Below are 72089 nucleotides of genomic sequence, written 5' to 3' on the forward strand. Positions count from 1 at the left end.
TATTGAGGGAGTGCAGCGTAGGTTTACAAGGTTAATTCCCGGGATGGCGGGACTGTCATATGCTGAGAGAATGGAGCAGCTGGGCTTGTACACTCTGGAGTTTAGAAGGATGAGAGGGGATCTCATGGAAACATATAAGATTGTTAACGCTGGGTTTGGACACGCTAGAGGCAGGAAACATGTTTCCGATGTTGGGGGAGTCCAGAACCAGGAGCCACAGTTTAAGAATAAGGGGTAAGCCCTTTAGAACGGAGACGAGGAAACACTTTTTCTCACAGAGAGTGGTGAGTGTGTGGAATTCTCTGCCTCAGATGGCGGTGGAGGCGGGTTCTCTGGATGCTTTCAAGAGAGAGCTAGATAGGGTTCTTAAAGATAGCAGAGTCAGGGGATATGGGGAGAAGGCAGGAACGGGGTACTGATTGGGGATGATCAGCCATGATCACATTGAATGGTGGTGCTGGCTCAAAAGGGCCGAATGGCCTACTCCTGCACCTATTGTCTATTGTATATTAGTGCTGGAATGTACAATTAGAAAAGATTGGGAGTGTTGTGGTGAGGTACAGTAAACTCTCCTGCAGAATGTGCCCAAGACTGGGGCAGAACATACAGCAAAACGGGTGACAGGCAGCCACAACTAAAGACCCTGTCCTCATCCACACATCGTCCCTGCCGTACGTCCCCTAGCATACAATACCCACACTCTGTAATGACAGAAGACATCATGAGCTTGAAAGGCAACGATTAACATCAGGGGATGATTGGCCATTTAAGCAGCATCAGGCTCCCAGTGCTGCAATTTAGTGCCAGTTTTCCAGGATGGTTTGCTGGCTCAGCGCTTGCCATTGCAGTCCTCAGACTGATTTTGATCGGACTTTGCAGCCTTTATCCTGCACTAAACGTTATTCACGCTATTCCCTTTGTCATGTGTGTGTACACTGTGAGTGGCTCGATTGTAATCATGTATTGTCTTTCCGCTGACTGGTTAGCATGCAACAAAGCCTTTCGCTGTACCTTGGTATACGTGACAATAAACTAAACTGAAAGGTTGGTGGGAGGCTGTTCCCTTGTAGTGACTCTGTGTGTGTGTGCACATGTGTATGTGTGAGTGTGTATGCATGTACTTGCATGTGTGTGTGCATGCATGTGAGCGAGCATGCGCATGTGTGTGTGCGTGTGCATGTGTTTGTGTGCGTGCCTGTTGGTGTGTGCATGCACATGCATATTTGTGTGCGCGCATGTGTGTGTGCATATCGTGTGTGTGCATGTACACGTGTGTGTGTATGTGCATGCAGGTTTGTGTGTGTGTTTCTCTTCATATGAATGTGTCCTTTATGACAGTCAATGACACTCTATGATTCTGTATTTTTCTCTCTCTCTCTCTCTCTGTATGTATGTGTGCTTGTGCCCCAACTATGTATGGAGCCCTGCCTGTCTCTCTCCGCCTCTCTCCTGTACACTGCCCTGTCCCTCCTCTTCTTGGTCTGTGGATATATAACCCTGGCTAATTGTGCGTGTGTGTGTGAGTGTGTGTGTGTGTGTGTGTGTGTGTGTGTGTGTGTGTGTGTGTGTGTGTGTGTGTGTGTGTGTGTGTGTGTGTGTGTGTGTGTGTGTGTGTGTGTGTGTGTGTGTGTGTGTGTGTGTGTGTGCGTGTGTGTGTCTGCGCAAGGTATTTCATGTTACGTTCACTGTCCTGTCACTGAAGGCTGCTGGGACCAGCTGCCGGGGGGGCGGTGCGGGCGGATTGAGGGCCAGTGCCAGGGGACCACTCTACCCATCGCCACGTGTGGGCCTCTGGCAACACCTGTACCTGCTGGCTGATGCGGTGATGATTGACGGCTACAACACACCAAGTCCAGCGAGGTACAATGAGCTGCAGTCCCACGTACACACACCAGCAGCTCCACAACATGGCTGGTGCTGGTGCTGTACTCCCCCCCTTCCGTCACCCCCCCCCCTCCGTCACACCCGTCACCCCATGCTATACCACACCCACCACCCAATGCCCACCCAGCCCAGCTGCCCCAACCAATTGGCCATCCCCCCCCACCACCCACCCCTCATTCCATCCCCCCCCCCCCCCCTTGCTCATGCCGACCCCCATCTCCCATCAACCTTCTCTGCAGAATAACCCGCATACTGATTTCCAGCAAACGTTTGCTCCTTCACGACTCACTGCCTGACCTCCCATCCACCCGTCTCGAGTGGATCGCCCCAGAACCGCCAGTGCACAGTGGGGCAAGAATCCAGTCCATGCAACCTGTGCCAACCCTTCCAGCTGCTGCATCCTTGTGGTCAACCCCTTGCCCATCAATGCCAGTCTCCCTGCCCTGTTTCAAATGCCCAGAGGTCCGGCTAGGATCAATCAGAGCTCCCCACCTCCAGTTTAAATTCCATTTGGAATATTTTGGAGGACCAAGAACCAAGAACCAAGAACCATGGCCACACCACGGCCTTTGACCCATCCCTGCCATGATAAATTAATCACATAGTAGCAGAATTAGGCCATTCGGCCCCTTTAAAGTCTACTCCGCCATTCAATCACGGCTGATCTATCTTTCCCTCAGCCTCATTCTCCTCCCTTCTCCCCATAACCCCTGATACCCCTAGAACCTATCGATCTCCGCCTTAAAAATATCCATTGACTTGGCCTCCACAGCCGCATGTGGCCAAGAATTCCATAGATTCACCACCCTCTGGCTAAAGAAATTCTTCCTCATCTCCTTCCCAAAGGAGCGTCCTTTTATTCTGAGGCTGTGGCCTCTGGTCCTAGACTCTACCACTAGTGGAAACATCTTCTCCACTAGTGAAAACATCAGTCCACCTTGAGATCAATGCCACTGTTACATCCGTTACCCTGTTTGTAATCACTTATCACTGACTGGATAACACGGGAAGAAAAAGCTTTTCACCGTACCTCGGCAAACGCGACAATGATAAGAAACCAAACTAAACTGTGTGGAGTTTGCACGGTCTTCCTGTGACTGCTTGGGTTTCCTCTGATTGCTCCGGTTTCATAGAGTCGTGGAGTCAAACAGGCCCTTCAGCTCAACTTGCCCACGCCGACCAACATGCCCCCCATCTAAACTAGTCCCACCTGCCTGCTTTTGGCCCATATCCCTCTAAACCTGCCCTTCCTTCCATCAGTTCTTCTTTGGTGTGGCGTGCACAGCCTAAAGTTGCTGGACAACTTGTCCTATTTGATCTTAAGGGGTTGGACAGGCTAGATGCAGGAAGATTGCTCCCGATGTTGGGGAAGTCCAGGACAAGGGGTCACAGCTTAAGGATAAGGGGGAAATCCTTTAAAACCGAGATGAGAAGAACTTTTTTCACACAGAGAGTGGTGGATCTCTGGAACTCTCTGCCACAGAGGGTAGTCGAGGCCAGTTCATTGGCTATAGTTAAGAGGGAGTTAGATGTGGCCCTTGTGGCCAAGGGGATCAGGGGGTATGGAGAGAAGGCAGGTACGGGATACTGAGTTGGATGATCAGTCATGATCATATTGAATGGCGGTGCAGGCTCGAAGGGCCGAACGGGACGAAACGTTGCCTATTTCCTTCGCTCCATAGATGCTGCCGCTCCCGCTGAGTTTCTCCAGCACTTTTGTCTACCTTCCTTCCATGAGACCAATTTTCTATCCATTCAGCTATCTCTCCTTGGATTCCTCCCCCAACTCCAAAGACGTGTGGGTTTGTGTAGGCGAATCGAACTCTGCTAAATGTTCCCAGTGTGTAGGAGGTCGATGAGAAAGTGGGATATAAAAGGTAGAACTAGTGTGTGAATGGGTGATCGATGGTCGGCATGGACTCTGTGGGCCGAAGGGCCTGTTTCCATGCTACCGTTTCCCTGAATCAATCAAACACTTGGACACGTGTAGGAAGGAACTGCTTACACCGAAGACCTACATAGAAACATAGAAATTAGGTACAGGAGTAGGCCATTCGGCCCTTCGAGCCTGCACCGCCATTCAATATGATCATGGCTGATCATCCAACTCAGTATCCCGTACCTGCCCTCTCCATACCCTCTGATCCCCTTAGCCACAAGGGCCACATCTAACTCCCTCTTAAATATAGCCAATGAACTGGCCTCAACTACCCTCTGTGGCAGAGAGTTCCAGAGATTCACCACTCTCTGTGTGAAAAAAGTTCTTCTCATCTCGGTTTTAAAGGATTTCCCCCTTATCCTTAAGCTGTGACCCCTTGTCCTGGACTTCCTTAACATCAGGAACAATCTTACTGCATCTAGCCTGTCCAACCCCTTAAGAATTTTGTAAGTTTCTATAAGATCCCCTCTCAATCTCCTAAATTCTAGAGAGTATAAACCAAGTCTATCCAGTCTTTCTTCATAAGACAGTCCTGACATCCCAGGAATCAGTCTGGTGAACCTTCTCTGCACTCCCTCTATGGCAATAATGTCCTTCCTCAGATTTTGAGACCAAAACTGTACGCAATACTCCAGGTGTGGTCTCACCAAGACCCTGTGCAACTGCAAAAGACGGGCGCAAAAAGCTGGAGTCACTCAGCGGGACAGGCAGCATCTGTGGGGAGAGAAGGAACGGGTGACCTTTCGGGTCGAGACCCTTCTTCAGACACTTGGACATTTTTGGAGGAAGTTCTTTTGAGGTGGGGGGTGGTGGGGGTGGAAAGGTCGATGGTGGAGGGGGGAAAGTGCGCTGAAACCAGCAGACGCCTCGCTCCGAGTGGAGAAGGAGCAGGGAGGAGACAGTTAATGGTGTTACTGGAAGAGCTTTCACTGACAGGTAGTTAATGGATCTGAAGTGAATTGCAATGAGCTGGATTGCAAAGTAACAAAGGATCTGATGGAAAAAACGTCCGGGCGAGGAGGCGGAGAGGGAGTGAGGCTGATTGTAATGAGAAGGCGTAAATAACCTGAATGAATGTGTCGGAGTGAACTGCTCGTCACCTTGCATAATGGAAAAACAAGAGATAATGACAGAGACGAGAGAAGGGTGACAGAGAAGGAGAGGCGCTCAAAAACAGTCTGGGAAATAGAGAGAGACACACGCACAGGCAGAGAGAGAGAGAGGGAGGGAGAGAGGGAGGGAGAGGGAGAGAGAGAGTGAGTGTGTAAATAGAAATCAGTGGAAACAAAGTGGACACAAAATGCTGGAGTATCTCAGCAGGTCAGGCAGCATCTCTGGAGAAAAGGTGACATTTCAGGTCGAGACCTTTCTTTAGACCAGGGGGAGGGAAACTAGATCTATCAATAAGTATCAATCAGCTCCTCTATAACCTTTGGTATCAATAACAAATTCTCCAGGGGGGCGCTGCCTGACCTGCTGAGTTCCTCCAGCATGTTGTGCCTATCTTTGGTGTAAACCAGCATCTGCAGTTCCTTCCGACACGGAGAACTGCAGATGCCGGTTTACATCAAAGAAACACGAAGAAAGTGCTGGAGTAACTCAGCGGGTCAGGCAGCATCTCTGGAGGGAAAGGATAGGTGATGTTTCAGGGTGGAACCCTATCCAGGGAGCTCCGCTCCCCACCGTGGATGCCCTCCACTGCACACGGTGTCTGAGACGGGCCGGGACAATCATTAAGGACCCCTCACACCCTAACCATGGACTATTTGCCCTCCTCCCATAAAGGGAGGTGGTACAGGAGCCTTAGGTCTCACACAAGCAGGCTGAGGAACAGCTTCTTCCAAAATACCATTACCCTGCTGAACTCACAGGCCCGACGCTAGCTATCTTTTATACCCTTTTATCTGTATATATTTATTTGCCTATGTACTATTTCAATTCATCCACATTGTACATATTGTTCTAACCAGTATTTTGACTACTTTGCACTCTGATTAGATACTAAACAGGTTTGTTGTACCAGTATTTAAGAAGGAACTGCAGATGCTGGAGAATCGAAGGTTACACAAAAAAGCTGGAGAAAATCAGCGGGTGCAGCAGCATCTATAGAGCGAAGGAAATAGGCAACGTTTCGGCCCGAAACGTCGCCTATTTCCTTCGCTCTATAGATGCTGCTGCACCCGCTGAGTTTCTCCAGCTTTTTTGTGTAACCTTCGTTGTACCAGTACTCGTATTTGTGCAATGATAATAAAGTTGAATCTAACAGGGCTGCCAACTCTCACGCTTTGAGCGTGAGAATCACGCCCTCAAGCAAACTCTCACGCTGATCACAAATTTCTCACGCTCTGTGGTGAGAAATTCTGTGATCAACGAAAATGTCAAACCTCGGATAAACTGCAATGGTCCGCGGGTGTTGAAGAGCCGGGGGCTGAGGGAGGGATGGGGGCAGAACCAGCGGCGGGGACAGATGCGGGGAGCCGGGGCTGCCGAGTCTCTCCTGCTGCAGTTCCGTCCATCGAACAGCTCCAGTGCGAGAGTCCCGGGCCGCGGAGCCGTCGGAGGCGTACCGCCGTTGCCGCGATAGTCTCTGTGCCGAAGGGACAGGCTCTCAAAGGGAGGTGGAGAGAGAGAGAGAGGGGAAGGAGACAGGGAGACAGTGGGGAGGGGGGGGGGGGGGGGGGGAGAGGAGACAGGGGGGCTGTTTTCCATGCTAAACCGTTTGAATGGAGGGGAGAGAAATAAGAGGGAGGGGGGGGGAGGAGAGAGGGGACTGAGAGGTAGGGGAGAGAGAGGGGAGGGAGAGAGAAGAGAGGGAGAGAAGTTAGGGGAAAGAGCGGAGAGGGAGGGGGTGAGAGGAGAGAGGGAGACAGAGGGGAGAGAGGGGACAAGTGAGAGTGAGGAGAGAGAGGGGAGAGGGAGGGAGAGAGAGAGGGGGGAAGAGAGGAGAGAGAGAGGGGGGGAGAGAAGAAAGGGGAGAGAGTGGGGGAGAGAGAGGGGGAGAGAGAAGAAAGGGGAGAGAGTGGGGGAGACGGGAGAGAGAGGGGGGTGAGAGGAGAGGGAGAGAGGAGAGAGAGAGAGAGAGAGAGAGAGAGGGAGAGGGAGAGGGAGAGAGAGAGAGAGAGAGAGAGAAAGAGAGGGGGGAGAGGGGGAGAGAGAGGGACAGAGAGAGAAGGAGAGAGAGAGTGAGAGGGGAGAGAGAGAGAGAGAGGATGAGAGTGAGGGTGGGAGGGAGAGAAAGAGGGGAGAGAAAGAAAGGTGGAGAGAGAGGGAGAGAGAGGAAAGAGAGAGGGGAAGAGAGAGAAGAGAGGGGGAGAGAGAGGGGAGAGAGAGAGGGGTAGAGGGGGATAGAGAGGCAGGGCTGCCAACTCCCATGCATTGAGCGTGAGAATCACGCATTTCACCAAATTCTCACGCTGATCACAAATTTCTCTCGCTCTTTTGTGAAAAATTCTGTGATCAACGGAAATTTCGAAACTCATATCAACTGCATGGGCCGCGGGTGTTGGAAGCAGAAGCAGCGGCGGGGACAGATGCGGACGGGGAGCCGGGCTAGCGAGTGTTTTCCGGGCTGGCGAGTCGCTCACTGCTGCTCCGGCCATGGAGCAGCCTCAGTGCAAGAGTCCCGGGCCGTCGGAGGCGTCGAAGCTTTGCGCCGCTGCCGTGAGAGTCTCTGTGCCGAATTCGCCCAGGTGACCGGCATGGATCAGGCTGTGGCTCGGTGCATTCTGGAGGACAACCAGTGGCTGCTGGAAGTAACTACCAAGCACTGGGTTGAAACGGTGGAAGATAGTGGAGTGGCCTTCAAATGGGGGTGGTTGGAGAAAGCATCCTGCTTGCCTGCTAGATTTTCACTTACTGTAACTGCAGGAAAAATGTTCCCGATGTTGGGGGCGTTCAGAACCATGGGTCACAGTTTAAGAATAAAGGGGGGGGGGCAGTTAGGACTGAGATGAGAACAAACTTTCTTCACGCAGAGAGTTTTGAATCTGTGGAATTCTCTGCCACAGAAGGCAGTGCAGGCCCATTCACTGGATGTTTTCAAGAGAGAGTTACATTTAGTTCTTGGGGCTAACGACATCAAGGGATATGGGAAAAAAACAGGAAAGAGGTACTGATTTTAGATGGTACACAAAAATGCTGGAGAAACTCAGCGGGTGCAGCAGCATCTATGGAGCGAAGGAAATAGGTAACGTTTCGAGCCAAAACCCTTCTTCAGACTGCAGTCTGAAGAAGGGTTTCGGCCCGAAACGTTACCTATTTCCTTTGCTCCATAGATGCTGCTGCACCCGCTGAGTTTCTCCAGCATTTTTGTGTACCTTCAATTTTCCAGCATCTGCAGTTCCTTCTTGAACACTGATTTTAGATGAATAGCCATGATCACATTGAATGGCAGTGCTGGCTCGAAGGGCCGAATGGCCTATTCCTGCACCTATTTTCTATGTTTCTATGCTTGAGTATATGGCAATAAAACTCGCTCACTTGATTTTGAAGCATTCATGCATGGTGGAGGCATAATGCAGTCATGGAGTGATACAGTGTGAAAACAGGCCCTTCGGCCCAACTTGCCCACACCCGCCAACATGTCCCAGCTGCTTTTGGTCCATACCTCCAAACCTGTCCTATCCATGTATCAATCTAAATTTTTCTAAAAATGTTGGGATGGTCCCTGCCTCAACTACCTCCTCTGGCAGCTTGTTCCAGCCACCCATCACCCTTTGTGTGGATAAAGTTACCTCTTAAAAATACTTCATACAAAAAATATTGAAATCATACTTCTACAGTGCACTAAAACATGATTTTAACACATCAAATTTCAAAATGTTCCTACCCTTGGAGGGGGGACCCCCTTCTTCCACACCCTCTCCCCACTCGGTTGCTCCACTCCCTCACCGGGTACCCCCAAGGCCAGTGATCAGTGATCGCACAGCCTCCCTCCTTTCAAAAACGCTCCAATCCAATTTAAAGCATATATATTGCATTCAAGTGTAAGTTAAAAGACTCGCTGCAGTATGCACCGTATTGCACAATTCCAATGGGAGGGGGACACCCTCCTCCCACCACAGCGAACCCGGGACTCTGGCGCTGTGAGGCAGCAACTCTACCGCTGCGCCACAGATTCTGCAGAGATGCTGCCTGACTCGCTGAGTTACTCCAGCACGTTGTGTCTATAACTGGAGATTAGTGCTGTGTGCTGAACATCGAACGTCAGAGTGAGGGAGAGGAATACGACAGATGGTAACTGACAGGGGGAGTGAAACTGGGAAGATTTATTTTAGTTTAGTTTAGAGATACAGTGCGGAAAAATGCTCTTCGGCTCTCCGAGTCCGCGCCGACCAGCGATTCCCGCACATTAAAGGGCCTGTCCCACTTGCGCATCATAATAATAATAATAATAATAATTTTATTTATAGAGCACTTTAAAAACAAACATAGTTGCAACAAAGTGCTGTACATCACTAATCATTGACAAAAAAGTTAATACACACCAAAAATAACAATCAAAAGAAATAGTAGGAAAAGACAAGTTAAATAAAGAAACATCAAAAACACCACAAACAGAAGCAAAGCCTCAGGCATGGTCAAAAGCCAGGGAGTACAAATGTGTTTTAACACTGGATTTGAAGATGGACAGTGAGGGGGCCTGTCTGATGCGCAACGGCAGGGTGTTCCAGAGTGCCGGAGCAGCAACAGAGAAGGCTCTATCCCCTCTGAGCCTCCGACTAGACCTCGGTACCTCCAGGAGCAGCTGACCAGCTGACCTGAGGGACCGGGCAGGAGCGTATGGGTGGAGCAGCTCAGAGAGGTAAGGCGGGGCGAGCCCATTCAGGTGGTGCACAAAGATTTTGTACATCCCAAAATCCTAGGGTGTGGTGAGAAATGAAGCAGGTATATCAACACTTTTTGTTTTGTTTGTTCGTCTTTTTATTTATTTTTAAATTTTGACTTACTCCAGTCTTGGGACTACACTCATTTGGTAGATTAGGGGTTCTATTCTTATATATTCACTCTCTCTTTCACTTTCTTTCTTTCTTGCTCTTTCTCTCTTTTTCTATTCGATCTTTGTTAAAATTAAAATGGAAGCTGTACAATAAATGTATTATGTCATATGCCGCCGTTTATACTTTTGTACACGGCTTCTAATAAAAATATGAATTAAAAAATAAATAAGTAATAAAAAATCCTGGGGCGGCCGAGCATCGCTGCGTACGTCACCACGTACCATGCGCACATGATACGCACCATGCGCGCATCACATGCGCGGTGTACGACGTGCGCGTCGTGACACGTAAATGATGTCACGTAAATCACGCCCAAATGACGCCCAACTGCGACAGGCCCTTAACACCAAAGATCCTAGAGGAGCAAGATAGACCACTCCTCCGAAATCCAATGGACTGACGTGTAGTACGTAACGGAGCATGACGGCCGCCATTTGTTGATGCCAAACGCGACATCTTTGGTGGCGGGGATGGACTCCACAGTTATACAATCTGCTCTTACATCAGCAAAGATACTCGAGGCTCCTCTAGTATCTTTGGGGGAGGAGGACGTTTCCTCCATTCCTGGTTGATCCAGGACTGATTAGAAACATAGAAACATAGAAATTAGGTGCAGGAGTAGGCCATTCGGCCCTTCGAGCCTGCACCGCTATTCAATATGATCATGGCTGATCATCCAACTCAGTATCCCGTACCTGCCTTCTCTCCATACCCTCTGATCCCCTTAGCCGCAAGGGCCACATCTAACTCCCTCTTAAATATAGCCAATGAACTGGCCTCGACTACCCTCTGTGGCAGAGAGTTCCAGAGATTCACCACTCTCTGTGTGAAAAATGATTTGTTTGAAAAATGATTTGTGTGAAAAATGTATCGGTCCCCCCGATACCAGATGAAGGCGGCCGGCGGGAGAGCAAGCGGATGCCCGCGGAGCCTTGGCAAACAAGCAAGGAGTTTTTTTGTCGTTTGTGAATCCGTTTCCAAAGATCGATCCCCCCGCGGGCATGAAGGCGGCCGGAGAGCTCAAGTAGGGGCCCTCGGTCAGCGCTCCCGGGGGAGGCAGCGGGCAATGCTCCTTTGGTCTAATCCGTTCCAAAGATCGATCCACTCTATCATCTTTGGTGTAATCAGTGTTGTAGGGAACAGTGTTTTATACAGCATCCATCACTTCACATATTTAGTTCATGTTATTGTAAATTGCAGCTCAATAAAATGGCGTCAACAATCACCCATGTCATACTACGCTTTTTTCGCAGAGTGGCGCATCTTGCTCTGCTCTATGATCTTTGCTTATCACTACCCTACACACATTAGGGACAATTTACACATACACCAAGCCAATTAACACACACACCTGCACGTCGCGGGAGTGCGGGAGGAAATCGTAATCTGACGCTTGATCTAAAGACGTTGCATTGACCACGTACTACTGATCCACGACCCGCCATCATTCACCAGACACAAAAACCATGGAATGAAATTGATTTCTGGATCAATACACTCAGGCGCTAGTGGACCATTGCAGACTTCACCTTGTGCGACGAGGAAGGGTTTAATTGATAACCTGTTCAAAAGGAGCCGTTAGTTATTTGTACTGGTATTGATTCCTTGTTGCCACTTGTACCGAGATACAGTGAAAGGATTTTGTTTACATCCTACTGAATTGAATTAAATTAGATAATAGTGTAGCCATGCAGAATAATTAAGCCATGCAGAAATACATAGGGGAATCGAGAACTAGAGAACACAGGTACCTTCGATCTTCCAGCGTACCTTCGATCAGAGTACCTTCGATCTTCCAGCATCTGCAGTTCCTTCTTGAGCACTATATACCTCAATGGGTCAATTGTCAATAGACACAAGAAGCTGGAGTAACTCAGCGGGTCAGGCAGCGTCTCTGGAGAAAAGAAATGGGTGACGTTTCGGGTCGAGACCCTTCTTCGGGCTGAGTCAGGGGAGAGGGAGACCAGAGATATAGTCGGTGATATAGAGAGATGTAGAACAAATGAATGAAAGATATGCAAAAAAGTTACAATTATAAACATTTTTCGTCACATGTACTGAGGTACAGTGAATTTGTTTTGCATTCTGTTCAGTAAAAGTCTTACTCTTCATAAACACAATCTTAGATGAAGTACCAGTGTACAGCAATAGTACACTGAGAGAGTAAACAAGAGCCGTCAGATTTTGCTGCTATAGGGTGATTTCACCAAATGTCAAATGAGCGTAGATCCCCCCTCACGTGACCGAAAAATTTAACTGGAGGACATATGTCACTTCGGTACATGTTAGTGAATGGGGAAACACGCACTTTCACACCCGTTAAAAACATGGAAAACGGCCGATTTTTGAGCTGAAATTTTCTGTGCTAGTCGGGGTGACCGTGAAGCACAGCGACCTAAATTTTCAGGCAAAAAAAAAAGATAGAAAGTAAGGTAATTACAAGAGGGAACTGAAGGTGGAAAAACAGCGGAAGTGAACAGCAGACATTTGCCGTGGAGATTTAAAGATCCAAAATATCGGGAATTATCGCGTTTGCTCGCTGCATTTCATCAAAAGTAAGTCATTAAAAAATTTAGGTCGCTGTGCTTCATGGTCACCCAGACTAGCACAGAAAATTTCAGCTCAAATATCGGCCGTTTTCCATGTTTTTAACGGGTGTGAGAGTGCGTGTTTCCCCATTCACTAACATGTACCGAAGTGACATATGTCCTCCAGTTAAATTTTTCGGTCACGTGAGGGGGGATCTACGCTCATTTGACATTTAGTGAAATCACCCTATTTTCAAGTCCAGGTTGTTATAAGTGTAGAGTTTTTGACCTCATCATTGCGGCCCTTGTGGCACAGCAGTAGATTTGCTGCATTACAGTTGCTTACAGCGCCGGGGACCCGGGGATTCCCGACTACGCGTGCTGTATGTACGGAGTTATACGTTCTCCCTGTGACCGCGTGGGTTTTCTCCGAGATCTTTGGTTTCCTCCTCCCCCCCCCCAAACACACTCTGAAGAATCCTTGTTCTCCAGAGATAGACACAGAATGCGAGAGTAATTAATTAATTAATCAATAATCAATCAATTAATTAATTCATTCATTCATTAGCGGATTAATTAATTAATTAATTGATTCATACTTTATTGATCCCCTCAGGGAAATTCAGAAATTCAGCCCGTCAGGCAGCATCTCTGGATGGAAGGAATGGGTGACGTTCCGGGTCGAGACCCTTCTTCAGACCGAGAGTCAGGGGAGAGGAAGACAATAGACAATAGACACTAGGTGCAGGAGTAGGCCACTCGGCCCTTCGAGCCAGCACCGCCATTCAATATGATCATGGCTGATCATCCCCAATCAGTACTCCATTCCTGCCTTCTCCCCATATCCCCTGACTCCGCTATTTTTAACAGCCCTATCTAGCTCTCTCTTGAAAGTATCCAGAGAACCTGCCTCCACCGCCCTCTGAGGCAGAGAATTCCACAGACTCACAACTCTCTGTGAGAAAAAGTGTTTCCTCGTCTCCGTTCCAAATGGCTTACCCCTTATTCTTAAACTGTGGCCCCTGGTTCTGGATTCCCCCAACATCGGGAACATGTTTCCTGCCTCTAGGGTGTCCAAACCCTTATCAAACTTATATGTTTCAATGAGATCTTCTCTCATCCTTCTAAACTCCAGAGTGTACAAGCCCAGCTGCTCCATTCTCTCAGCATATGACAGTCCCGCCATCCCAGGAATTAACCTTGTAAACCTACGCTGCACTCCCTCAATAGCAAGAATGTCCTTCCTCAAATTAGGGGGCCAAAACTATACACAATACTCCAGGTGTGGTCTCACTAGGGCTCTGTACAACTGCAGAAGGACCTTTTTGCTCTTGTATTCGATTCCTCCTGTTATAAAGGCCAACATGCCATTCGTTCGTCACTGCCTGCTGTACCTGCATGCTTACTTTCATAGGCTGATGTACAAGGACCCCCAGATCCCGTTACTCAGAGATAAGGAAGAGTAAGGTGTGAAAACGAGCCCTTAAAGGGGATGAGGATCAAGGAAAATGTAGAATAGATGACTGTTAACTATAAGAAGCAAACAGAAATAAAATTTAATCAGAGGGACAGTGAGATTTGTAGAAGAACTCGGAAGGGGAAGGGATAGAGAGAGAGGAAAAGCAAAGGTTACTTTAAGTTAGAGAAGTCAATACTCATGCCGCTGGGGTGTAAGCTGCCCAAGTGAAATATGAGGTGCTGTTCCTCCACTTTGCGCTGGGCCTCACTCTGACAGTGGAGGAGGCCCAGGACAGAAAGGTCAGTGTGTGAATGGGAGGGGGAGTTCAAGTGTTTAGCAACCGAGAAATCGGGTGGGTTTAGGTCGAGATGCTGCCTGACCCACTGAGTACTTTGTGTCTTTTAGATGTTGTGTTAGTAGAGTGAGCACACACAGGGAACATGTGGATCCTGCAAAGACATCAGATGTACGGGGAAACACAGTGAGTTGGCAGAGGGAGTATGTGCGCTGTGGTGAATGGCTGCAAAGGCAGTCAGCTGAGGTGGACAGGACGTGCCAGTGGAATGTGTAATGGCAGAATAGAAAGCAGATTTGTAAAATGTTGTTTAAATTAACTTGTTTAAATTGACATCAACGTTTGGCATGGACATTGTGGGCCAAAGGGACTGCCATGTCTTCTATTTATCTCTTAGTTTAGTTTAGTTTAGTGTAGTCCCCGTGCAATAACATTAACCTACACTCACTCAGGACAATTTACAATTTCACCAGGCCAATTAGCGTACAGACCTGCACGCCTTTGGAGTGTGGGGGGAAACCAGAGCTCCCGGAGAAAACCCACGCAGGTCACGGGGAGAACATGCAAACTCCATACACACAGCACCCGTAGTCAGGATCAAATTAGAGTAGCTGGCACTGTAAGGCAGTAACTCTACCGCTGCGCCACCGTGCCGCCCAGCAACTCCGCTGGGATTCTGCTTGAAGCCCATCTGTGGGACACTGCCTTCATCTTCTATTCCGCTTACCCAAGCAGGAGTGATTGTTTGGTGTTAAGTTCCAAGCACAAGTAAGATGATTGTTGAAAGCTGCCCTAGATAACAAGGCAGGAGCAGATGATTCTGAGCCTCTGGGAGTTGGCACTCCACAACCGCGCTGGATCTCTAAAGAAAACTAAACTCAAAGCACCAGCACAATATCCAGAGGCAGGGCAGAACTGATATCGCCGATGATCCAGCTTCGCGGCAGAGGGCCTGAGAACATCGAGTTGGCTGAGGAGGCCACATTTAGACCCCGACCTCAGGTGGACTATGAGGGGGAGAACTGGACATTTTTAGTGCCTTCCCTCACAGTGAATTCTGCTGTGGGGGGACGTTTCATGTTGATTTCTATAGTGTACTGTTCTGTGTCTTTTTTCTTTTTTCTCTTTTTTGTTTTATGGATTTATTGACATTTGATCTGTTCAATTAATTTAATCAATCTCTGTAAAGCACTTTGGTTCAAATACTGGTTTTGTTGAAAAGTGCTATATAAATAAAGATGATTATTATTATTATTATTATTATTATTATTAACTGACCCAAAAAACGCAGTTCACACTCACAATGGGGCAGAACATTGGGCAGAAAGATAGTCATTTTTGCAAGATAATTGGTAAACAGTGAGGGAGGGAAATGAAGGGCCATGGTTAGTCAAGTCAAGTCAAGTCACATTTATTTATATAGCACATTTAAAAAACAACTGTCGTCGGCCAAAGTGCTTTACATTTGTTATAAGAATAGTATAAACAAACAAACTACATACATATATACATGTAGCCCTCACTAAGAGGACATCAGGAAAGGCTTGGGAGTATAGATAAGATTTTAGTCTTGACTTAAAGGAGTTGATGGAGGGGGCAGTTCTGATGGGAAGGGGATGCTGCTGGGTTGTTGCTGACTGGAGACAGGGACGCCAGGACATTGTACAATAAGGGGTTTTAATCCATGGAGGCCTCATTATGGGCAGGTCCAGCGACCATTGGTCCCACCAGACTCTGGGCCTTAGAATAAAGATGGGGCCTCTTGTACACGTGGATGCACACACACATCTGCACACACATGTATGCACTCACGCATTTGTGCCGCATGTATGCACTCACACACCCGCGCCACATGCACACATACAGGCATGCACACATGTGCACACCTGTGCCATGCGCATGCATGTGTGAGCATGCATGTGTGTGTGTGTGTGCGTGTGTGGGTATGTATGTGTGTGCGCTGTGTGTGCATGCATTTGTCTGCAGGTGTGTGTGTATGACTGAAGAAGGGTCTCGACCCGAAACGTCACCCATTCCTTCTCTCCAGAGATGCTGCCTTTTCCGCTGAGTTACTCCAGCATTTTGCGTTTATCTTCGGTTTAAACCAGCATCTGCAGTTCCTTCCTACACCCTTTAAAACTCCTTCTGCTCATCTTAATGTTCTAAACTCCTTCAGCTCATCTTTCATGTTCCCGATGTTGGGGGAGTCCAGAACCAGGGGCCACACAGTTTAAGAATAAGGGGTAAGCACCCCATTTAGAACGGAGACGAGGAAACACTTTTTCTCACAGAGAGTTGGGAGTCTGTGGAATTCTCTGCCTCGGAGGGCGGTGGAGGCCGGTTCTCTGGATACTTTCATGAAAGAGCTAGATAGGGCTCTTAAAGATAGCGGAGTCAGGGGATATGGGGAGAAGGCAGGAACGGGGTACTGATTCGGGGATGATCAGGCATGATCACATTGAATGGCGGTGCTGGCTCGAAGGGCCGAATGGCCTACTCCTGCACCTATTATCTATTGTCCTGTGCCTTCTTGTATTCTATACCATACCATGGGGATAAAATATGACCATCTACTTTATCTAATTTTATATACGTCTGGCAAGATACCCCTCAGCCTCCTCTGTTCAAGTGGAAACAAGCGCAGCCTCTCTAATCTTTCCCCATGACTAAAGTCCTCAAATCTGGACAAAATCCTAGTGAATCTTAGAATAAGATGTACACCCACTGTATACAGAGTGTGACAGGCAGCATCTCTGGATAGAAGGAATGGGTGACATTTCGGGTCTGAGGAAGGGTCCCAACCCTAAACGTCACCCATTCCTTCTCTCCAGAGATACTGCCTGTCCCACTGAGTTACTCCGGCATTTTGTGTCTATCTTCGCTTTAACCCAGCATCTGCAGTTCCTTCGTACACATGTACACCCGCTGTATACAGAGTTTGTGTGTCCCTACACCTGTATACAGAGTGTGTGCACTCCTTACATATATTGTCTTTCTGCTGACTGGAGAGCATGCAACAAAAAACTTTTCACTGTACCTCAGTAGATGTGACAATAAACTAAGCTGTAACTGTAACACCACTCTGTGTGTGAAAAGTATTCACTGGAGTTTAGAAGGATGAGGGGGGGGATCTTATAGAAACATATAACATTATAAAAGGACTGGACAAGCTAGATGCAAGAAAAATGTTCCCAATGTTGGGCGAGTCCAGAACCAGGGACCACAGTCTTAGAATAAAGGGGAGGTCATTTAAGACTGAGGTGAGAAAAAACGTTTTCACCCAGAGAGTTGTGAATTTATGGAATTCCCTGCCACAGAGGGCAGTGGAGGCCAAATCACTGGATGGATTTAAGAGAGAGTTAAATAGAGCTCTAGGGGCTAGTGGAATCAAGGGATATGGGGAGAAGGCAGGTATGGGTTATTGATTGGGGACGATCAGCCATGATCACAATGAATGGCGGTGCTGGCTCGAAGGGCCGTATGGCCTTCTTCTGCACCTAGTTTCTATGTTTCTATGTTTCTAAGCCAGGGATGGATATTGCCCCGTGATGGTGGAGGCGATGAGTACAGGAGTGGCGATGTTTTATCCCATTAATCAGGGCCATGATCATCATCACATCTCAGATTGTTCTGCATTACCAAGGCTGAGCTGTGATTATAAATGGAAAGCAGCAGTGGCCCAGGTACTGCACAGCCTGCCTGCCCAGCACTGGACCAAATGCTTTGTACATATTATATCCATGCTGTGATTGCCGCTCTTATGTAATCGGCTCCACTCTACTACCAGGCACGTTGTGACGGTGCCGAACTGAAAGCCTTTTGAAAATCTACCTTGGTAACATCAACAGCACTTACGTCCCTCTTCACCCTCTCCATCAACCCTCAATTAATACAGTTCAATTTAGCCATTCATCAGTCCTCCCTCCTCTGTTCAGTCATCTGTTAGTCGCGGTTAATGTTCCCCTAGATAATGATCTCTGAGTGTTTCTCCGTCACTGACATTGGTTATTCCGGCAGCATTCTTTTTTTTTTTTTTTGAAAATATGTTTTATTGGAGATAGGTACATAACCTATTACATCATTACAGTCTTACATTTTTAAATTGATAATATTGTCAGTTATTATTACATTGTCTCCAATACCTTTTGCCTTTTTCTTCCTTTTTTTTTTAAACTAGATAGAACTAAAGAGCTAGATGAAGTAAAGAAAGAAAAGAAAGAGAAGAAAAAAAAAAAAAAAAAAAAAAAAAAAAAGGAAAGAGATAGTTAAAGAAGAATGGAAAAATTTATTAAAATAAAAAACTTCGTTCGAGATATGTTCGTACATTTCAGAGTATAGCATTTCATCCATTCTTTAGCCCGAGTGCTAGTCAGGTTCCTGTGCTGAACTATTCTGACCCTTTAAGTAATCAATAAAAGGAGACCATATTCCAACGAATAATTCCTGTTTGTCCAACAGGGAAAATCTGATTCTTTCCACGTTTAAGGTCTCCGTCATTTCTATATTCCGGCAGTATTCTGCCAGTATTTTCTTTCTTCTCCATGTAGCACACTCAAAGAACACCCTTGTCCACACAGTATACCGGAGAAAACCCACGGGGAGAACGTACAGACTCTGTACAGGCAGCGCCCGTGGTCGGGATCCAACCTGGGCCTCCGGTGCTGCATTCGCTGTAAGGCAGCAACTCTACCGCTGTGCTACCGTGACTGCCCTTACACTGCATACACTGTGTGTATGTCCTTACACTGTAATACAGAGTGTGTATGTCCATACACTGTACACTGTGTGTATGTCTGCACACTGTATACAGCGTGTGTATATCCGTACACTGTACACAGTGGGCATATCCTTACACTGTATGTAGAATCGGTATGTCAATAGACAATAGGTGCAGGAGGAGGCCATTCGGCCCTTCGAGCCAGCACCGCCATTCAATATGATCATGGCTGATCATCCCTTGCACTGTATGCAGAGAGTGTGTGTCCTTACATTGTACACACAATATACTCTCCCCTACACTGTACACAGAGTGTGTGCACTTTCTTACACTGGACATAGAACAGACACTTCCCTACAGGGCACAAAGTGCTGGAGTAGCTCAGCACGTCAGGCAGCATCTCTGGTGAACGTGGACCCAAAACGTCATCTATCTATGTTCTCCACAGATGCTACCTGACCTGCTGAGTTACCCCAGCATTTTATGCCCATTTGCACATTCAGCAGCTTCTGCAGCTCCTTGTTTCTAGGTTGATGCACTTCCCCACACTGCACAGAGTATGCATGTCCTTACTGTGTGCATGTCGTTACTGTGTGTATGTCCCCACACTGCACAGGGTGTATATGTACTTACACTGCACACAGAGTGTGTATGTCCCTACACAGTGTGTATGTCCTTGCACTGAATACAGCGTGTAGTTTAGTTTAGAGATACAGCGCGGAAACAGGCCCTTTGGCCCACCGGGTCCGTGCCGACCCAGCGATCCCCGCACACTAACACTATCCTACACCCTCCAGGGACAATTTACATTTATACCAAGCCAATTAACCTACAAACCTGCACGTCTTTGGGGTGTGGGAGGAAATAGAAGATCTCAGAGAGAACGTACAAACTCCATACAGACAGCACCCGTAGTCGGGATCGAACCCGGGCCTCCGGCGCTCCATTCGCTGTAAGGCAGCAACTCTACCGCTGTGCCACCGTGACCGCCTTTACACTGTATACCGTGTGTACCTGTATGTCCTTACACTGTACACAGTGTGTATGTCCGCACACTGTATATAGAGTGTGTGTGCCCTTAATCTGTACACAGTGGGCATATCCTTACACTGCATATATAGTGGGTATATCATTTCATTGTGTGCACAGTGTGTATGTCCATACACTGTATACAGAGTGTGTATGTCCATACACTGTACACTGTGTGTATGTCCATACACTGTATATAGAGTGTGTGTGCCCTTAATCTGTATGCAGAATGTGTGTGTCCTTACACTATACACACAATGTCACATCGCAGCAGCCTCTGCAGTCCATCTGTCTTTTTTATTGTTGTCTCGTTTGAATGTAGTTTATAGTGGGTTTTTTTAAAAACTGGGTATGTGTGAGGGGCGGGGGGGGGGGGGGGGGGGGGGGGGTGGGAAACTTTTAAAATCTTTTCCCTGTACGGAGGACCCGACCTTTCCCCTGTCGGGTCTCGGTTGTCGTTGGGGCCAGCAGGAATGACCTGGGGCTCCAGTCACAGAGCTGCGGACCTACTCACCGTCGCGGAGCTGGCCGAGTTCGGAGCGGGAGGAGTGGTGGTGACGCGCTGCTGCGGCCCGACCCCGGAGATTCGGGGGCTCCAGCCGCCGGCCCGGTGGACGGTGACACCGGGAGCCCGCGGGTCCCTGGTGGGAGACCGCTTTTCGGGGATTCCGTAACGGCGACTTCTCCCGCCCGAGTTGCGGGGTTGAGGATGACCTGGAGCGTGGCCTTACATCACCGCCCCGCGCGGCTTTAATGGCCGCGGGACTTGCTTACCATCGCGCCCGCCGGGGGCTCCAACTCTGACATTGGGAGGAGAATGGGAGTGCATCGGAGAGCGCGGCTTTTGGCCGCGGGACTTACTTCCATCACAGTGAGGAGGGCTTTTGACTCTGACATCGGGATGAGAATGTAAATTGTGTTGAGAGTCTTGGTTTGCCTGACTTCACAGTGAGGAGGAAATTTCGTGATGGAACCTTATGAGGTTCAATTGTGTTTGTGTCTTCGTATTGTATGCCTCATGTACACTCCCACATTGTACACAGACTGTGTGTACTTCCCTACACTGTACAGAGTGTGCGCGCTGTCTTACAGTGTACACAGTGTGCGCTATCCTACACTGTACAGAGTGTGTGCTATCTTACACAGCGTACAGATGCTCCCTACCCCGCATTGTTCACAGGGGGCATGCCCTTCCTGCACCTTCTCCACACCACACACAGAGCACGCTCCTCAATCCACCTGGTTTCCTGTAATATACACACAACACCATTCACAGCGCAACTCGGGATCTGTTCCTCTTACCCGCAGAATTGGAAACAAAATGGTTAAGTTAGTTGCAATGCAGAGGCCTGAATTATTCATCTGGAGACGTGCGTTGAAATCCCGGTGCGGAAGCTGGGGAGTTTAATTCAGTTAATTAACTAATCTGTGATGGGAATCAGCAAATGAATGGATTCTTGTAAATGACCATCTGGGTTCATTTGTGCGTTTGTGAGAAGGGGTTTGCCCGCCAACCTTGCCCCAGCCCGTCTCCGGAGCTTCACCCTCAATGCCACATTGCCTCCATGGATCACCAGCCGCAGTTGGGATGGGGTAGAGGGCGTGGGCAAACATTCCGACCCTCCCGGTCATGGCCCATCCCGGGAAAGAGCAAGATATGTCTTGCAGTGGGGCAGGTCGCTGAGGGTGTGAATGGCTGAAGCACTTCTCCACTTCTTACTGTCTTGATGCAGTACATCTTTTCTCTTGAGCCACAGCCAGTGACTGCTCCATTCTGCTTTTTTCCTTCCATCTTCCTCTCTACCGCTGACTGTGGCCGGTTAGGTTCTGGACTTGTGTCCGTTGGTGGGACAGTACTTGGTTGAACTTCACCTGGAGTACTGATACCCTGTGGACTGCGGTGGTTAACTTGCCACTGGGCCTCACTCCACTGATTTGGCCTACCTCTTAGAAAGTAATGGTTGATGCGAGGCCCCACACCAAGCTCTCCCAGGCACTTTCCCCTGCCCTGGTGGATCTTGAGACCCTTCTCTGATGTTATCTTTTCCCAGCCACAGGTGCAGCTTGGTGGGCTGAAGGGCCTGTTTCTATGCTGTTTAGAATTAGAATTGCCTTTATTGTCATCTCTAAACGGAACTGAAACTCAACTGAAAAGATCGGCACCATATAGCTTTTGGTTACAATGCCTTGGGAATATCTAGGACCAGAGGTTCACAGCCTCAGAATAAAAAGATGTACCTTTAGAAAAGAGATGGGAAGGAATTTATTTAGTCAGAGGGTGGTGAATCTGTGGAATTAACCATGAAGGCTGTCAACAGATATATTTAAGGCGGAGAGTGACAGATTAGTATCCCACGGCCGAACGCACAATGGGAACTTCACTCGCCCCCCTGCAGGAACTATACAACAGGAGGTGCAACTCCAGGGCAAATAAAATCATGGGAGACCCCTTCCACCCCTGCAACGGACTGTTCCAGCTGCTACGGTCAGGCAAACGCCTCGGTTGCCATGCGGTGAGAACGGAGAGGTTGAGAAGGAGTTTCTTCCCAGAGGCAATTCGGACTGTAAACGCCTATCTCACCAGGGACTAACTCTACTGAACGTTTTTCCTTCCATTATTTATTATGTAAAAGAATATGTGTGTTATGATTGTGTTTAGAATTTGTTTGGTTGTTTTGTTGTTTGTCTTTTGCACAAAAGTCCGCGAGCATTGCCACTTTCATTTCACTGCACATCTCGTATGTGTATGTGACAAATAAACTTGACTTGACTTGACTTGACTTGAGTATGAGTGTCAGGGGTTATGGGGAGAAGGCAGGAGAATGGGGTTGAGCGGGAAATATAAATCAGCCACGATTGATGGAGTAGACTTGATGGGCCGAATGGCCTTATTCTGCTTCTAACATGATACTGGTGGGCTGGTTTATCTGGAGTTCAGCACTGGTTGGTACTAGACTGTTATTGTACAGTATTAGGACACTGTGATATCTGCCTCCATCACCGCCCACAGCAGTGTGTTCCAGGCTCCCACTCCCTTCTGTGTAAAAAACCTTGCCCCCAACATCTCCTATAACTTTGTCCCTCTCCCCTCAAAGCTATGCCCTCTCGTGTTTGACATTCCCACCCATAACATTTAAGAGGCATTTGGACAGGTACATGGATAGAACAGGTTTGGAAGGTTAAGGGTCGAGCCCGGGCAGGTGGGACTAGTGTAGATGGGGCATGTTGGTCAGGGTGGGCAAGTTGGGCCGAAGGGGTCAGTCTCCACACTGTATGACTCTAAGACTCCATGAAAAACCTTCCGACTGTTTACCATATCTATGCCTCCCAGTGGAGACATTTAGGGCCAGGGCTCGGCTTCAGACTCTTACGTGTTCAGATACAGACTGCCTCTCCAGGGACTGTGTGTGTGTGTGTGTGTGTGTATGCGTTCACTGGCGGTTGCTGCTTTAAGTATCTTCAGCCCTTTCAGCCCCTCTTCCAATGCTGTACCAGTCGGGTTCCCGAGCAGAGTGTTCGGGGCTGCCACCCTCCCCAGGTCCGGGCGCTACATAAAGACAGCTGAACTCCGACGAATTCGGGAGGTGTGCGTGTGTTATTGGCACCGTGTCTCCGTCCAGGCGGGTGGGGGCATTGGGTCAGTGTGGAGAGAGGGAGGGGAATGAGGGGGGAAAGGGAAGGGAAAGAAGAGTGAGGGTGAGGGGGAGGGGAAGGGAAGAAGGGGGGGAGGGGGGGGGGAGGGGGAAAGAAGGGAGGGGGAGGGAGGGAGGGGAAGGAGGGGAAGAAGGGGGAGGGGGGAGGGGGGAGGGAGGGGGAGGGGAGGAAGAAGGGAGAGAGGGGGAGGGGGAAGAAGGAAGAGGGGAGGGGGGGAAGGGAGGGAGGGAGGGGGGGGGGAAGAAGGGAGGGGGGGGAGGAGGAGGGGAGAGGGGGAGGAGGGAGGGGGGGAGTGAGGGGGGGGAGGGGGGAAGGGAGGGGGGGAGGGGGGAGGGGGGGGGGAAGGGGGGGAGGGAGAAGGGGGGGGGGGAGAAGGGAGGGAGGGGGAGAGGGAAGGGAGGGGGAGGGGAAAGAAGGGAGGGAGGGGGAGGGGGGGGGAAAGAAGGGAGGGGGGGGAAAGAAGCGAAGGAGAGAGGCGGAGGAAAAGGGAGGGAAACAAGGGGGAAGGCAGGGAGTGGAAGAGAGGGGGGGGAGGGGGGGGGGGGGGGGGGGGGGGGGAAGGGGGAGGAGGGGAGAAAGGAGAAGGGGAGGGAGCAGGGAGAGGGAGGAGGCACTATGTTTGTGGGAGCGAGCCCAGTGTAGCTCGGAGCGGGGTCCCGGGAACCATCGCCTGTCCCTGGGAGAGAGACCATCTCACCCCGTCGCCCGAACAGTAAAGTAAGCACCAATTCCCTCCTCTCCCCCCCATCCCTCCCCCCTCCCTCCTCTCCCTCCCATCCTCTCCCCTCCCTCCCCTCCCTTCCCCCAGCTTCTTGGACACCTGACTCTCCCCTCGACGCCCGCCCTGTCATTGGGAACTTTGAAATATCCGCACATCTATCTATCTCCTCGCAGCCCCTGTAGCTCCGGCATTGCCCGGCGCAGTGACAGACAGCGATCGGGGCTCTCTCCCCCCTCCACCATCTGTCTGTAGAAGGTAGAAGAAGCTCTCTCCTTCCACCCTCATTCAACAAGGGCACAGGACGCAAGGTGACTCGTGGACGGTGGGTCGGTCCTCTGCCGGGGAACCGTGGCTCACGGCCCCGCACACAGGTAAGGGTGGCCGGTGATCGCGACCTTGGATAGCCCCCTCCCCTCCCCTCCCCTCCCCTCTCCAGCCCGGGACTCGAAAGCCCACCCGCCCACAACCACTGCTTCATTCAGCGACCCCCGGCAGCTGGCTGTGAGCACAGCGCCAACGCCAACCGCTTTTACGGATGAGACCTAAATCACACTGCTTGTAGTAGGGCTCGTGATTTGACATTTGCAGAATTAAACCCAATAATTCCACATTAACTGGAGTCCCAGTCAATTCCCGATTCCAATTAATCCAGAATTAATCGGGGGAAAAAAATCTGAGTCCTTCCAGGAATTTCATAACACATTGTATATTCATTCCAGACTCCAGTTTAAATTCTAGAGACCACCTCCAGTTTAAATTCTAGAGACCACCTCCAGTTTAAATTCTAGAGACCACCTCCAGTTTAAATTCTAGAGACCACCTCCAGTTTAAATTCTAGAGACCACCACCAGTTTAAATTCTAGAGACCACCTCCAGTTTAAATTCTAGAGACCACCTCCAGTTTAAATTCTAGAGACCACCTTCAGTTTAAATTCTAGAGACCACCTTCAGTTTAAATTCTAGAGACCACCTCCAGTTTAAATTCTAGAGACCACCCAGTTTAAATTCTAGAGACCACCTTCAGTTTAAATTCTAGAGACCACCTTCAGTTTAAATTCTAGAGACCACCTCCAGTTTAAATTCTAGAGACCACCTCCAGTTTAAATTCTAGAGACCACCTCCAGTTTAAAATTCGAGCGACCACCTTCAGTTTAAATTCTAGAGACCACCTCCAGTTTAAATTCTAGAGACCACCTTCAGTTTAAATTCTAGAGACCACCTCCAGTTTAAATTCTAGAGACCACCTCCAGTTTAAATTCTAGAGACCACCTCCAGTTTAAAATTCGAGCGACCACCTCTAGTTTAAATTCTAGAGACCACCTTCAGTTTAAATTCGAGAGACCACCTCCAGTTTAAATTCCATTTGGAATATTTTGCAGGACCAAGATACTAAGAAACCTGTCTCCAGAATGTTTGAATCGTAGAAGATGGCAAATTGGTTTTAAAATAGTTTTTTTCCATGCAAGGTTCAGCGATATTTCGGGATGTACATGATCGTGAAATATGATTTCAGCATCGAATTGCATTTTGTATCCAGGCGGTTTTCTATATCAATGTATAAGACTTTGCTAAACCCATTCTGACTTGTTAGTTATAATTTTGATTTTAATAATGTCCCCTGGTATTTGAGCCCATCACCTGAAAGGCACAATTTCTTTTCAGTTTATCACTTAAAGGATAGCATCAAGTCTCCCTTCTGATAGGAAAGAATCCAACTTCCTACAGCGTTGAGCAACCGATCACGGGATTGTGTCGCTACATCATGCAGCAGTTCACTGTTTTACCTGCCGCCTCTGGCGCTGATGCAATAGATGAATGCAGCAAAACCCTTGGACCGCTTTCTTGGCCAGCGCTTTGCTCGGTCGGGGTAACCCCTTCTCCCTTCGATTCGCCTTCCCCAGGCTGACTGGTGAGCAGCTAGCCGCACTGCATTGCATCCATTGACCCTGGGGAGGTGCGACTTTTAGACACCAGGGACTGCCCGATGCTGGTTTACACAAAACAGGCACAAAGTGCTGGGGTAACTCAGCGGGTCGGGCAGCGTCTCTGGAGATGTGCAGGAAGGAACTGCAGATGCTGGTTTGTACCGAAGATGGACAGAAGGATGCTGGAGTAACTCAGGAGGTCAGGCAGCATCTCTGGAGAATATGGATGGATGGGTGACATCTCGGGTCGAGACCCTTCTTCAGTCTGAAGAAACGTCACCCATTCCTTCTCTCCAGAGATGCTGCCCGACTCACTGAGTTACTCCAGCATTTTGTGTCTATCTTTGGTTTAAACCAGCATCTGCAGTTCCTTCCTACGTATGTTATGGATGAGGTGTATTTACACTAAATTGACGGGTAGATAGGCCCTAGAGCGGTAGAACAGCGCCAGAGACCCGGGTTCGATCCTGTCTACCGGTGCTGTCTGTACGGAGTTTGTACGTTCTCCCCGTGACCGCGTGTGTTTTCTCCGGGTTCTCGGGTTTCCTCCCACACTGCAAAGACGCACAGGTTTGTAGGGTTCATTGGCTTCGGTAAGAATAGTAAATTGCCCCTAGTGTGTGTAGGATGGTGCTAGTATCCGGGGATCGCTGGTCGGCGCGGACTCGGTGGGCCGAAGGGCCTGTTTCCCCGCTGTATCTCTGAACTAAACAGAAAATAGATGCACAAGGGAGCTGGGACGTTGGGACATTCAAGGAGGAAAAGAGAATGCAATGGGGGGGGGGGGGGGGGGAGACCAAGGTGATCTAAACAGAATACAAGAAGGGTCCTTCGCTCCATAGATGCTGCCTCACCCGCCGAGTTTCCCCAGCATTTTTCCCCTACCTTCGATTTTCCAGCATCTGCAGTTCCTTCTTAAACGTTCCAACTTCAACGTCGTTTTGTTTAGTCTCATTGTCTGTAGCTCGTTCTCACCTAGTCCACGGCTAACAATGGCCTTTATCATTGTAACCTTTTGTGCATATCATTCATTCATTTGTTCTATATCTCTCTGCATCGCCATCTCTGCTCTCTCTGCATCACCATCCATTCCTCTTGCTTCCCTTTTAACCTAACTCTTGGCTCTGAAGAAGTCTCGACCCGAAACGTCACCTATTTCCTCTCCCCAGAGATGCTGCCTGACCTGCTGAGTTACTCCAGGTTTTTTTGTCTATCTTCAAGCTCTGGATGCTTCCAAGAGAGAGCTAGATAGGGCTCTTAAAGATAGCGGAGTCAGGGGATATGGGGAGAAGGCAGGAACACGGTACTGATTGGGGATGATCAGCCATGATCATATTGAATGGGAGTGCTGGCTCGAAGGGCCGAATGGCCTACTCCTGCACCTAATCTCTGGAACTCTCTGCCACAGAAGGCAGTTGAGGCCAGTTCATTGGCTATATTTAAGAGGGAGTTAGATGTGGCCCTTGTGGCTAAAGGGATTCAGATTCAGATCAGATTCAGATTCAACTTTAATTGTCATTGTCAGTGTACAGTACAGAGACAACGAAATGCAGTTAGCATCTCCCTGGAAGAGCGACATAGAATATGATTTTGTCTACCCACAAGAACAATGTATGTACTGTATGTAAGCAATAAGGGAGTAGTTATTATCTGGAGAGAAGGACTGTTCCTGATCAGGGGGTATGGAGAGAAGGCAGGTACGGGATACTGAGTTGGATGATCAGCCATGATCATGTTGAATGGCGGCGCAGGCTCGAAGGGCCGAATGGCCTACTCCTGCACCTAATTTCTATGTTTCTATTGTCTATTCAATCCGTTTAGCCAGAATTACGAGGCAGCCACATGAGAGGACAGATTCCATGGGCCATCGAACAGCAAATGGGAGATACAGGAGCAAATCTGCGGGAGGATAGAGATAGGTCAGCTTTGCGTAAAGAAAATGCATTACCTGCTCCAAAAATCATAAAGAAAGCAGCAGACGCAGAAAATCTGAGCTAAAAATAGAAAATGCTGGAACTTAGCAGGTCAGGAAGCATCTGCGGAATAACAAACAGAATTAATGATTTAGTTTGACAAAGCCTCATCTTTCCTGAATCGTTAATTCTGTGCAGCGTTCCAAAAGATGTGCAGGAACGGAGGTGGCTGGGTGTAGACGAGGGCCAGGGTTTGCTGGATGAACTCATCAATGGTTTGAAGGGCACAGCATGGAAACATGCCCTTCGGCCCACCGAGTCCATACCGACCATCGATCACCCGTTCACACTGGTTCTATGTTATTCCACTTTCTCATCCACTCCCTACACACCAGGGGCAATTTCCAGAGGTCAATCTACTGACAAACCTGCACGTCTTTGGGATGTGGGAGAAAAAGTGTTTCCCCATTTAGAACGGAGACGAGGAAACACTTTTTCTCACAGAGAGGGGTGAGTCTGTGGAATTCTCTGCCTCAGAGGGCGGTGGAGGCAGGTTCTCTGGATGCTTTCAAGAGAGAGCTAGATAGGGCTCTTAAAAATAGCGGAGTCAGGGGATATGGGGAGAAGGCAGGAACGGGGTACTGATTGGGGATGATCAGCTATGATCACATTGAATGGCGGTGCTGGCTCGAAGGGCCGAATGGCCTACTCCTGCAACTATTGTCTATTGAAACCGGAGTAGCCGGAGGAGGCCCACCTGGTCACAGGGAGAACATGGCAAACTCCACACAGGCAACATCCAGTCGGAATCGAACATTGGTGCCTGACTCCATAAGGCAGCTGCTCCACCAACTGTGCAAGTCTGCTTCCCTAGTTCAGAGATGTAGCATGGAAACAGGCCCTTCGGCCCACTGAGACCACGCTGTCCTTCGATCACCCGTTCACACTCGTTCTATGTTATCCTGCATTTTGGGAGCAGAGATACCTGCAGGGTCACCCCCAAGCAGTTATCTCCAGGGACATAGAACATAGACCAGTGCAGCAGCACTGGAACAGGCCCTTTGGCCCACCATGTCTGTGCTGAACAAGATGCCAAGTTAAATTAATTTCCTATGAATGAATGATTGATTGAATGAATGAATGAATGGATGTATGTATGCATGAATGTATGAATGTATGAATGAATAAATGTATGAATGTATGTATGAATGAATGAATGAATGAACGAATGAATGAATGTATGTATGAATGAATGTATGGATGAATGAATGAATGTATGAACGAATGAATGAATTGAATGATGAATGAATGAATGAATGAATGAATGAATGAATGATTCAATAGTGGGAGAGTCTTGGACCAGAGGTCACAGCCTCAGAATTAAAGGACGTTCCTTTAGGAAGGAGATGAGGAGGAATTTCTTTAGTCAGAGGGTGGTGGATCTGTGGAATATTTTGCCACAGAAGGCTGTGGAGGCCGTCAATTGATATTTTTAAGGCAGAGATAGATAGATTCTTGATTTGTTTGGGTGTCTGGGGTTATGGGGAGAAGACAGGAGAATGGGGGAGAGATAGACCAGCCATGATTGAACGGCGGAGTGGACTTGAGTAGATTGAACGGCAGAGTAGAGTGGCCTAATTCTGATCCAATCACTTTGGAACTCTTGAATGAATAAATGAATGATATTTCATAGTTACATGTGACTGGTCACAGTGATATTCTTTGCTGTGTGCCCGTGATCCGTATTCCTCCATTCTCAGCAGAGCTCCGTTGTAACTGGAAGCACAATGAAACAGGGAAGTAATGTTGAACCTGTGTAACCCACAGGACAGGTGACAATTGGAGTGGCGCATCCATTTGTGATCTCCACACCTCAGGAAGGTCATGATGGGACGACAGATGGCGCAATGGGCTAGGTGTTCGGCTGGCGACCGGAAGGTAGCCGGTTCGAATCCCACTTGGAGTGCTTACTGTCGTTGTGTCCTTGGGGCAAGACACTTCACCCACCTTTGCCTGTGTGTAAATGTAATGTAATTATGTGAAGCACTTTGGGGTCAATGCAAGTTGACTAAAAATGTGCTATATAAATAAGATTATTATTATTATTATTATGATCTCATGAAGGACCAAGGGGGGGGTGCAGTAATATCTACTGGATTGGTTCCAGGGATGAGGGGCTCAGATGTATGCCGAGACTGGAGAAACTGAGGCTATCATGGAGGGAGCTGAGGAGCTTGAGCGGAGGAAGAATAAATCGAGGAAAGCTCTGACAAATGGGTTTGTAGGTCAGTTGACCTCGAAGGTTGCCTGTAATGTGCAGGGAGTGGATGAGAAAGCGGGATAACATGGAACTCATGTGAATGGGCGATCTATGGTCACCGTGGAGTCAAAGTCTGTTTTAGTTACGTTAATAGATACAGACCTTTGGCCCACGTTGACCAATGATCATCCGTACACTATTCACTCCTACACACTAGGGGCAATTTGCAGAAGCCAATGAACCTGCAAACCTGCAGGTCTGAGGGATATGGGAGGAAACTAATTCACCCGGAGGAAACCTACATGGTCAGGGGGAGAATGTACCAACTCCGTACAGACGGCACCCAAAGTCAGGATTGAACCCAGGTCTCTGCCCCTGTCCCACTTAGGAAACCCGAATGGAAACCTCTGGAGACTTTGCGCCCCCCCCAAGGTTTCCGTGAGGTTCCCAGAGGTTGTAGGTTGCCGGAGGTTGCAGGTAGTGGAAGCAGGTAGGAAGACTGGCAAAAACCTCCAGGAACCACACGGAAACCTTGGGTGGGGCGCAAAGTCTCCAGAGGTTTCCGTTCAGGATTCCTAAGTGGGACAGGGGCATTAAGGCAGCAACTCTACCGCTGTGCCACCCACAGTTTCCTCTGCTGTATCTCTAAACTCAACTCTACCTCGTCGAGTCAAGGGGGGGGGGGGGGGGGAGTGGAAACATTTTGTTCAAAATGCGCTGAGAAAATAAGAGGGAAAATCCTTTTCTAAAGTTAGAAAGTTGATACAGTCTGCAGTTGCCTGCGTCCATCAACTGGGGCTTTCAAAAAGCTATTTTGTTTAGATTAGTTTGGAGATAATGCGTAGAAACAGGCCCTTCAGCCCACTGAGTCTGCAGCGACCAGCGATCCCTGCACATTAGCACCACCCTACACACACTAGAGACAATTTTACATTTACACCAAGCCAATTAACCTGCAAACCTGCACGTCTTTCACACATACAGTGGTGAATCTGTGGAACTCTCTGCCACAGAAGGTAGTTGAGGCCAGTTCATTGGCTATATTTAAGAGGGAGTTAGATGTGGCCCTTGTGGCTAAAGGGATCAGGGGTATGGAGAGAAGGCAGGGACGGGATACCGAGTTGGATGATCAGCCATGATCATATTGAATGGCGGTTGCAGGCTCGAAGGGCCGAATGGCCTACTCCTGCACCTATTTTCTATGTTTCTATGTCTTGAGGATGCGGGAGGAAACCGGGGCACCTGGAGGAAACTCACAAGGTCACGGGGAGAACATACAAACTCTGTACCAACCCGTATGTCTTTGGATGGAGTGTGGGAGGAAACTGAGGATCTCGGAGAAAAGCCACGCAGGTCACGGGGAGAGCGCACTAACTCCATACAGACAGTATCCATAGTCAGGATCAATCACGGGTCTCTGGCACGGTGAGGCAATAGCTGGACCACTGCGTCACTGTGCCGTCCTAATTGAATTGGCATTTAAAGGCAGATAATTAGCAGGGCTCTGGGGCAGAAGCAGGTGCTAGAACTGATGAGATTGCTCAAGTAGAATAGTGACAAGCCTCAGTGGGTTGAGTGGTTGCTGTCACTGATGTAACAGTCCCGACGTCCCAACAAAATCTTCCAGCCTTCACAAACCATTCTTATCGCTAAGTGTTTTGCTTTGATGCACAAGTCGTTGACGAGCATTTATTGGCATGCAAGCCATCGCTCCACCTTGTCATCTTCTGCATTGAGACTGTCATTCTTTCTGATAAGTACCTTCAAAATACAATCAATTTTAATTAAAAGTAATGTGTAGGAAGGAGCTACAGATGCTGGTTTGTACCGAAGATAGACACAAAAAGCTGGAGTAACTCAGCGGCTCAGGCAACATCTCTGGAGAAAAGGAATAGGTGATGTTTCCAGTTGGAGCCCTTCTTCAGTGAGCGGCTTGGTGGCGGAGCGGTAGAGTTGCACGCCAGAGACCCGGGTTCGATCCTGACTATGGGTGCGGTCTCTGCAGAGTTTATACGTTCTTCCCGTGACCTGCGTGGGTTATCTCCAGGAGCTCCAGTTTCCTCCCACACTCCAAAGATGTGCAGATCTGTAGGTTCATTGGCTTCGGTAAATTTCCCCAAGTATGTGTAGGTTAGTGTTAGTGTGTGTGGATCACTGGTCAGTCCAGACTCGGTGGGCCAAAGGGCCTGTTTCCTTGCTGTAGCTCTGAACCAAACTAAACCTCACCAATAAGCGACATTTCGAATTGGAACCCTTCTTCAAACTCCAGTCTGAAGATGAGTTCTGACCCGAAATGTCACCGATTCCTTTTCTCCAGAGATGCTGCCCGAGATGCTCCTGACCCGCTGAGCGATTCCAGCTTTTTATGTCTATCTTCATTAAACGTAAAATGGGAGTTCAACTTCAATCTTAAAATCACCTGCATATTCCAGTCCTAATTTCACCCTGTAAAATATGTACGTTTTGTTAAAAAATTGTGAAATTTTATCTCTTATTTTTGTCACCTTTCAAAATTCTTTAACCTCCCGGTTGGTTGCTCAGTGGACTTTAGGGTTGAGAATGATTCTCTTTGGAACTAACATCTGATAGTAAATGGTGTCAAAGAATGGGAAATTGACACCACAGAGACTGTAGGGTTTCAAGACAAAGGAGGAGAGGATGGAGGGGAAGAGAGACTCAGGGTGGGAATTCCAGAGCGGGATTGAGCACAGCTGCTAATGGTGTAGCAACTAAAACTGGGAACAGACACAAAGTGCTGGAGTAACTCAGCAGGTCAGGCAGCATCTCTGGAGGATGGATATGCAACCTTTCAGAAGAAGAAGTGTCGTGTCTGGTGAGGTGCTCCACCATTTTGTGCTGTACGCAAGATTCCAGCATCTGCAGTTCCTTGTGTCTACATATAACCATATAACAATTACAGCACGGAAACAGGCCAACTCGGCCCTACTAGTCTGTGCCGAACACTTATTTTCCCCTCGTCCCATCTACCTGCACTCAGACCATAACCCTCCATTCCTTTCCCGTCCATATACCTATCCAATTTATTTTTAAATGATAAATTCGAACCTGCCTCCACCACTTCCACTGGAAGCTCATTCCACACAGCTACCACTCTCTGAGTAAAGAGGTTCCCCCTCATGTTACCCCTAAACTTCTGTCCCTTAATTCTCAAGTCATGTCCTCTTGTTTGAATCTTCCCTACTATCAATGGGAAAAGCTTATCCACGTCAACTCTGTCTATCCCTCTCATCATTTTTAAGACCTCTATCAAGTCCCCCCTTAACCTTCTGCGCTCCAAAGAATAAAGACCTAACTTGTTCAACCTTTCTCTGTAACTTAGTTGCTGAAATCCAGGCAACATTCTAGTAAATCTCCCCTGTATTCTCTCTATTTTGTTGACATCCTTCCTATAATTAGGCGACCAAAATTGTACACCATACTCCAGAATTGGCCTCACCAATGCCTTGTAGAATTTTAACATTACATCCCAACTTCTATACTCAATGCTATGATTTATAAAGGCCAGCACACCAAAAGCTTTCTTTACCACTCTATCTACATGAGATTCCACCTTCAGGGAACTGTGCACAGTTATTCCTAGATCTCTCTGTTCAACTGCATTCCTCAGCTCGCTACCATTTACCATGTACGTCCTATTTTGATTTGTCCTGCCAAGATGTAGCACCTCACACTGATCAGCATTAAACTCCATCTGCCATCTTTCAGCCCACTCTTCCAAATGGCCTAAATCTCTCTGTAGACTTTCAAAATCTACTTCATTATCCACAACACCACCTATCTTAGTATCATCTGCATACTTACTAATCCAATTCAGGTTCCTATTAAATCTTTCCTTCCTCACCTTAAATCTGTCCTCTAGTTATCGGTCTCCCTAATGTGCTTCAGAGACCCTGTGCGTTTACCCAATCTATTCCTCCCATGATTTTCTATCCCTCTATAAGATCACCCTCATCCTCATGTACTCCGAGGAATAAAATCCTAGCCTGCCCAAAATCTCCCTAAAACTCAGGCCTCCGAGTCCTGGCAACATTCTCATCTATAATTTTTGCACGTCTTTCTTACAGCAGGTAATCAAATCAGCATGCGGTACTCCAAGCCTCGGCTCATCTATGTTTTCAACAACTGCAAATTAACATCCCGATTCCTACATTCAATACCTTGACTGATAAAGTCCAGCATGTCAAATGCCTTCTGTGGCACCCTGTTTGCTCCTTACGCCACATCAAGGGGATAATGTACACTTGTACTCCTCTTTCCCTCTGTTCTACGACACCATACTATGAAACCACTAGCCAAGTTTGGCTTCCAAAATGCAACCTTTCGCACTTATTTAAACGGAACGCCATTTGCCATTTCACTGCCCACTTGCTCTGCTAATCAAGACCCCGCTGTGATTCCTCACAGCCTTCGTCAGTGTCAGCCAGCCATTGCTCCTATTTTCTTCTCCTTTCTGTTTGCGAATCTGAGAATCTTGGCTCAAAGTGCATTATCATTCATGTATTTTGTTTCGGAAATGTCACACCGCAACTATTACATTCAAATGTCACAAGTGTCAAAGGCATTTTGGAAAACAGGGGATCAATGTCTGGGAGACTGCACTCAGCCCAGCTTCCACCATCGCCGCGACAAATTCCAGTTAATCTCTTGACCTGAGAATGCATTTCATCCTGCTCCCTAATGCATGTAGCCATGCAACCCTATTTGAATGAATGAATGAATGAATAAGTTTAAGTAAGTAAGTTTATTGGCCAAGTATTCACATACAAGGAATTTGCCTTGGTGCTCCGCCCACAAGTAACAACATGACATACAGTGACAGTTACAAATGACTCAGAAAACACTAAACATTAATAATGATAAAACATTAATGATAAAACACCATTGATCAAGCATGTGAACCAACAAAATACCAGATCCAAAGGGAGGCTACAGATTTTTGGCTGTTGAGTAGAGCAACTACTCGTGGATAAAAACTGTTTTTATGTCTGGCTGTGGCAGCTTTGACAGTCCAGAGTCGCCTTCCAGAGGGAAGTGATTCAAAGAGTTTGTGGCCAGGGTGAGAGGGGTCAGAGATGATATTGGCCAAGTGTTCACATACAAGGAATTTGCCTTGGTGTCCATGCCGTCTAAGCTAGTCCCATTTGCCTGCGTTCAATCCACAACGCTTTGCATGGTGGCGCAGCGGTAGAGTTGCCGCCACACAGCGGCAGAGACCTGGGTTCAATCCTGACCACGGGTGCTGTCTGTACGGAGTTGTACATTCTCCCTGTGACTACGTGAGTTTTTTCTGGGAGCTCCTGTTTCATCCCACACTCCAAAGGCGTACAAATATGTAGGTTAATTGGCTTGGTAAAATTGAAAATTGTCCCTAGTGTGTGTGGGATAGTATTGGCGTGCTGGCATCACTGGTCGGCATGGATTTGGTGGGCCGAAGGGCCTATTTCCACGCTGTATCTCTAAACTAAACACTTTAAACCTAGAATAAGTGGATTAACATATGATGAACATTTGACGCCACTGAGCCTATACTCACTGGAGTTTAAAAGGATGAGGGGGCACCTCATTGAAACTTACCCAATCGTGAAAGGCCTGGATAGAGAGTGGATATGGAGAGGATGTTCCCACCAGTGGGAGAGTCTTAGCCTCAGAATAAAAGGACGTACCTTTACAAAAGAGATGAGAAGGAATTTATTTAGTCAGAGGTGAATCTCTGGAATTCATTGCCACAGACAGCTGTGAAGGCTGACAATTGATATTTTTAAGGCAGAAATTGACAGATTCTTGATTAGTTAGGGTGTCATGGGGTTTATGTGGAACCCACTGAGCCAATGCAGCTGATCCCATGTCTTGACCTTACAGATCTATTATTTTCCTTGTCTACCCTCCGTCTGACTTACAGCTGACTTTGCTACCATGATTCCTGCTGCCAGTGCACTGCAGACTCCAACTAATCACTATGTTAAAAGGAGCTCACCCTCCATTGTTCAATTATCCTCTCTACATAAGGTGGTGTGAAGAAGGGTCCCAACCCAAAACATCATCTATCCATGTTCTTCAGAGATGCTGACTGACCCGCTGACTTATTCAAGCACTTTGTGTCTTTTTTGGTAAACCAGCATCTGCAGTCTGAAGAAGGGTCCCGACCCCAAAACGTCACCCATCCCCTTTCTCCATGAGCGGAATAGAACATGTAGATGCACAGAGTCTTTTACCCAGAGTAGGAGAATCGAGGACCAGAGGACATAGGTTCATGGTGGAGCTGGCCGACTTCGGAGTGCGGAGCGCTGTGGTGGCGCGCGGCTGCGACCCGACTTCGGAGCTTGGAGGCTTCGGCTGCAGGCCTGTGGACGGTAACATCGGGAGCTCGCGGGTCCCTGGTGGGAGACCGCCTTTCGGAGCTCCCGCAACGGCAAACTTCGCCCGCCCAAATCGAGGGGTCTAAATCGACCTGGAGCGGGGCCTCACATCACCGGGCGCGGCTTAAGCGGCCACGGGGACTTACCATCGCCCGCGGGGGGGGGGGGGGGGGGGGGGGGGGGGGGGGTTGCTTTAACATCTAGGAGCCTCAATCAGCTTGATGCAGCAGTTTGGCTGCTTGACTGCGGGAGAGGTATGGGCACAGAGAACAGGGAGGAGATAAGACTTTGCCTTCCATCACAGTGAGGAGGTGTTTGGAGATTCGCTGTGATGGATGTTTTGTGTGGAATTAGGTTAATTGTGTGGTTTTTTTTTTTTCTGTTTGATGATGACTGCAGAAACGCAATTTTGTTTGAACTTATGTTCAAATGACAATAAACGACTCTGATTCTGAAGGGGAAAAGATTTAATATGTATCCGAGGGGTAACTTTTTCCACACAGAGGGTGGTGGGTGTATGGAACAAGCTGCCAGAGGAGGTCGTTGAGGCTGGGTCTATCCCATTGTTTAAGAAACAGTCGTTTTAAATTATTTTATTAGAAGCAATTGTACAAGAATAAATCAATCAGCATGACAGTTATACAATTTTCATAGAGCTTCATTTTTAACATTTTATAAATTGATACATAAATCAAGAAGAGTAAATTGATACATAAATCAAGAAAAAGAGAAAAAAGGAAAGAAGGAAAAAAAACGGAGTAATCCCCCCCCTGCTCACCCATCCCAAGCAGCGGTTTTAAATTTGTGTTCAACCATCCTGTTGTGTTTAAGAAACAGTTGGACAGGTACATGGATAGGACATGTTTGGAGGGTTATGGACCAAGCGCAGGCAAGTGGGACGAGGGTAGCTGGGACATTGTTGACCGGTGTAGGCGAGTTGGGCCGAAGGGCCTGTTTCCACACTGAGGGAGAGGAGGAGGATGATGATGATGATGTCGGGGAAAGCTGCCTGAGTCACCTTCTCCGAGAGAGACGAGCAAAGTGGGTTGGCGGCTCGTGTGTCAAGGGTGACAGACCAGGCACCAGCGGGCTGCGGGCTGGCAGGAGGCAGAAGGGAAAGGGCTGGGGCTTCCTGCAGCAGTGGAATACAGTAAGAGTGGGTCACCTGCATAGCACTTCTGTAAAGCCTCAGAGGACAGCCACACTTGGGATTGCTTGACTCTGAGGCTTTGTAAAGCCAAGACACAAAAAGCTGGAGTAACTCAGCGGGTCAGGCAGTATCCCTGGAGAACATGGATGGGTGATGTTTCAGGTTGGAAACAAAACCAGGGATGTTGCCTGACCTGCTACGTTTAGTTTAGTTTAGAAATACAGCGTGGACTCCTTACACTAGCACTATCCTACACACTAGGGACAATTTACAGAAGCCAATTAAGCTACAAATCTGCACGTCTTTGGAATGCCTTTGGAAACTGGAGTGCCCGGACAGTCACAGGGAGAACGTGCAAACTCTGTACAAACAGCAGGCGTAGTCAGGATGGAACCCGGGTCTCTGACGCTGTAAGGCAGCAATTCTATCGCTGCGCCGCCCTAAGTTACTCCAGCATTTTGTGTCTTTCCCCCATCAGGGGCAACCAGGCCAAATGCAGGAGATGACTAGGATAGAGTAGTGCATCGTGATGCAGTCGCTGCCTCAAAAAGTCTGGCAGTATCATCAAAGACCCACACCATCCTGGCCACACACCCATCTCCCTGCTACCTTCAGGTAGAAGGTACAGGAGCCGGGAAGACTGCAACAACCAGGTTCAGGAATAGCTACTTCCCCACAGCCATCAGGCTATTAAACTTGGCTCGGACAAAACTCTGATTATTAATAACCCATTATTTGTTATTTGCACTTTATCAGTTTATTTATTCATGTGTGTATATATTTATATTATGGTATATGGACACACTGATCTGTTTTGTAGTAAATGCCTACTATGTTCTGCACGCTGAAGCAAAGCAATAATTTCATTGTCCTATCAGGGACACATGACAATAAACTCTCTTGAACCTGAATTTGAGTCCGTCACAGGAGGTCGTGTGAAGCCAAGAGGCTGTGATCCCTCTGGAGACACGGACACCTTTGTGCCTCAGTCTCACCATCATTCAGCTGCAGGTCTCGTATCTGCCGTAAGGGGACCACTGCAAGTTCATCAGGAGCAAACGAGATCCCACAGAGCATGTATGCTCGTCACGAGGATGAATCATAACTTTAATGAAGGAGGGCTTGACGATGAGAGGCATGGGAAAATGTTGCCATTATTAGAATGTTGCAGCAATAGAACTTGTTCGTCACTAAAATTAAGACCATCTGTCTCTCCACCCCTGCCAATTCTTTCCTTTCCCATAGTTCTCAAAGCCAAATGGCAGCAAATGTGAAGTTTGTCCTGACCTTTCCCTGAACTCTGGTTTTGGCCCTTGGTGCAGCAAGAAGCCTATCCCGTGTGACCTCATCAAAGACGTTCAACCTCAAACGGCAGTCGGTGGATCTGGGCCAGGGATGTCTTGCGTGCCGTTAAACTCACTCTATGAGGGGGCCGCAGGGGCAGCCATTGTGCAGCTCAATGCTTGGACTGGCCTGGACTGATGTACTGGGACGTTGCCTCCCTCAGGAAGACTGCGCTGGGACTATACTGGAAGGAAAAGCGATGCTCAAGAACAGCCCACTGTCAGTCTTGCACCAGCAGAAGACTTATCTCTTTTTTTTTCCAGAATGTTGATACTAAGAAAAAATGATAGCACAAGGAAAGGTTTGTATAGGGCCCTAGTGAGACCACACCTGTAGTATTGTGTGCAGTTTGGGTCCCCTAATTTGAGGAAGGACATTCTTGCTATTGAGGGAATGCAGCGAAGGTTTACAAGGTTAATTCCCGGGATGACGGGACTGTCATATGCTGAGAGAATGGAGCAGCTGGGCTTGTACACTTTGGAGTTTAGAAGGATGATGGGTGTTCTTATTGAAACATATAAGATTATTAAGGGTTTGGACATGGTAGAGGCAGGAAACATGTTCCCGATGTTGGGGGAGTCCAGAACCAGGGGCCACAGTTTAAGAATACGGGGTAAGCCATTTAGAACGGAGACGAGGAAACACTTCTCACAGAGAGTGGTGAGTCTGTGGAATTCTCTGCCTCAGAGGGGGGTGGAGGCAGGTTCTCTGGATGCTTTCAAGAGAGAGCTAGATAGGGCTCTTAATGATAGTGGAGTCAGGGGAAATGGGGAGAAGGCAGGAACGGGGTACTGATTGGGGATGATCAGCCATGACCATATTGAATGGCGGTGCTAGCTCGAATGGCCGAATGACCTACTCCTGCACCTATTGCCTATTGTCAGAACTTACGGATGAATTTTAGTTGTGGCTCAGTAAGTGAATTGAGCTTTCAGAATGACAAGGGGAATAGACAGGGTGAATGCACAGAGCCTTTTACCCAGAGTAAGGGAATCGAGAACCAGAGGACATAGATTTAAGGTGAGAGGGCAAGATGCAAAATGAACCTGAAGGGCAACTTTGTCCCACTCAGAGGGTGGTGGGTATATGGAACGAGCTGCCAGAGGAGGTAGTTGAGGCAGGGACTGTAACAGCATTTACAAGACACTTGGACGATACATGGATAGAAAAGGTTTCAAGGGATATGGGCAAGTTCGAATAGCTTAGACGGGGCAATCTTGTTGAGATGGGACAAAGGGGTTGTTTCTGTGATGCCTGACTCTATGATTCCTATTGATGTCTGTGGTGTGACTGATGAAGTGCCACGCAGTACATTTGTTGGTACTGTAGATATGAAAGAGAACGGGAGACAGAAAGCGGTGAGCCCTCTTCTCTGTAGACACAAGAGACTGCAGACACTGGAATCTTGAACGATACACAAAGCACTGGAGGAACTCAGAGGGTCAGGCAGCATTTGTGGGCGGAAATGAACAGACAATATTTCGGTCCAGGACTCCTTCGGGCCGATGGAGAAGGGTGAGAAAGTTGGAAAAGGCATGGGGTAGGGGAGGAGCAAAAACTGGCAAGTGATAGGTGGATATAGGTGGGGTGGGTCGATTGTCAGATAGGTGAAGATAGTGGCAAAGGCTGGGACTGGTGGTGAAATGGAGACAAAATGGTACCAGATAAGGAAGGAGGAACAGAGAACTTAGAACAGTACAGCACAGGAACAGGCCCTTCGGCCCACAATGTCTGTGCTGTACATCATGCCAAGATAGTCCAATCTCAACTGCCCACACATGATCCATGTCCTGCATATCCATATGTTTATCTAAAAGCCTCAGAATGACAAGGGGCTCGAAGGGCCGAATGGCCTTCACTCCTGCACCTAATGTCTATTGAGTTGATAGGGTGAATATAATATCTTCTCTTGATACACAAGAGATCGTAACTACTGGAATATTGAACAATACACAAAGTGCTGGAGGAACTCAGAAGGTCAGGCAGCATGATTGTATCTACCACGACCTCAGGAGGAGTGAAATGTAAAGCCGGCTGGTCTCCATTGGAATCACTGCTCTTTTTGCACACCTTAAAGACCCGCACTTTGAGTATGGCAGGCTTCATTTGGAAATGTTTAAATGCCGAGAGATTTAAAGCGCATTCACTGCCCACACTGATAAGATGATGGGTACTATTCTTGAACAAGCGGTGGCATTTAGACTCAGGCCTCCGGAGGTGTTGTACTTAATCACCTTGCTGGGTTTTTTTCTTGAATTGAAATTGGCCAGCATCCACAGTGGGAGAACTGATTTCTCTGGGATCAATAACATAGGTTATCAGTTAACAGACAACTGAAGCATCCCTATCACCAACTAGAGAGCTGTCCTGTTATCTTCAATCAGACTTTCTTTATCTTGCGCTAAACGTTATTTCCTTTATCTGTGCACCGTGGACGGCATGATTGTAATCATGTACAAACACCCTTGCAATAACAGACCTCTATGTAGAGGGTTTTATGAGTGTGAGAGTGGGCTTCATGAAGGCGGGGTGAATATCGGGCCAGTCCCTGTCGCACTGCGTGTGGGACCGGGATGTGAATCCCCCAGGTTTAACACCCCATCCTCCACCGACACAACGTTTTTCTCTCCCAGCCTTGGGCTAAACTAGTTCTTATTCAGCCCCTTCACTCGGTTATAATAGACAATCGCCAGTAACGGATAAGGGACGCCTCCCCCCCTCCCCCCCTTCCCTTTTGTCCGTTATAGCGAGAGTTTACTGTGCAGTCTTTACTCCGACTGGATAGCAGGCAACAAAAAAGCTTTTCACTGTACCTTGATACTAGTGACAATAACACAGTAAACTAAACAACAAAACTAGGTCATAGGACAGCAGAACAGCAACATAACTGTCACACCACAGTTCCCCATGTGTTTTAGCAGACCTTGAGTTCAAAGACCAACTGGTGAATTAGCATAACAGCAGCAAATGAAATGAAAAAGAGAAATTGGAAGTGATTTATTTTGAAAGGAAAATTATTAAAGGCCATGTAAGTGGTGTGACGTCTTTTTATGATGGATGCAGGTCCTTGGCTTGATGAGTGGAGTTCAAAACAAAAGGATATTCTTCCGACTACTTAAAATCTTTGGTTAAATCTCCGCTGAAAGACGGTATGCATTTCTGGCCATCATGCCTTGGGATGGGAGTCTTAGTGAGGGTGTCGGAGAGATTTACTTTTGCAGTGTGGGAAAACACGAGATGTTTGGAGTTGCAGAAGAAGCTGGAAGTCTTTACAGCAACATTAAAGAGGATTGAGGGGAGATTTATTGGAGATGTTCAGAATTAGGACTGCTTTTGATAAGGAAGGAAAAATGGCTTTCACTGGCACACAAGAGGGTAATGAGAGAGTAAGCTTTGAATTAATGTACTTAAAAAAAAATGAGGAGAGAGAATTAGGAATCAGTGAGGTTCCGATGATCTGAAATACACCTGCCAATAATAATAGTAAGCCCAATAATACTGTCCACTAGAAAAGACAAAACCTTGGGACTGTGCGGGTTGTGGGCTAATAGATTTCCTACTCCCCTGATGGTCACTTATACGTTTATAGGAGCAGAATGATGCCATTTGGCCCATCAAGTCTACACCGCCATTCAATCATGGCTGATCCATCTTTCCCTCTCAACCCCAGTCTCCTGCCTTCTCCCCATAACCCCAGACACCCGTACTAATCAAGAATCTGTCAATCGCCTTAAGAATATCCATTGATTTTGCCTCCATAGACTTTTGTGGCAAATAATTCCACAGGTTCACCACCCTCTGTCTCCTGTGAGCACTTTGCAACATCTGACTATGTTAAAGGCATCACCTCGATGCAAGTTCATGTTGTAGCTCGTAGCATGGGATTGAGAGCTGGGATATATACAGTGAGACTGGGACCTGTGTTACAGGACAGGAGTAAGCCTCTAGTTTGTCTCATCCTTCAAGTTGCCATCGTCTACTATGTATCTGGGATACAGGCTGACGACTGACTTGTAGCATACCTCAGATCCCTCCCTTTGCCCCCAATACCTTTTGGTGAACAAAATTCTACCCCTCAGGTTTAAAGCCAAGTATTGCCATAAGTGAGCATACCCAGCACGTTGAAGACTGCTAACTTTATTCCTTAAGTCTCTGTTCTAAATTTTAAATGATGCCTTCTTCAGCACCTGTCCTGCGACCATCAGTGAATCCTTCTCTTCCTCCACACTCTGCCATTTACTATCGCTTTCCCTAGCCACCATTTTGTCCACTTCATCAGGCTACTATCGTCTTCCTGCAGCCATTTGCCATCTGCTAATATTATTTACTTCCACCACAAAACATTTCATTGGATACTTTGATTATTTTCTCTATCTTTCCATGACATATTAACAATTTTTGTACTTGGAATAGCCTAGGTTAGTTCAATCTCTGTTTCCTTCACCACCATGGAGAAAGAACTCTGATCAATGTCCTTTTGAGTCTAAAGTGCATATTGCTTCCTTTGTTTGAGGGATGTTCCGACCGAACTCACCCCCTCAATCTCCAGCCATGGAAGGATCCTAGATCATGGTCCTCCCCCACAGAGCCTTGACGTTGGCTGCACCAAGCTTCTGTGCGTCCCTCAACACGTACCCCTGCAGTCTGGAATGGGTGGTAGCAGAGGCCTGATGTTGAGCCTTTTACAGGTTTTGTATGTGAGAGCATCTCCTGCCCTGTAAACCTGCTGACATATCATTTCGACTGGACATCTTTGTGCAATGGTGCGGACAAATAAACCAGTAGTATTGGTGGGTTTTAGACTGGTGTATCGTGGTGCTCCCCAGACTTGGCCAGGATCACTGCTTTGCTGAATACACACAAATGTTTTCATTTTGCATGTTAAAACCCACCTGAGAACCATGGGCGATTTTGCAATTTTACTGACGGATTTTTCACTTTTAAAACTTTTCATATAACAAGTGAATAAAGATGAAAAAAAGTATATACATGCCTTACTTTGATGACCTGTGTTACAGGAAACGAGATAAGCCTCGATTTTTTGGATCTTTAAATTGCCATCGGCACTATGTATCCGCTGGTCACAGGCTGCTGGATTTGACCTTCAGCTCCCTCTTGAATCCCTCCCTTAGCCCCCTATCTTTTTTTTGGTGGACTGTAAATTTAGGTCTACCCCTCAGGTTTAAAGCCACCCCGTATGGCCAGTAAAGAGCAGCATCCCAGCACGTTTTCGAGACTTTTAACTTTATTCCTTAAGTCGTGTTTTAAATTCACTAAATGTACCGACCGGATGTATAGCATGTACTCCACAGATTTGAATCCGTGCTGCTTCTCCACTCCAGTGTCATTTCGTGAAATCACGCTATTGTCCCTAGGAAAAAAAAAAAATGATGTCCATTTTGGAAAGGCTACTACCCCTACAATTAAAATGTGGATAATGGAAATGTTTGCCATCTGAAAAACTAGGCTTGTCTTACTGGACAAACAAAACATTTTCATTGGAGAACTTGGTCTCCATTTTCTGACTATTTTTCCACGGGACATATTAACAATTTTCGAACTCAGGAATAGCCTAGTTTACTTTCAATCTCTGTTTCCTTCACCACCATTGAGAAATAACTCTGATCAATGTCCTTTTGAGTCTAAAGTGCATATTGCTTCCTTTGTTTGAGGGATGTTCCCACCGAACTCACCCCCTCAATCTCCAGCCATGGAAGGATCCTAGATCATGGTCCTGAAATGTTTTTTATTATGATATGTACTTGCTTCTAATAAAAATATTAAAAATAAATAAAAATAGAGCAAAAGAACCAAAAGAGGGAGGAGGAGCAGATAATAATCAGGGCCAGACACTTTGCTAGGGTGGTACTGTAGGAAGATTCAACTTTGGCATTCAAAAAAAGAGAATTAGCGTCTGGAAGGAAAGAGCTAGGAGGTAAAAGCAAAGGGGTGGACCTAACCTTTGCATGCAGCCACAAACAATTAACTGGAGGAATTCAGTGTGTCGAGCACATCTTCAGGTGTATGGGGAGGAGAGGAATTGATGACATTTTCAGGTTAAAATCCTTGAAGCCTTCGTAGGACATTGATACAGGCTCGATAGACAGAATGGCCTGCTTTCACTTTGCAACCAATCTGCAATGCCATCCCTTCTGCTCCTCTACTCCTATCGTGTACTCACACAGCGTTCAGTCCATGTAGAGGGTACCACAGATGAACTGGGCCTCTGCCCTTCCGACATCCACCTAAATGGAGCAGGAAACCGAGGCTCTCCATGACCCATGGTCCAGTGTCTGTCCAGAGGGGCGGCACAGTGGCGCAGCGAGTATAGCTGTTGCCCCACAGCGCCGGAGACCCGGGTTCGATCTTGACCTCGGCTGCTGACTGTGTGGAGTTTGCATGTTGTGACTGTGTCGGTTTCCTTGGGGTGCTCTGGTTTCCTTCCACATTCCAAAGAGCGCGGGTGTTAAGGTTAATTGGCCGCTGTAAATTGCCCCCAGTGGGTGGGGAGGGTAGAATCTGAGGAAAGTTGATGACAATATGGGGAGAATAAAATATAGAATTAGTGTAGATGGGTGGTTGATGATTGGCACAGACCCGCTGGGCTGAAGGGCTTATTTTTGTGTTCGCCTTGTCTGATCAAGGGTCTTGATCCAAAATGTCGCCTATTCCTTTTCTCCAGAGATGCTGCCTGATCGGCTGAGTTACTCCAGCATTTTGTGCTTATCTTCAGTGTAAACCAGCATCTGCAGTTTCTTCCTACACATTATTTATGTGTTGTATGATTCTAACAAACTACTGGAGCAACCACATACGCAGCTGACAATGGTTAATTATTGGGCTGGATGCTGCATCTGGAAGAAAACTGGGGAAAGAGGGGTTCAGAAACCAGGCCCCAAAAGTGTATCTGACACACCCTTAAAGGGAGCCGACAAGCTTGTTGCCCGAGCTATCAGTAACAGTTCTCTAACTGGAATCTTCTGTTGCCTAGGTGGGGTGATGATGAAGCCTTTCCATTCAACTCCTGCCATGCTCAATGTCCCCGCCAAGAACTCCTACAGGATGGTGGTCCTGGGGGCCTCCAAAGTGGGGAAGTCATGTATCGTGTCGCGCTTCCTCAACAGCAGGTACGAGGAGCACTACACTCCCACCATCGAAGACTTCCACCGCAAGGTTTACAACATCCGCGGTGACATCTATCAGCTCGACATCCTCGACACATCCGGCAACCACCCCTTCCCTGCCATGAGGAGGCTTTCCATTCTGACAGGTGGGTGTTTACAAGGAGAAGGAGGATAAAACAAACAGGGAGATGGGAGGAAAGGAAAGGAAGGATAGAGAGAAAGCATCAGGGGAAAAAGCAGCGAAAAATGAAATGGGAGAGAGGGATAAATGATAATACGGAGAAAATACGAAAATATGGAATGAATGGACAGAAATACCATGTTTAGAGAAAGTATGGGGTGGAAAGGGGCACAGTGGGGAGATGGAGTGAGACTAGCAGCAAGGAGGGAGAGTGCAGTAGACTGAAAATGGAGGGAGGTAAAGAGGGATGGATAGCCGCATGAGTGAAGTAATGAGTACGCGCATAAATTGGCTTCCGGTGGTAGAAGAATATTTCGATCTATCTGGTGGGATAGATCAGAAGCCGTTACAGGTGGCTTTCTGGCTTTGCCTAGATATAGGGGGGTTGCACGTAAGGTCACTGGGTCATACGGCTTGATGCACGGAGCCGTTCAATCCATCTGGAGGACATCCGTCACTTCCGGTATATGTTATTAATACAAGAAACGCGTACTTTCCTACCTGTTAAAAACCACCAAAATGTTGAATTTTTGCACTGAAAAAAATTGTGGAAGTCGGGGTAAGTGTGAGACACATGTACCCAACTTTAGAATTCCAAAAGTGAAGCAAAATGAAGGTAAAGAGAAGCGAGAGCTGAAGGGACAACGGCAGCTAAAATGCTTGGTAAACATTGGCTGTGCAAGATATCGGAATTGAAAATATTGGGAATTATCGCGTTTGCTCACTGCATTTCATCAAGTAAGGCATTATTTGTGTTTTTTCTTGATTCCTTTGGTATCTAAAAAGTCTCAGAAGTGATAAATCTGTCTGTAAATTTTGCTTCAGAGGCGTTTTCTTTTTGTATGTAAAAACCCACTCGGGAACCATGGGCGATTTAAAAAAATTACAGCCAGATTCATCACTTCTGAAACTTTTTAGATGCCAAAGGAATCAACAAAAAACAAAAACAAATAATGCCTTAGTTGATGAAATGCAGCGAGCAAACGGCCAATGTTCGCCAAATACTCTGGCTGTTGTTGTCCCTTCAGCTCTCGCTTCTATCTACCGTAATTTCTCCTCACTTTTGGAATTCTGAAGTAGGATAAATGTCTCACACGCTTATCCCGATTTCCATAATTATTTACAGCGCAAAAATGGACCATTTCAGCGGGTTTTAACGGGCCCGCTACGCTGGAAACAATGCTAAGTGCCTACCTGCAGTTCATCGCGTGTAATCCATTTGGAGTAGCGTAGCAACAGTACGGGTCATGGGTCGTGACCCGACTGCCGTGAAACCTCCCTATATACTCACGGACCAAGGCAAGTGCACCAATCCAGCTGGATCGTAGTGGGCAGACATGGGCTGTGATCAACTATGAATAATGGCCAGTATGCAGGTCAGGAGAGATGTTATCCCAGACACGCGGGGAGGGATGCGTTACTCGGAGTAGACTCTGGGTCCGTGTTGTGAGCAACCACTCAGAGGAACGACGCCATCTTATAAAGCAAGAATCAACCGGTAAATTAAAATACCCTTGGATAGACACAAAATGTGTAGTAACTCAGCGGGTCAGGCAGCATCTCTGGGTATTACTCCAGCATTTTGTGTCCATCTTCGGTGTAAACCAGCATCTCTAAGTGCTGAGCCTGGGAGGACTCAGCGAGTCAGGCAACATCTCTGAAGGGAATGTTCAGACGACGTTTCGGGTCGGGAACTTCCTTCAGACGCTTTCTATACAATATCAAAATAATAAACTCGTTGAAACTCACCAGAGGAGGCGGTCATCGAGCCGCCCGCCACACCCAGGCCTCGCCCTTCCCGCCTGCTGGAGGCAGCCATCTTGAATCGCGTTGGCCCGGGCAACGCGGGCGCAGAGTCATTACCGCTCGTCCAATGGGATCCAGCGGCAGTGACAGGTGGATGTTGGGGCTTTGACTCCCGGAGGCAGAAGCGGTCCGAGCGGGATGGCGGTCTCCGGGACCCGCATAACCAGCTCCGTCTACCTGCCGCTCTCCGGTCACCGCACGTCGTGTGATGTGTCGTTGGGAAGAAGTAAAGTGTGGCTAATAACTTTATTAACCGATTTAGCACAGAAAACACGTAATTTAAACGTTAAACATTATAAACAGGCGTTAAAACATTAAGCATCAATTGAATCCCCTACCATGAGTACGTTCGAGAACGTACCTTTGTACATTCTCTCCATGACCTGCATGGGTTTTCTCTGAGGACCAGTTTCCTCCCACACTTCAAAGACATACTGGTTTAAGGTTAATTGGCTTGGTATAAATGTAAAAAAAATGTCCCTAGTGTAGAATAATGTGAATGTGCGGGGGTCGTTGGTCGGTGTGGACTCGGTGGGCCGAAGGCCTGTTCCCGCGCTGTATCTCTAAACTATACTGAACTATTTTGGGAAGACTAACATGCACAAAGAACGGTGGTGCTTCCCAACAACAGAGGGTTCAATGTAAAAACTTTGCTGAATGACAGCACAGATGCTGGTGGGGGTACGTGATTACATTAGCTAAGGCAGAGAACTCTATATGAACTCTATGTTGTGCTTCTCACAGTGGGAAACTTTTGATTCTGCTGTGTGTTTTATGTTGAATTCTATCAACTCTAAGTTGTGTTCTCTATTTTCATTGTATGGCTGTTTCATGATTACATTTCACTGTGCTAACTGGCACATGTGACAAATAAATGTATCTTGTAAGTTCGAGGTAGGTGAGCACCAGGTGAAGGTTCGTCCAGATTCAGTTTTGCGTCACTGACCATCCAAAGGGTTTTGAGGAATGCCGGCAAGATCCAAGCTTCACCAAGACTCTTCAGTGAACGCTGTGTTCATTCATTCAAGGAGCTTTGCGTTAGAGTAGAGTGAAATCGCGTTATGCACAAGGGTGGAGGATTGAACTGCCCACCGCATGCATTTAAGTCAGCTCCTGATCATGGAGCATCTTTGCCCACTTCAGAAACAGGGGGATGGGGGATCAATGACAATGTTATTCAGGGCCTCCCGTGCAGCAATCTTCAAATATAAAGGCCGGAGTAATGCACTGTTGAGCAGGCTGCCTGGGAGCACCGCCTTTAAACATCATCAAGCATGGCATCAATGCTGCTCACTCCTCTTCAGTGTTACTGGACAGGGTTTATTTTGGAAAGGATGCTGTCATGCATCGTCATCTCCCAAGGAAAACGTGCGCCTGGATTGAGGTCTCCAAAGACACACCCCCCCACCCCCCCCCCCAGTGATAACCTTTGGAGGATAGCCTCCCAACTTGCCTTCCAGGGACCTGGTGTACCTTCCACCAAACATCGCTTGCCTTATCTAGGCAATGGACTAGGCCATGATGTCTAATTTCGACGTTTACTACCTTCAACACACCTCCCATCAACCGGTGAAAACGATAGATGAATAAGCTTGATGTGGGAATTCTGGAGTTCGTACAACATCAGGAAGGTCATCAATGATAACAGTACGTCCAAGGCGGTCCTCACCTGTGAGAGTTGGAACTACAGCGTGTCCACATGGAGGACGTTGACATTGCAACTGTAGAGACTCGGGTTGAAGGAAACCCGACCGCAGCGGTTTTGATGGACGCCACCACAGAGGCCGAGGAGGGAACGGACTGATTTTCTGAGAGTGGACTTGATGAAGGGAGATGTGCTCGACAGTATCTCTTGCAAAGAAATGCTCCGTGTGCAGAAGATGTGGGCAACCCTGTAAAGGTCAGGGTCTGGCCCAACCGCTCAGCTGTAGCCTCTTCCACAGCATCTCCTTCTCCCACTGCTGCTCTGAAGTGTTTGTGAATTCATATTTCTCAGGTAGTATTGCATATTGTTTTAAGTCTCACTAGACCAAGTGGGTCCCGTTCCCTCAACGCGTGGTCCTGGGGGGGAGAGGGGGGGGGGGGGGGCGGCCTGCGACGTCACACACACACTAACTACCCCCCGCATATACACACACACACTAACCAACCCCCTTGATATTATATTAGTATTATTAATTGGCTCCTTTTACCCCATTCCCGCCCCATCCACTGACGCATAGCCCCCAACTCGCAGGCACGTCTAGAGAGGGATGGGGGGAGGGTAGAGAGTGAGGGCAGAGAGTGAGGGCAGAGAGAGAGAGAGGGATCAGAGACAGAGAGAGAGGGGCAAGCACAGAGAGAGAGGGGCAGAGACAGAGAGGGGGGCAGAGACAGAGAGGGGGGCAGAGACAGAGGGGCAGGGACAGAGAGAGAGCGGGAAGGGGGGGAGGGTGTAGAGGGAGAAGGGGAGTAGAGGGGGTAAAGGGGAGGGGGTGGAGCTCATTCTTTCAGATGTATTACCGCTCTTTTATATATTAACAAATTCCTCATTTATCATTCTTGAGATACTGGCAGTGTTAATTTCCTATCCATCTCCATATGTGTAATGTCCCCTTTAGAGCTGATTCAGTTAACACTCGCAAGGCCAGGAGCACATCATGAGTGCTAAGTGAGATACTTTGACTTAAATTAGTGTTTTTTAAAAAGGAATGCAGGAGGTGAAGAATAAAAAGAGCAATTAGTGAAGGGAAGAGAAATGAAAGACTTAAATTAGAAAGTCATGGAATTATACAGCACAGAAAGGCACCATTCAACCCAGTGTGTGGGCTCTTTGAAAGAGTAATAGAGCTTATCTGTACATTCCCCCTCTTTGTTGTAATTATATGAATCCACCATCTCCCTTCTACTGCATCAATCTGAAGAAGGTCCTGACCCAAAACATTGTCTGTCAATTTCCCTCCACTGAGTTCTCCCGACAGTTTGTTTCACGGTCCCAGCATCTGCAGCCTCTGGTGCCTTCTATCTGCGTGACTATTTACTACAAGTTTCATCTGAACTGCAACTATATGATGGTGCAAATTCAGCTGAAATGTAAGATGAACCCAAAACCAGATCATCAGGGAGCGAGCTCCAGTACAAACAACCTCCCAATCCATTTGGTCCGAAGAAGGGTTTTGGCCCGAAGCGTTGCCTATTTCCTTCGCTCCATAGATGCTGCCTCACCCACTGAGTTTCTCCAGCATTTTTGTCTACTCCCAATCGATTCATCCTTTTTAATTGTGCATCCATAAAATCACTTGATGGACCACCACTCTGTGGGGCATTTGTCAAGTGCCTTCCAACATCATACTCAGCATACTGCCATGACCAATCTTCTCTGTTGTGAATTAATTTAGGTGCTGGTGTTCAACCCGCCTGGGTCCTCACCTCCACCCTTTGGGAGTGAGTGCAGGGTGGAGATTAACGGACAGCATGAAGTAACTGGAAATCAGAGTTCACCCTTTTGACAAAAACAGGTCGATCGATCCATGAGCGCTGTGGGAGTGGAATCATGTTGATGGTCCAGGTTATTGATGGAGTTCTTGTCCTTACAGAGATGGGGGCCAGCCACACTGGCAAATCCCAGTGTCTGTGATGCCAAACTGAAATCATAGTAGACAAACCCAAAACTAAGCGAACAATGGTGTCTGAGCCAGTTCCTCGCTGCAGCAGTGCGGGAGCCCGTGTAAACGTCTGCGCTGACCTCGGGGAGTGATCCGCTGAGCGGAGAGTGGAGCCACTGTGACCTTCACTGGCAAAGAGCACGGACAACGACCTCTTCATGCAGAACATCATCGCATGTCGCTGCATTCCTATTCTTGGAAAAACGGAGCCTGGGAATGCATTTCCCCCAGAGATGCTGTGGTAGGATATGGCTTCAATGGAAATTCTGTGGAAATGAGCTTCACTCCCCATCTCTGGTCTTCATACACTCCACAGATGATGGAGAACTGCCAGTGATGTCGTCACTGAGGTCCCCTGTGCCATGAATATCTCCACAGTAAAGCACTCTCTGTGGACCTTGGACAAGCTGTGGAGCTGGATGTGAACAGAGCATCCTTTCATGTCGTCCTGTCAACTGATAGTGCAATGTGCAGCTGTATAAGTGAGTTTGTTCAACAGAGGTCGTACACATATATCCCATCAACTCTCTTTTGTTTTGGTAAGAGATGAGTGAAGTCACAACAAATGGATGAAGCTTCCCTGCATCTCCATCAGCCTAATGGACAATCATCACCTTTCTGTCCTTCATCTTAATGCTTCCTGGCTATTGACGTTCCTGGTATCACTTCACAAGGGAAATCCAGACTGAAGGCATACTATATCTTTCTACTGTGAGCTGCTGTGGATATCCACACTTTTCTCAGAGGGCTTAGTTTCTGCTCACCAGATGTATTCCTTGCTCCCTCTCTAAATCAGTGCATAAAACCCATCTCCCCAAGGCCTCATTAATGCCCTCTTGCCTGGGCACTGCGTCTCATCCTTGCCTGAGCTGCCTCTTGTATCCTGCATCTTGCCCTACAATGCCCCAGTTGTAGTTTTCTAGTGGTTTAGTTTAGTTTATTGTCACGTGTACCGAGGTACAGTGGAAAGCTTTTGTTGCGTGCTGACCAGTCAGCGGAAAATGCAGTGCAGCGTTAATTGCCAGGATGGCGGGACTGTTATATGTTGATAGTATGGAGTGGCTGGGCTTGTATACTCAGAAATTTAGAAGGGTGAGAGGGGATTTTATTGAAACATATAAGATTATTAAAGGTTTGGACACGCTAGAGGCAGGAAACATGTTCCCGATGTTGGGGGAGTCCAGAACCAGGGGCCGCAGTTTAAGAAAAAGGGGTAAGCTATTTAGAACGGAGATGAGGACATACTTTTTCACCCAGAGAGTTGTGAGTCTGTGGAATTCTCTGCCTCAGAGGGCGGTGGAGGCCGGTTCTCTGTGTGCTTTCAAGAGAGTTAGATAGAATTTTTAAAAATAGCGGAGTCAGGGAATATGGGGAGAAGGCAGGAATTGGGGTACTGATTCTAGTCTTCCATATTTCCTCCCTGGAAGTTTTGACTGTCTACCCTATCTATACCATTTGTAATTTTATCGACTATTCGTTCAGCCACCGACTTTCCAGACTAAACAATCCAAGTTTGTTCAACCTCCTCATAGATATAATCCTCTAATACAGGCAGCATCCTGGTAAATCTATTCTGCACTCTCTCCACGTTATTTTGTGCTCTTCTGCTGTTTCTTCTTACACTAGTAACCATGGGCGGAAATCCTGGTGCTTTCAGAGGTGGGGGACAACCCCCCCCATGTTTTGTAATCCGGACATTATCAGACGCTTTCTAAGGGCTGAATCGGCCCATTTGCGGGGCCTTTCAGCGCCCGGCACGACTTAAAATCAAGCCGCATCGAGTCGAAGCCCCCGCCGGCCCATGAAAAGCCCTGGCGAACGGGCCGATTCAAGCCCCACGATTCGGGGCGGACTAAGCTGCTGTTGCTGTAGTTCGGAGTCGGTCAACAATCAGGTCAGATCCCGATGTTACCGTCCACAGGGTCCACAGCCTAAGCCTCACGTGTGTGCGCACGCGCGCGCGGCCACCAAGAAATTGTGTCTCCCCCCGTTTTGATAGTGATTTCCGTGCCTCCTGCTCCACTGCTTTGAATGTTCACGATGTGTACTCTATTAGAGAAACTAAACAGAGATTAGATGTTTGTTATACTGAACACTTGCATTCAGTTCACAGGAGTGACCCTGAGCTTCTTGCTTAATGTCATTCTTCCCCTCACGTCCACTCTCACTCTGACTCAGCAGTCTGAAAAAGAGTCCCAAACCTAAACGTCACCTCTCCACGTCCTCCAGAGGTGCTGCCTGACTTACTGAGTTCTTCCAACATTTAATATTCTACATAAGATGCGAGCACCTGCAGATCCTGCCAAAGGCAGATTTGAAAAATGTCCATGAGAGCCCCGAGTACCCACGAGCGGCTATTACCATAATTCTCTGAGTTTGAAACAGCTCTTGAATTAGCTCGTACTGTGGGACAGCCCCATTACACTAACGGCAGGTACTCGGGAACACTCGCTAACTGCGGGTAAGCACGGGAAGACTCGTGAAGATTTTTCAACATGATGAAAAATGTCCACGAGAGCCCCGAGTACCGACGAGTGGCCATTACCGTAAATCTCTGAGTTCGAATCAGGGTAAACGCAGGAGAGCTCTTGGAATAAACTCGTACCGTGGGACAGGGGTTTAAGGGTGTCGGGGGTTAATGGGAGAAGGTAGGAGAATGCGGTTAAGAGGGATAGATCGATTAGCCTTGTTCAGAAAGGAACTGCAGATGCTGGAAAATCGAAGGTAGACAAAAGTTCTGGAGAAATCAAAAGTGCAGCAGCATCTATGGAGCGAAGGAAATAGGCAACGTTTCTGGCCGAAACCCTTCTTCAGATAGATCAGCCTTGATTGAATGACTGAGTAGACTTGATGGACTGAATGGCCTAATTCTGCTTCTATGACTTATGAACCCTGTCGAGGTCTCTTGAGCTCCTGGTGGCAGCTCCCATTCATTCAGTGACAATACACCTCAGAGTGTTGCTTCTGTGGTGAAACGGTGGGCTGGAGAGAGAGCACGTCTGGGCTCCGTGCTGAGAGCTCGATAACCCACAGTGTGTCCTTGCTGAACTTGCAAAGGACGTACAAACTCTCTGGCCTTTGGAACATTATGTATCCATTCCTGACCTCCACTCTCCCACATCTCAGTTCAGGGTAACCATGCCGTGATCCCAAGAGGCCATTCGCACTTGCAGCTGGCCAGACCCTCTGTTACTCAAAAGACATCAGACGCAGATACAACTCCACAGATGCCTGCCACTTCTTCAAGCTTTGGTCACTGCACCTTAGAACTAGTTCTAACTTTATTGCTTTTACTTTAAGACTTGATTTAGACTTTAGAGAAACAGCACGGAAACAGGCCCTTCAGCCCACCGAGTCCACACCAGCCAGCGATCACCCCATACACTAACACTAACCTACACACTAGGCAAAAATTACAATTTTTACCAAGCCAATTAACCTACAACCCTGTACGTCTTTGGAGTGTGGGAGGAGTCTAGAGTACCCAGAGAAAACCCACGCGGTCACAGTGAGAACGTACAAACTCCGTACAGACATAACCCGTAGTCAGGATTGAACCTGGGTCTCTGGCATTGATCCTTGAAATCCTTGAAAGTGTGTCTTCAAGGATGTGTCGTTAAAAAGAGGGCTTTTAAGTACCAAAGCAGGAGGTTTCTGTTGAATCTTCATCGAGCACTTCATTAGGCAGCATGGTGGCACAGCGGTAGAGTTGCTGCCTTACAGCGTTTGCAGCGCTGGAGACCCAGATTCAATCCTGACTACGGGTGCAGTCTGTACGGAGTTTGCACATTCTCCCCTTGACCCGCGAGGGCTATCTCCAAGATCTTTGGTTTTCTCCCACACTCCAAAGGCATACAGGTATGCAGATAAATTGGCTTGGTAAATGTAAAAACTGTCCTAATGATAGTGTTAATATGCAGGGATCGCTTGTCGGCTCGGTCCCGGTGGGCTGAAAGGCCTGTTTCCGCGCTGTATCTCTAAAACTAAAACACTATGCAAGTGAAGTTGGAATGGGAAAGATGTGAAGCCAAGCGATGATGTGGGTGAGACTTACGGGGTGGGGAGGGGAAAGTAGAGGGAAGAGGAGTGACCCAGGAGCTGGGCAGCGGGACGTGGGGCCCACCTTCTCTCCATACCCTTACAGCAGGTTGTGAGTTCAATCCTGTTCAGTTTAGAAGCTGTGATTTTACCCCTTGGAGCAGAGCTGCTCGGGAGAGGGTAGGACAGTGACGGACAACATTATGGAAACCCAAAGTCTGTAAAACAAAAACAAAATATACTGGATCATTCATTGGGCCATGAATATGATTCAATCAGTTCTGACAAAGGGACCTCGACCTGAAATGTTAACTCGGTGTAGAAAAAAAGAGCTGCAGATGCTGGTTTACACCAAAGATTGACACACAGTGCTGGAGTAACTCAGCGGGTCAGGCACCATCTCTGGAGAAGAGGATGGGTGACAAGAGTCAGGACCCTTCTTCAGTCCTGGCCCAAAATGTCCCCCAACCATCCTCTACCTCCAGAGATGCCTCCTGACTCACTGAGTTACCCCAGCATTTTTCGTCTATCTATTTATGTTAACTCGGTATCTCCTCCACAGCTGCTGCCTGACCTGCCCTGTGTTTCCAGCATTTTCTGTTCTCATTGTATAAGATCTTGGTGTTCAGACAGGATCATGGGGGAAACCTGTTCCCAACAGTGGCCACTCCCAGACCAGGGGACTTGGGTTTAAATGCTTTGGCACCAGGACAATGTGAAGAAGTGGTTAGGCTGTTACAGTGGTGCTGATACAGAACACGATGGGAGGAAGAGTGTCCGAAGCAGGAATGTGCAGAGTTCTGGGGCTAAAGCTGTGCACTGCCTCTCAACTCACAAGACCCAGGTTCGATCCTGACCTTCGCTGTCGATGTGGAGTTTGGTTTCGTCACACATCCCAAAGACATGCGGGTTGGTAGATTAACTGTCCCCCTAGAGTGTAGGTGCCATGGTAGAATCTGGGCAGAGTGAATATGAAAATAAGGTAGGATCAGTTTGTATGGGTGTCTGATGGTGAGCAGGGATTGGGTGGGTCGGAGGAGGAGGGGGTGGGGGGGGGGGGGGGAGGAGGAGGAGGAGTGAGGGAGAGAGAGGAGGATGAGGAGGGAGGGAGGTAGAGACCTGGGAAGCCGAGGAGGGGGGGGGGGGGGGGGGGGGGGGGGGGGGGGGCCCGTAGAGTGAGAGGGAGAAGAAGCTGCGAGGGAGGGGGGGGGGGGGGCAATGGTGGTTCAGGTGGGACAGAGATGTTGGGGGAGGGGGAGAGGATTGAACAAGGGGCTTGGCAGCAAGAGGGTGTTTAAATGTTCTCACCATACCCCGGCCATTACTCCCCCGACCTCAGTGACCCTGTCCCCCCTGTTGTTGTGCAGGGGACGTGTTCATCCTGGTCTTCAGCCTGGACAGCAGAGGCTCGTTCGAGGAGGTCCAACGGCTGCGCAGGCAGATCATTGAGTGCAAGATGTGTCTGAAGGGCAAGACCGAAGAAGAGATGGAGATCCCCATTGCGCTGTGCGGCAACAAGTCTGACCGTACCGAGCTGCACCGGGAGGTGCCGGCTGACGAGGCCGAGCGGCTGGTGGCCTGCGACGCCAACAGCGTCTATTTCGAGATCTCGGCCAAGAAGAACTCGAATGTGGAGGAGATGTTCCGGGCCCTGTTCAGCATGGCCAAGTTGCCCCATGAGATGAGCCCGGCCCTCCACCGCAAGATCTCGGTGCAGTACTGCGAGGCGCTGCACCGCAAGTCCTTCCGCCTGAGGCGCGTCAAGGAGGTGGGCGCCTTTGGCATGGTGTCGCCCCTGGCCCGCAGGCCCAGCATCAACAGCGACCTGACGTACATCAAGGAGAAGGTGATGGGCCGGGGGCAGGCCAGGGAGCGGGAGAAGTGTCTCATCCAGTGAGCGGCCCCAGTGGTGGGGCAATCCCGGGCCCACCCGGCTCACGGCCCGCTCTCCTGGCACCCAACCACCACCCCACCAGAGACAGCACACACCCATCAGCGCCATCAAAGCAGACACACAATCTACTGGTGATTTGCAAAAAGCACCTCAGTCCTTTGCCGGATGTCTGATTGTTTCTCACTGGGAGTCTGAGGGGAGAAGCGACTCAGCCCCGCCCACTGTCCACACCCAGACCCCGCCCCTAGCTGGCCCCACCCAGACCCCGCCCCTAGCTGGCCACACCCAGACCCGCCCCTAGCTGGCCCCACCCAGACCCGCCCCTAGCTGGCCCCACCCACCCACACCCAGACCCCGCTCCCTAGCTGGCCAGACCCCGCCCCTAGCTGGCCCACACACCCAAGTCCCCGCCCCTAGCTGGCCCCACCCACACCCAGTCCCCGCCCCTAGCTGGCCCCCCACCCTAGCTGGCCCCCACATCCCATAGGCCCCGCCCACGCTCACCCAGACCCCGCCCTACCTGGCCCCACCCACACCCAGACCCCGCGCTGCCTAGTTGGCCCCACCCACATCGAACAGGCCCCGGCCCTCACCCAGACCCCGCCCCTTAGCTGGTCCCACCCACATCCAACATATGCCCCGCCCCTACATGACCCAGCCCCTACATGTCCCTGCCCCCACTAGATCCCGCCCCTACATCCATACCCCGCCCCTACGTCCCCGCCAACACCAGACCCCACCCCTAGTTGTCCCCCGCCCCCCTACATGGCCCTACATGGCACCACCTACACCCAAACCCCGACCCTACATGGCCCCACCTACACACAGACCCCAGACCCTACATCCCCATCTACATCCAGACTACACCCCTACATGTCCCCCACCCCTACCTGGTCCTAGGATCTTTGGTCCTGCCCATATCCCACCCAACCTGCCCGCGTCCCATATAGGGTCCCGCTCATTACTCAGCCCCGCCCACTGCTCGCACCCAGACCCCGCCCCTACCTGGCCCCCTTCCACACCCAACACAGGCCCCACCCATTACTCAGCCTCACCCACGCCCAACATTGGCCCCGCCCACTGTCCATACTCAGACCCGACCCATTACCTGGTCCCGCCCCCAACCATGGCCCCACCCACACCCTACAGGCCCTGGCCACTGACAGCCATCATCTTCGGACATGGCCTTCACCCATTGCTCAAGCCCCGCCCACTGAACCAGCCACGCCCACACAAGCCCTGCCCACGAACACTGGCCCTGCCCCAACCCCGCCAACTACAAGGCCTCGCCCATAACCAGATACCACCCACTGTCCAAATCCTGCCCTTGGATGGCCCCACAGCCACTGCCCCAGCCCCATCACCAACTGGCCCAACCCACTGACCGCCCCACCCCCCACTAGTCCTGTCCTGACCCAGTCCACTGCCCACTAACCGCCCCACCCTACACTACTAGTCCTGGCCCTGCCCACTGCCCCAGTCCCACCCACTGCCCCTGTCATGCCTACTGCCAGCCCCACCAACACTCCAGCCCTGCCCGCACAGGCCTCACCCATTGCTCAGCAGCGTCTGCCACCCAGACCCCACCCACACTCACAGTCTGCGCCCACCAACTCTCCCAGTTATCAACTCTGCTCATAGAACCACCTTAATCCTACCCCACACAGATCCCACCCACTCCCACCTACAGATCACCCACCAATTCCACCTATTGCCAACTCGACCTGTGCCCCAAACCCGCCCAGCAACTCTGCCCTTGGCTGAAAGGCTCAGCACACTGGCCTACCCCACCCACTCTCCTCTCCACCTTGGCTGTGTCCCAGTTCCCCTACCTTCAGGAGCATCCAGCTCCTGCCCCATCCCATCGATCCCTCCTGTCACCTCAGTGAACCCAGACCCCAACATAGCCAGCTCTGGGTCCGGGGGCAGGTGGGAGCTGCCACTGCTGCTGGGCTGGGGAAACTGCTCCATCCCCAGTTGCCTATATACCAGCTGTCTCTCTCTTTCCTCTCTCGCTCTCTGTTCACCGCGGCTCCTCCATTTCCTCTCTTCGTGTTGGAGTATAACGAGTTGTTCTTCGTTGTCCAGCTCATCCTGCAGCAGAAGGCTTATCCACAGGGAGACTAATTAAAGTGTAAGCTCCCCATGATTCACCTCTCGACGTGTGGCTCTGTCGGGGAGGGGCATTAGGACGGTGCGGCTTTGGGGGTGGGGCTTCGAGGCAGCGGTGGGATGGTGGTGGGCGACGTTAGGGTCACGGTGAGGCAGTAGGGCTGTGTGGAGGAGGTGGGAGAGAGGGCAGGAGCAGTGGAGAGAGGTGGGGGAACGGTGTGACAATGGTGGAGACGTTAGGCTCAGAGGCAGTGGTTGGGATGGAGGTGGTGAGCTGGGGGGCGGGGGGGACTAGAGTGAGAGGGAGAGGAAGTGATCGAGGGGGAATGACGGAAAAGTTGAGGTGGAGTGCAGTTGAAAGGATAAGTGACAGTGAGGGGGGTTTGTGGAGGGTGTGATGGAGAGATATTGGGTGTGATGATGAGAGATATAGGGGGTGATGATGAGAGATATAGGGGTGATGGTGAGAGATATAGATATGGGGGTGATGGTGATGATGGTGAGAGATATAGGGGTGATGGTGAGAGATATAGGGGGTGATGGTGAGAGATATAGGGGGTGATGGTGAGAGATATAGGGGTGATGGTGAGAGATATAGGGGTGATGGTGAGAGATACAGGGTGTGTGAGAGATACAGGGGGTGATGGAGAGAGATACAGGGGGTGATAATATAGGGAAAGATTAGCCCAGTACATACAAATAGAAATCTCATTGTGCGACATTCTGCATTTTTCAGGTAATGAAGTGAATCTGAGAGTAAAGCTACCATTGGTACGGGTGACCATACACTCACTGGTCTGCTACTGAAAACATAATTGGGTTATCAGTGAATGTTGAGGAGACTTTGTATCCAGACTGATCCTTAGTTCGACAGGGCTGCCTCTGAAGGTGCCAACCAGCCACCCCATCGCCCACTCTCAAGCGACAAGAGTATTTCAATGTCACGTGCACCGCAACTGAAACAATTATATTTCTTACTTGCTGCAGCTTTTTTTTAAATTTAGTTTGGAGATACAGCATGGAAGCAGGCCCTTCGGCCCACCAGGTCCGTGCCAACCAGCAATCCCTGCACGTTCACACTATCCTACACAGACTCGGGACAATTTACAGTTACACCAAGCCAGTTAGCCTACAAAGCCAGAAGAAGGGTCTTGATCTGAAATGTTATCCATTCATTCTCCAGGAATGCTGCCTGTCCCGCTGAGCTGCTCCAGCATTTTTGTGTCTAATGTTAGCCAACAAATCTGTATGTCTTTGGAGTGTGGGAGGAAACCCATGAAGGAAAGTGCAAACTCCGTATAGACAGCACCCGTAAGGGCTGTAAGGCAGCATCTCTACCACTGTGCCGCCCATTTACCGGCACATTAAACACAACATGATAAGTAAAGTATAAATTATCACATATTCAAGTTAAACCAGATCACAAAAGTGCAACTTTAGTTGTGTAAGATCTATAGTGGTTCAGTGCTGAGGGAGGCTTGTGGCTAGGGTTGGGCAGGATAGTTGAAGAACTGGATGGTTGACTAGAAGAAGCTGCCCTTGAACCTCAAGGTCATGGTTCTCAAACTCCTGTACCTTCTTCCCAACAGTGGCAGCGAGTTGGGGGCAGTTAATATCAGGTCCGTCAGCCCACCACGTCTGGGTGGGCTGAAGGACCTCCAGACCTTGCACCCCCAGACTCAGGATCAGGATCAGGCAGGAAGGGGTTAGGATTAGCCTCTGGAGTCATAGGGGGCAGCATAGTGGTGCAGCGGTAGAGTTGCTTCCTTACAGTACCGGAGACCCTGGTTCCATCATGACTACAGACTTTGTACATTATTCCTCTGACCATGTACACGTTTTTTCCAAGGTGCTCCGGTTTCCTCCCACATTCCAAAAATGTGCAGGTTAATTGGCTTCCGTCAATTGTCCCTAGTGTGTGGATGTGATCACTGGTCGACGCAGACCTGGTAGGCTGAAGGACCTGTTTCCATGCTCTATCTCTAAACTAAACTGAAGTTTCTTCCCCTCTGTTATCAGGCTTTTGAACAGAACTCTATAAGCTAGGGTACTGTCTGATTCACCTCTACCCCATTGCGGACATTGGACCTTGTCTCTGGAACTGGTGCACAACAATGCGGAGAACTATATTCTGCACTCTGTATCTCCCCCTTTGCTCCATCTATTGTATTTAGAGTTTGACTTGATTGTATTTATGTATAGTATTATCTAATCTGATAGCATGCAATCATGTATATCTTAGTACACATGACAATAATAAACCAGTACCAAAACCTTCCTGTAGACTGCTTCAATGATGGGGAGGTCTGTACCCATGATGGACCAGCCAATGTCCACCAGTTTCTGCAACCTCCTTCGATCCTGAGCATTTCAGTTACTTGATGGGGCCGTGTTACAACCTGTCCATAAGCTCTCTGCTGTACACCTGCAAATGTTCAATACAGCATTCAGGAGCATGCCAGATCTCAAACATCTGTGGAAGAAGTACACACATTGGTGAGCTTTCTTGGAAATGCTAGGTCCAGGCAAGATCTTTAGAGATGTGTACTCCCAGGAACGTGAAGATGTTGACTCTCCTCCGCATCAGGTGAAGACAGGTCTATGGTCCCTCAGCCTTCTCTTCATCAAGTCAATGATTAGTTCTTGCGAATGCTGAGAGCAAGATTGTTCTGGCACCAATTAATCAGATTAACACTATCAAGGCTGGTTTACACCGAAGACAGGCACAAAATGCTGGAGTAATTCAATGGGTCAGGCAGCATCACTGCTCAAAAGGAATAGGCTGAGAGTCAGGAGAGAGGGAAACTAGAGGTATGAAAAGGTACAGAACAAATCAGAGCCGGCACTGATGACCAAGGAGCCCACAATGGTCCATTGTTGGCTGTGGAGGAGATGATAACGAAGGGATACAAACAGTGAAACTAGCAGGATGACTAAGATGGGGGATGGGTGGAGAGAGAGAAGGAAAGCAAGGGTTACTTGAAATTAGAGAAAACAATATTCATACCACTGGGTTGAACGCCACATATCTGGCCCTCAGTAGTTTAGTTTAGTTTAGAGATACAGCGCAGAAACAGGCCCTTCGGCCCACCGGGTCTGTGCCGACCAGTGAACCCCGCACATTAACACTATCCTACACCCACTAGGGACACATTCTACATTTACCAAGCCAATGAACCTACAAACCTGTACGTGGGAGGAAACCGAAGATTTCAGAGAAAAAACCACGCAGGTCATGGGGAGAACGTGCAAGCTCCGTACAGACAGCATCCACAGTCGGGATCATTTCCGGTTCTCCGGCGCTGCATTCGCTGTAAGGCAGCAACTCTACCGCTGCGCCATCATGACTTCCCGAGTAGTTTATAGACCTTCTGGTTCATCCAAGGCTTCTGGTTTGGGAACGCACAATGGTCTTGGTAGGAACACACTCCTCCACACATTCCCTTGTGAAGTCAGTAACAACCGTGGCATGTTGGCACCGGTCCATTGCTGAGATCTTGAACACCATCCAGTCTACCGCCTCCAAGCAATCAATCATGGTCACTCATCTATCTGCCTGCCCTGGCCAACTCTGCACAATCCTCTAGTCGCTGCCTACACTCAGGAGGTTGAAGCACAGCCGAGTGATCAGATTTTGTCCACATCATCCACACCACGCATCGTGTCTTGGGTTTGGACCCTTCTTCAGACTTCCATGTTCTCCAGAGATGTTGCCTGGCCCGCTGAGTAACTGCAGCACTCTGTGTCTTGTTTTCGCTTCTGCTTATCATCGTCTTAGTACAAGGCATTGGTGAGGCCAATTCTGGAGTATGGTGTACAATTTTGGTCGCCTAATTATAGGAAGGATGTCAACAAAATAGAGAGAGTACAGAGGAGATTTACTAGAATGTTGCCTGGGTTTCAGCAACTAAGTTACAGAGAAAGGTTGAACAAGTTAGGGGTTTATTCTTTGGAGGGCAGAAGGTTAAGGGAGGACTTGATAGAGGTTTTTAAAATGATGAGAGGGATAGAGTTGACGTGGAAAAGCTTTTCCCACTGAGAGTAGGGACGATTCAAACAAGGGGACATGACATGAGAATTAAGGGACTGAAGTTTAGGGGTAACATGAGGGGGAACTTCTTTACTCAGAGAGTGGTGGCTGTGTGGAATGAGCTTCCAGTGAAGGTGGTGGAGGCAGGCTCGTTTTTATCATTTAAAAATAAATTGGATAGTTATATGGATGGGAAGGGAATGGAGGGTTATGGTCTGAGCGCAGGTATATGGGGCTAGGGGAGATTATGTGTTCGGCACGGACTAGAAGGGTCGAGATGGCCTGTTTCCGTGCTGTAATTGTTATATGGTTATATGGTCTTCAAGTGATGTTTAAGAAAGAACTGCAGATGCTGGAGAAATCGAAGGTAGACAAAATTTAACGAAGTGTCTCATCCCAAAACATCACCTATTCCTTCGCTCCATAGATGCTGACCCACCCGCTGAGTTTCTCCAGCATTTTTGTCTACCTTCCTCAAGTGATGAATCAGTACTCAATTAAGTTCAATAGAAAGAGGTAATTGTAATATTGGAGGGGACACTTCAATGTTCACCACTAACACTGACTCTGGAAGAATTCAATGTTCATCCTGTTTTTTTACGGGGGGTTTAACTGTTCAGCACTGAGAATAGTTCTGGGAGTTCAAGGATCAGCACAATGACCAGATATTGACACATCACCAACACATCATCTTTGAACACAACATGGACAAACTCATGTGTAGGAAGGAACTGCAGATGCTAGTTTACACCGAAGATAGACACAAAGTGCTGGAGTAACTCAGCGGGTCAGGCAGCATCTTTGGAGAAAGGGGATGGGTGCAGGTTCGGGTCGGGACTATTCTTCACACTCATTGTCTATCTGTCTGTCTATCTTTAAGGCCATCATTATTTACTACTTCAAAAACTCAGTGGGTCAGGCAGCATCTCTGGAGAAAATGAACAGTCTGAAGAAGGGTCTTGACCCCAAAAAAGTCACCTATTCCTTTTCTCCGGGGATGCTGCCTGACCCGCTGAATTACTTTTGTGTCCATCTCTGGGCTGACTCAGCCTTTCCCCGTGAAGTTCTGCTCCTGAGCCTCCATGACGTGTGGTTACATTGCAAGAGGAGTCACACTGAGCATCCGACCAACACGTCACAGTCACGCTCACCAAATCATTCCCTCCCCCCCTCCTATCCATGTACCTGTCTAAATGTTTCTTAATCCTGATAGTTCCTGCCTCAACTACCTCCTCCGGCAGCTTGTTCCATACAATCCTCCACCTTATAGAAACATAGAAATTAGGTGCAGGAGTAGGCCATTCGGCCCTTCGAGCCTGCACCGCCATTCAATATGATCATGGCTGATCATCCAACTCAGTATCCCGTACCTGCCTTCTCTCCATACCCCCTAATCCCTTTAGCCACAAGGGCTACATCTAACTCCCTCTTAAATATAGCCAATGAACTGGCCTCGACTACCCTCTGTGGCAAAGAGTTCCAGAGATTCACCACTCTCTGTGTGAAAACATTTCTTCTCATCTCGGTTTTAAAGGATTTCCCCCTTATCCTTATGCTGTGACCACTTGTCCTGGACTTCCCTAACATCGGGAACAATCTTCCTGCATCTAGCCTGTCCAACCCCTTAAGAATTTTGTAAGTTTCTATCTCTCCATCCGTCCTGTGATAACCTTGGCTCCACAAAGTTTTCCGCAATGATTACGGACACATTTGGAATGGAAGGGTCTGGAGTTAAAGTGGAGAGTTCTGTGGGTTACCTAGGATGATGCTCAGAGGTACACACACAGCCCAGAGACCTCCACACTGACACCAAATATCAAATAAAATGTCCTTAAACCTTCCTCTTACCAAGGAACTGCAGTTGCTGATTTAGATACAAAATGTTAGAATAACTCAATGGTTCAGACAGCATCTCTGGAGTACATGGATAGGTGATGTTTTGGGCTGGGACCTTTCTTTAGACTTTCATGTTCTCCAGTGATGGTGCCTGACCTGCTGAGTGACTCCAGCACTTTGTGTCTTATTATGTTTCTGGTTACCATCTCTTCAAGTGATGAATCAGTATGCAAATAAGTTCGATATAAGTTAATTCCCGGGATGGCAGGACTGTCATATGATGAAAGAATGGAGCGACTGGGCTTGTATTCACTGGAGTTTAGAAGGATGCGAGGGGATCTTATAGAAACATATAAGATTATTAAGGGATTGGACAAGCTAGATGCAGGAAACATGTTCCCTGCATTACGGGAGTTCAGAACCAGGGGCCACAGTTTAAGAATAGTTGTTGCAGAATAGGTTAAGAATTGCAAAGCAACAGTTGTCTCATTTTGCATTGTACAACTGTTGCTTTGCAAGATGACAATAAAGGTTGATTGATGGATATGTTGGGGGAGTCCAGAACCAGGGGCCACAGTTTAAGAATAAAGGGTAAGCCATTCAGAACTGAGATGAGGAAAAAGCATTTTCACACAGAGAGTTGTGAATCTGTGGAATTCTCGGCCTCAGAAGGCAGTGGAGGCCGATTCACTGGATGCATTCAAAAGAGAGTTAGATAGGGCTAGCGGAATCAAGGGATATGGGGAGAAGGCAGGAATGGGGTACTGATTGTGGATGATCAGCCATGATCACATCGAATGGCTTGAAGGGCCGAATGGCTCCTGCACCTATTGACTATGTATCTATATAAGGGGCAATTGTTCTAATATTGGAGGGGAACACTTTAATGTTTACCACTAACACTGGCTCTGGGAGATTTCAATGTTCATCTTAGAAAGATAGAAAATCAGGGGCTCAGGTCCAGTGATCCAGGTGACAATGATCAACCTGGCACTTTATAGGTTTGTTTAGTTTAGTGATATAGCCAGATACATTCGGCCCAGATACATTTGGCCCACCGAATTGGCACCAATCAGCGATCACCTCACACTATCCTACGCACTATGCACCTGTCCTTGGAGTGTGGGAGGAAACCAGAGCACCCGGAGAAAATCCGCGCAGGTCACGGGGAGAACGTACAAACTCCGTACAGACAGCACCCGTAGTCAGGATCGAAGTCTGAAGAAGGGTTTCGGCCCGAAACGTTGCCTATTTCCTTCGCTCCATAGATGCTGCTGCTGCACCCGCTGAGTTTCTCCAGCATTTTTGTCTACCTTCAGGATCGAACCCGGGTCTCTGGCGCTATGAGGCAGCAACTCTACCGCTGCACCACCTGGGTGGACCGAAGGTTGTTCCTGTACATGAAGGCGAGGTCCCTCTTGTTCCAAGGAAGCTGAGATGGGTCTGATGGAGGTCCTCGACCCAAAACATCGCCCATTCCTTCTCTCCAGAGATGCTGCCTGAACCTCTGAGTTACTCCAGCTGTTTGTGTCGATGTCTTCGAGCTGAGATGGGAGCAGGTTGCACAGCCGGTGAAACACACACACACACACACCTTGAAGCCCAACCCCTGGGAGATGGTGTTCAGTCGAGGGTCCAGATAGAGCCGGGACGCGAGGAGTTAACGGAGCGGAGAGATGATATACAGAGAGAGCTAAGTGAGCACATCGCCATGGTAACAAAAGCACCAGGCATATTTTAAGCTCACTGTGTAATTAGTGAGCTGGTTCCGGGGGAACACAAGCAGGAAGCGAGCCGGACCTGTCCCTGAAGCTTTCTCTCCCCCCCTGCCAAAGCCCAGCCCAGCCCAACGCACAGCCCTGCCTGGCCACAAACCCTCCATAGCTCCGTTTATTGTCACCTCTACCGAGGTACAGTCAAAAGCTTTTTATTGCTTGCTATCCAGCTAGCAGAAAGACAGCCAGTACATGATTACAATCGAGCCACTTACAGTGTGCAGATGATACATGATAAGGGAATAACGTTTAGTGCAAGGTAAAGCCAGTAAAGTCCGATCAAAGATACTCAAGCCAAGAGGAACCTTTTCATGTTGGAAGGCCGCATTAAGTTAGCTGTAATCTAATAATGCCACATCCAAGAAACTTCAATTAGATATACTTCAAAATGTTCACTATTGTGTTAAAATAGCCCTCATGACTTACTAATGTTTTAATTGTGGCCGTCAGTCAGGGAGGATTATTTCGTTGAATCTACTTTTACTCTTTGGTATTTTAAATACGTTAATTTTAAGATTAAAATAAAAGTAATGAAAGACGAACAAAAACGTATTAATAAAAATAAAAGGTAGACAAAAATGCTGGGGAAACTCAGCGGGTGCGGCAGCATCTATGGAGCGAAGGAAATAGGTGACGTTTCGGGTCGAGACCTTTCTTCAGGTCTGGTGAAACACACACACACACACACACTGTCCACAATTTCTGCTCACACACGTGACCCACACAGCATGGTCACACTCACTGCCCGCACGCAATAGACAATAAGTGCAGGAGTCGGCCATTCAGCCCTTCAAGCCAGCACCGCCATTCAATGTGATCATGGCTGATCATCCACAATCAGTACCCCGTTCCTGCCTTCTCCCCATATCCCCTGACTCCGCTATCTTTAAGAACCCTATCTAACTCTCTCTTGAAAGTATCCAGAGAACCGGCCTCCACCGCCCTCTGTGGCTGAGAATTCTCACAGCTCACACCCACTGCCCACATCCTGCCATGCTCACACTCACTGTTCACACCCTGCCATGCTCACACTCACTGCCCACACCCTGCCATGCTCACACTCACTGCCCACACTCTGCCATGCTCATAGTTCACCCACAGCCCACGATCATTGCCCACCCTCCCTGCCACGTTCACTGCTCACACTCATTGCACATAGAAACATAGAAACATAGAAATTAGGTGCAGGAGTAGGCCATTCGGCCCTTCGAGCCTGCACCACCATTCAATATGATCATGGCTGATCATCCAACTCAGTATCCCGTACCTGCCTTCTCTCCATACACTCTGATCCCCTTGGCCACAAGGGCCACATCTAACTCCCTCTTAAATATAGCCAATGAACTGGCCTCGACTACCCTCTGTGGCAGAGAGTTCCAGAGATTCACCACTCTCTGTGTGAAAAAAGTTCTTCTCATCTCGGTTTTAAAGGATTTCCCCCTTATCCTTAAGCTGTGACCCCTTGTCCTGGACTTCCCCAACATCAGGAACAATCTTCCTGCATCTAGCCTGTCCAACCCCTTAAGAATTTTGTAAGTTTCTATAAGATCCCCCCTCAATCTCCTAAATTCTAGAGAGTATAAACCAAGTCTATCCAGTCTTTCTTCATAAGACAGTCCTGACATCCCAGGAATCAGTCTGGTGAACCTTCTCTGCACTCCCTCTATGGCAATAATGTCCTTCCTCAGATTTGGAGACCAAAACTGCACGCAATACTCCAGGTGTGGTTTCACCAAGACCCTGTACAACTGCAGTAGAACCTCCCTGCTCCTATACTCAAATCCTCTTGCTATGAAAGCCATGCTTGCTGTTCACACTCGAGTCACTGTCCTCACCCAGTGCTCACACTCCCTGCTCACTCATTCACCATGTTCCCCGTCTACACTCACTGGCCACATGAGGTGGCCACTCTGGGCCCGTCCCTGGCCACATCAGGGAGTGTGGGCAATGGGTGGCCCGTTTGACATCGACCCTCACGCACGCACGGCCGACCCTCACACATTCCCAGGCGCCATCTCCCATCACCCAGCAGCACATCCCTGCGTTCTCCCAGCCTGAATGCCTGATGTGCTGCTGCTGTCGACGAGATATACAACGTGCCAAAGCTGGAAGAGTTTCCAGGAATGTTTCAGAAACCCAACGTCTGGGTTTGCGTCCTTGAGTTAACAGGGCGAGGTTAAATACACTGGGTAGACAAAAATGCTGGAGAAACTCAGCGGATGAGGCAGCATCTATGGAGCGAAGGAAATAGGCAACGTTTCGGCACGAAACGTTGCCTATTTCCTTCGCTCCATAGATGCTGCCTCACCCGCTGAGTTTCTCCAGCAATTTTTGTCTACCTTCGATTTTCCAGCATCCGCAGTTCCTTCGTAAATACACTGGGACTGTTATCTATGATAAGCCCACACCGATCAGCGATCCCCGCACATTAACACTATCCTGCACACCCACCAAGCCAATTAACCTACGAACCTGCACGTCTTTGGAGTGCGGGAGGAAACCGAAGATCCCGGAGAAAACCCACGCAGGCCACGGGGAGAACGAACAAACTCCGTACAGACAGCGCCCGTAGACGGGATCGAACCCGGGTCTCCGGCGCTGCATTCGCTGCGAGGCAGCAACTCTACCGCTGCGCCACCGTGCCGCCCTCGTACAAAGTGTACAAGATCGGAGCGGGGGGGGTGGGGGGGAGGGAGGGGAGAGGGGGGAGGGGGGAGGGGGGAGCGCTGGGAGGAGGGGAGCATCAATAAAGTCAGCATTCCGTCTTTAATTGGACAGGGACGATTTTAAAACTCGAGGGCAAAGGATTTAGGTGGGGGGGGAGGGAGATTTTAGCATCCCAGGAGCAACTTTTTCACTCAGAGGGCAGTCCCCATGTCTGGAACGAGAAGAGGCTTTGGAGGAAAACACTCACGATGTTTAAACTATATTTGGACATGTATGGATAGGACGAGTTTAGAGAGCGATGGGCCAGATGGGAGCGGTGAGCCAGTATGCCTGCTTAGTTGGCAAGGACAAGATGGGCCGAACGGCCTGTTTCCGTGCAGTACAGCGTTGTGACTGTGAGATGTAACCTCACCGCACGTGTGCCTACAACTATAAACTGCTCGACTGCATACACTCTGAAGAAGGGCCTCGACCCGAAACGTCGCCCATTCCATAGAAACATAGAAATTAGGTGCAGGAGTAGGCCATTCGGCCCTTCGAGCCTGCACCGCCATTCAATATGATCATGGCTGATCATCCAACTCAGTATCCCGTACCTGCCTTCTCTCCATACCCTCTGATCCCCTTGGCCACAAGGGCCACATCTAACTCCCTCTTAAATATAGCCAATGAACTGGCCTCAACTACCCTCTGTGGCAGAGAGTTCCAGAGATTCACCACTCTCTGTGTGAAAAAAGTTCTCCTCATCTCGGTTTTAAAGGATTTCCCCCTTATCCTTAAGCTGTGACCCCTTGTCCTGGACTTCCCCAACATCGGGAACAATCTTCCTGCATCTAGCCTGTCCAACCCCTTAAGAATTTTGTAAGTTTCTATAAGATCCCCTCTCAATCTCCTAAATTCTAGAGAGTATAAACCAAGTCTATCCAGTCTTTCTTCATAAGACAGTCCTGACATCCCAGGAATCAGTCTGGTGAACCTTCTCTGCACTCCCTCTATGGCAATAATGTCCTTCCTCAGATTCCTTCTCTCCAGAGATGCTGCCCTGTCCCGCTGAGTTACTCCAGCATTTTGTGTCTGTACTCTGTCATTTTCCCACTCACTTGCAGACTGTTAGTTCAGTTTAGAGATACCGCGTGGAAACAGGCCCTTTGGCCCATCAAGTCTGCGCCCACCAGCGATCCCTTGACAAAAGCACTATCATATACGCACTAGGGGCAATTTTATAATTTTACTGAAGCCAAATATCTTTGCATGTCTTTGGAGTGTGGGAGGAAACCGGAGCACCCGGAGAGGAGGCTTTGAAAGGAGAAACTTTCAATTCAATTCAATTTCAATTTTCAATTCAATTAAAAACACTTTATTGGCATGATAAAATACATCGTTATATTGCCAAAGTATAAAATTTAACATACATATTTATAACCATATAACCATATAACAATTTACAGCACGGAAACAGGCCATCTCGACCCTTCTAGTCCGTGCCGAACACGTATTCTCCCCTAGTCCCATCTACCTGCGCTCAGACCATAACCCTCCATTCCTTTCTCGTCCATATAACTATCCAATTTATTTTTAAATGATAAAAACGAACCTGCCTCCACCACCTTCACTGGAAGCTCATTCCACACAGCCACCACTCTCTGAGTAAAGAAGTTCCCCCTCATGTTACCCCTAAACCTCTGTCCCTTAATTCTCAAGTCATGTCCCCTTGTTTGCATCTTCCCTCCTCTCAGTGGGAAAAGCTTATCCACGTCAACTCTGTCTATCCCTCTCATCATTTTAAAG

General features: G+C 48.4%; 1 protein-coding gene across 2 annotated transcripts; it reads left to right on the plus strand.

The window, feature by feature from the left end:
• Positions 1–24126: 24126 nt before the first annotated feature.
• Positions 24127–58188, plus strand: LOC129713757 (GTP-binding protein Rhes-like). 2 transcript variants are annotated; one of them, XM_055663041.1, is made up of 4 exons: positions 24127–24221; positions 24399–24596; positions 46186–46464; positions 57355–58188. In XM_055663041.1, the coding sequence occupies exons 3-4, from the start codon at positions 46194–46196 to the stop codon at positions 57882–57884; spliced, it is 801 nt and encodes a 266-aa protein (XP_055519016.1). In that variant the 5' UTR covers positions 24127–24221; positions 24399–24596; positions 46186–46193; the 3' UTR covers positions 57885–58188. The 2 variants fall into 2 exon arrangements, with proteins under 2 accessions (XP_055519016.1, XP_055519015.1); XM_055663040.1 differs by lacking the exon at positions 24127–24221 and having other exon boundaries at positions 24293–24596.
• The last annotated feature ends 13901 nt before the right edge of the window (positions 58189–72089 follow it).

The sequence above is a fragment of the Leucoraja erinacea genome, chromosome 37 (assembly GCF_028641065.1).
Source record: "Leucoraja erinacea ecotype New England chromosome 37, Leri_hhj_1, whole genome shotgun sequence".
NCBI classification, from domain to species: Eukaryota; Metazoa; Chordata; class Chondrichthyes; order Rajiformes; family Rajidae; genus Leucoraja; species Leucoraja erinaceus.

Coding starts and splice junctions, on each gene's coding strand:
- LOC129713757 (XM_055663041.1), top strand. CDS start 46,194: ATGATGAAGCCTTTCCATTCAACTCCTGCCATGCTCAATGTCCCCGCC. Junction 46,465..57,354: donor GAGGCTTTCCATTCTGACAG/GTGGGTGTTTAC, acceptor GTTGTTGTGCAG/GGGACGTGTTCATCCTGGTC.